General features: G+C 43.6%; 2 protein-coding genes and 1 long non-coding RNA gene across 6 annotated transcripts; all 3 read left to right on the forward strand.

Moving 5' to 3' along the window:
* Positions 1-11,791: 11,791 nt before the first annotated feature.
* LOC102102223 (very long chain fatty acid elongase 4-like) lies at positions 11,792-27,052 on the forward strand. Of its 3 annotated transcripts, none has more exons than XM_088055605.1 (9): positions 11,792-12,212; positions 12,701-12,773; positions 13,397-13,462; positions 14,923-15,110; positions 16,223-16,303; positions 17,052-17,111; positions 18,232-18,346; positions 19,245-19,372; positions 20,659-27,052. In XM_088055605.1, exons 3-9 carry the CDS (start codon positions 13,405-13,407, stop codon positions 20,827-20,829), a joined length of 801 nt encoding a protein of 266 aa, XP_087911731.1. In that variant the 5' UTR covers positions 11,792-12,212; positions 12,701-12,773; positions 13,397-13,404; the 3' UTR covers positions 20,830-27,052. The 3 variants fall into 3 exon arrangements, with proteins under 3 accessions (XP_087911731.1, XP_087911732.1, XP_005533359.2); XM_005533302.3 differs by having other exon boundaries at positions 11,796-12,212; positions 17,055-17,111; XM_088055606.1 differs by lacking the exon at positions 16,223-16,303 and having other exon boundaries at positions 11,793-12,212; positions 17,055-17,111.
* Positions 27,053-28,392: 1,340 nt separating this feature from the next.
* On the forward strand, positions 28,393-30,133 carry KCNA5 (potassium voltage-gated channel subfamily A member 5). The gene has a single exon (XM_005533301.3). The coding sequence runs from the start codon at positions 28,427-28,429 to the stop codon at positions 29,885-29,887; it is 1,461 nt and encodes a 486-aa protein (XP_005533358.2). The 5' UTR covers positions 28,393-28,426; the 3' UTR covers positions 29,888-30,133.
* Positions 30,134-30,316: 183 nt separating this feature from the next.
* LOC148184274 (uncharacterized) lies at positions 30,317-53,374 on the forward strand. Of its 2 annotated transcripts, XR_015772553.1 has the most exons (4): positions 30,317-31,416; positions 48,580-48,665; positions 50,468-50,595; positions 52,796-53,374. It is a non-coding gene; the product is annotated as an uncharacterized LOC148184274 (long non-coding RNA). The 2 variants fall into 2 exon arrangements; XR_015772552.1 differs by lacking the exon at positions 48,580-48,665.
* Positions 53,375-70,902: the final 17,528 nt, after the last annotated feature.

Raw genomic sequence — 70,902 nt, forward strand, 5'->3', positions numbered from 1 at the left:
AAACAGCACTATTGTTTTCGAAATATCCCTCTCTTATGACTACTTTAGAATAAAAAAGTATTTCTCTAATAGCATTAAGCCTTCATGTGCAGGTGAGGTACCTTTTCCAGACCACCACCACCAGTGAAGATGTCAGATGTGCTATAATATCAAAACAAATGCACAAACATGCTAGATGTGAATATTTATTCCTAAATTTCTATTTATTCCTAACTTGAAACCAGCTGGCTGAGTGTCATTAAATTCAGTAAATCTGAATCTAAGCAATGTTACAAAAGAGATCAGTTCACGAGTTTCAAAGAGAGCTGAGGAAAGTTGCTCATGTTCATAAATATGAAATTATTTGCTTATTAAGTGTTGTCTCTTATTCAAATGCTGAAAAGTTGCTTAATTTAACTTGTGCTGCCATTGGCAGAAAGTTGTCTTCAGAAGCTGAAATTAAATATGTAAAAACTTCTTTACAATTGTGGTGCAGATTTGTACTTGTGATACTCTCATGCCACTGACATAATGTGGATTTTTCCAAATGTGCAGCACATTACAGGCCTCTAGTGGTAGAAAGAAAAAAAAAAAAAAATCAGCTTAGGATCCATCCTAACTGTAACAGGTCCTGATGTTACTCAACTCCAGTCTTAATAAATTACATAATGCTTTCTATTTATAGATTTGGCCTTGTAGTTTGTTCACATGAGGGAAATGGATATTCAGCAGAGATCAAGGATGTCAGTGACAATTCTCTGTTTATCTTAAAAAAAAAAAAAAAAAAAAAGCACATGATGCATAGCCCTAGTCTTGCTCAATTAATTAATTAATTGCAGTAGCCAAAAGAGGTAGAATGCTGTGAGTCTACCAGGTTATGACCATGCCATACCACACCTGCTTAGGCTCCAGCCTTACCACCCCTTTTCCTGCCAGGGGTGTGTGGGCACAGGACTCTGCCAGTCCTTCTCAAAGCCAGGTTGCTGTCACCTCCCTGGGAGATTCCGCTGAGAGTTGTTCATGAGCATCCTTCTTTCAGCCCTTGCAAAAGGAGCATATCCTCCTGCCAGGGCTGATCTCGCAGCATTTAACATTTGATTTACTCAGCACAAATTTATTTATTTTGCACAAAGTACAAGGCAGTGACTAAGCAATTCCCACAGGGTTGTTTGGTGATTTGGTTTCAGTTTTCTGGTTTGTTTTGTTTTGTTTTTTTAATTAATTCAATTATGGTTTTTCATTAAGATTACTAATAATACTCTAAAACTCTTCATTTTTGAGATAAATAAGATGTCAACCTATACTTCTCAAAAATCTCAGCATTTTACTACATTTTTAAGGGAGTTAACACTGTGGAGAAGAGTACTGTATGAAAAAAAAAAAGGGAGAAGTGTCAGAAGTGACTGAAGGTTTTTTTCCCCCCTAAATGTTTTTTCTTGGAAAACAGTTTGGTCACTGCTTTTCGGTAGAGGAGCAGGCAAATTCGAAAGGCTTCAGAAGAGGTTAAATGAAATGCTGTATATATGAGGACTAAAGAGCTGTGGAGGAAAGCCTAAGGTCCTCAAAATCTCTGTGTGACCATGGAAGAAGTGATGGCAGAAGAGAGTAAAATTCCGTTGAGGGTGGCGTTCAAATCAGAACATCATATTTGGAAGTGAATGCATTCCTTTAAGATGCATCATCTTGGGCTTAAGCATAATTAAGCCTTCTCTTGGATTAATGGAAGGGACCTGGTCTAGTGGAAGGTGTCCCTGCCCATGGCAGAGGTGTTGGAACAGGGTGTTCTTTAAGGTCCCTTCCAACCCAAACCATTCTATGATTTACATTTGCCTGTCCTGGCAGGACAGGACAGGCAAATTATTTGGACCATTTTGGTACAAATAATGCCAACATTTCTTAAACATTCCCTCTCATGATCTGCAGTAAAAAAAAAATCTTTCAGCACAATAGTCTAGTTGCAGGGCATCCTGAGTGAGACTTCACAGCAGTTCTGCAGCTTTCTCAGGAGAGGAAGAGGAGGGACAGGCCCTGGTCTCTGCTCTGTGTGACCAGGGACATGACCTGAGGGAACACCAGGAGCTGAGTCAGGGGAGGGTTAGGGTGGATATCAGGAAAAGGTTCTTCCCCCAGAGGGTGCTGGGGCACTGAACAGGCTCCCCAGGGAATGGTCACAGCCCCAAGGCTGCCAGAGCTCCAGGAGTGTTTGAACAACACTCCCAGGCACAGGTGGGATTGTTGGGGTGTTTGTGCAGAGCCAGGAGCTGGACTCAATGATCCTAGAATCCAAGAGAGTCTATGATTCCATTGCTAAATCAACTTTTTAAACAGATTTCTTGCAGTTGTTAAATGTTCCGAAGTATAGAAGACACTGTGATGCCTGAGACATGGCTAAAGACTCATAGCTACATAGCAAAGAACCAAAATCAGGTAATAAAATAACTGGCATAAGTGCCTAGTCCACAGCTGAGCCCTGGCATCTATGGCTGATTTCCAGATAGCTCAGAGAGAATGAATATTTGCCTGGGATCTACGGGATTTCTCTGGTAATCTGTTTAACTAAGGTGTAAGGGCCCCAAGAGAAGTGATTTCCTGATAGTACTGAGGGGTGGGTTATTCTGTTAATTTAGGGCTAAAGCTGGTCTGTCCTCCTTATGAGAAATCGCTGCCATTCATGGGGTGGAAACCTTGCTGCACTGCTCCCACAGTGCTGAGGGAGAGTCATCAGCTCCCCAGGACAACACTGGGAGCTCTCAGATGGGACATGAGGCCCTTCTCTCATAACCTGTTACTGGTGGCAGCTGGTTTTTGGCTGACACATTGCTCCTGGGGAAGGGGCTGGGCAGGTGAGGCCATGAAATCCTGAAGTGAATACTTTTGTAAGCAGATGGTGACCTGTTGGTGAATTGTGTGGAGGAATTCTGGCATTGCACAAACCAGCCCAGTGACTGCCTGTGCTGGCACTCAGCAGCTGAGTCCTAAATGCATGCCTTTGGAGATGCTTTTGCAAGGGGCAGCAGGAAGCCTCTAAATCTCTTTTGTTAAATCTTCTTCCTTACCTACTTAGCACAGAGATGGAGCTATCAGCCTGGGGCTCAGTAAATTATCCTAATTTCAGTGTACAATCTCTGTAGTCTTAAGGAAGTCCATGAGCCATGTAGACATTTTTTTTTTGCAAAAGGAGGCCCCTTTTTCTTCTGCCTGCTTTCTTTATATCATTAGTTTGGGCCTTGCTACCTACAGAGTAATTATATCATATTTTAATTGTCTGAATCTCCTCCTGACAGAGTCATTAAAAGGTTTCCTTCATCCTCTATAAGACAGACAAACTGTATACCCTCCAATTTTTAACAAACAGATGAGACAGGGATGTGTGACCTGCATACTCAGAACCAGCCTTTCTTTCCAAGGTCAGTGCCTGCCCTGTACTCCATCGTGTCTCCTGCGGCAGAGATCAGTGTTTTCCTCTCAGAGGGGTGGTTTCTTGGCTTCCAGCTAGAATACTCTATCATTGTGTTTTTCCCACACTGGAGTGTAGAAGATTGTGCCTCAAAGAACTGCAGAGCAACAAAGACAAATCCACAAACCAAAGGAGAGTGTACAAACCCAAATGGATCAGTTCCAAACGTCTCACAGTGATCAAGATAAAAAGGAAGGATGAAGTCTATTGAAGTACAGTGAGCTAGCCCACATCATCCCTCAGGGTTTGGTTTGTAGAGTGGAATTATGACAAGACCTGTGCCTGTAGGCCAGGTTAATTTTCCCTAGTACCTAATACAGTTGTGGGGAAATAGAAAACAGGAGGAGAGGGAATTCCTACATGTTACTCTGGCTCATTTATTGCCACTTTTACCAGTACTGTACTTGCCAGTAGCAGCAAAGATATTAACAGTTCTTGCCATGAACAGAATGCCTTTCTGTAAGGATCCCTAAGAATAAAACAGTAGCTAAACCTTGTAATGCCTCAGGGAGTTGCAAAGGAGTCACATCACTTTTATGATGCAGCTCTGCAGCTGTTTGACTGTGTATGGCCCTTCTATTATTGACTGATTCATCACAGGCCCAAGGAATCTGAACTGGCGAGTCTCAGCCACATTGTTTTTCTGCAATAAGTGGAGGGGGAATGACAGTTTTTCTCCAGTGATTCACCCATGCTGTTTTCAGAGAATCCCAAAATTATTTGGATTGAAAGGGACCTTAAAGACCATCCAGTTCCAACCCCCTGCCTTGGGCAGGGACACCTTCCACTAGACCAGGTTGCTGCAAGGCCTGAGCAAAACCTGGCCTTGAGGACTTGAACAGTGTTCATCTCTTTGAGAGCAATACATAAAATCCAGCCAAAGTCCTGCCCAGCAGAGATGTTACCATCTCTGGATGAGGAGTTTGTTGCCTCAGTAAGGATTTCATGTCACTGTCTTTTGTCATGAGCTGCTTTAACTCAAGGCAAAATCTTCTATTTCACACATAGATAGAGATTCAGAATGGACCATGACAAAACAGAATCTTTTTTGCCATTGTAAATATAAGGCAATTTCAGGAAGATGTCTGCTGTTCTCCACACAGTAATTGCTTTAGAGGACAGAGATCAGAACACTCTGTGCTGCCTATTGGCTTCAGAATCCACCATTGGAAGCTGGAAAGTCGAACTGCTCATTTTCTGGCTCCTATAAATATCTGCTCTATTTGGCTTCCAGATCACTGGGAGCAGATGTACCAGATCATTAGAGGAGGAAAGAGGATTTTGTATCCTCAATTTTTATTGCTGCCATAAATACTTTGGTACTCACTGCACAGGGAATCAGACTCTGCAGAGCCTGCAGTCTGTATGTTAGACTTGATCCAGTGCTTTGCAGGCATGGCCAGGAGAACAGCAGGAACAAGCAAAATGGGAATAAAATGTGAAGTGGAAAAGTCAGGGATACATGACTTTCTGATTGACCACCACATGTCAGAAATTTGCAGGCATAATTAGGGTGAAAGGTTTGATGATGAAAAGGAGCAATACTAATTTCAGTGGGGAGGTTTCTCCAGGAGTAGGGTAGGAACAGGAGGGGATGAAAGCATGGTATCATCACAGAGGGATCCAGGTAAGTTTAATTTGGTGGACACATCTTTGCAGAGGGAGGATGATATGGGTATCTTCCAGGCAAACAAAAAAAAAACAAACAAAAAAACCCAACAACAATAACAAAAACAAAACAAAACAAAACAAAAAAGTTGTCTTAGACTTACAGAATCCCCATGAGGCTGACAGATATTGGTGTGGATATTCAAAGCATTTGATTTTAAAAACAGAATGCACATTATTTTATTTTAGCAGCAACATTTCAATTACAAGAGCACCCTCTTTCCTATAGTGTGAACTCCAGAGATTTGCAGGTGGCCTGCACAATGTTTGGGCACCATTTAATGTCTCTCTTCAGCTTCTGAAGTAGCATCTGGTATGATTGGCATGTTTGATCAACTGAGTGCACATATCAGGAGGAATATCAGAAACTAGAGAGAAAAGAAAAAAGAGGAAAAATAATCCCTTCTCTAATGGCAGTGGATGTTCAGTGGCAAGTTCTATTATGTGCTCTCCCTTCAATAGGAACGGCTTGTCAGAATTAATTTCTCAGCTCATTGCTGTTGGGGGGTTTGTGTGGGAGTGAAATGGAAGAGGAAAGTTCTCAGAAACACAGAAACATTCAAGTATTACCAAGAGACAGGTATATGGAGATTCTGTATTCCCTTGATTTCAGATGGGAAGAGACAGCAGTCATCAGCACCATACTCTCATTATGTGGGTACTGCACTAATTATAGCAGGAATTAAATCTGTGCTCTACCCATGACTCCAGCATATTGGAAATGCCATGAGGTCTGGGTTTGGAGACCCACAGGCTTCTATTGGAGCCCGTGGACAATCAGGTTTGTTCCATATTCTTTGTAGAGCTGTAGGATTAGAACAACATTCTTTGCATGTCTAAATGAAGGCTCATCACCTCTTTCTTTTGGCTTATCACTCCTTTTATGACAAGATCTTGGCATGAAAACCTTTTTGCTACCACACTAAGGTTAGGGTTTTGGTTTGTTTGTTGTTGGGTTTTGTTTTGTTGATTTTTTTTTTTTTTTTGTAAGAGGTTGTTATTACCCAATTGATCAATACATAATTTTAAGCTCATTTCTGGGAGGTTTTTGGATGATGCTTGGGATCAGCATTAATTTCCGTCTCCTGGCCAGTCACAGTGCTACTTTGAAATAACACTGATTCAACACAGGCTAAAAAGACAGCAGATTTTTGGATGAAAGTTGAAGGTTTCTGAGTTCTCTAGGCCTGGGAATTACTTGGGATTGCATTTTTGGGGATAGAGCTGTTTTGGGCTCCCACAACCAAGACTGATGCTTGATCACAAAAGCACATCACAAGACAAGGTTCTTATCTCAAAGAACCGGTCAAGTAAGTAAGCAAGGCTGACAAAAGGTGGGTCTAGAAGCAAAAAGGATTCAACTAAGATGCCTTTACATAGGTATATGTCCAGTGCCACTGGAGATGCCTTAAGACAGCTCTGATATCCACGTGGATGTCAGAGTCTCACAGATAGGGCACAGAACTTTGCAGGAATCCTTTGCCTACCAGAACAGTGGGAGCTCAGGTGAGGTATCTTGGGGCATCCTGAATGTCAGCATGTTCCTTCTGTGTGGATAGCTGGATCAGCCCTTACAATTCCCTTATGCCTCCCAAAAGTTCATTAGGGTAGACACCTAAATTTAGGGCTTTTGTTAGATGATTCACACTTGAAATTACTGGTCCATGGTCACAAAGACAGCAGCCCCGGAGCCAGAAGTACCCTCCTTTGCACCCAGATGGGTGGAACATGGCAGATTTGGCTCTCCACTCACTGCAGGTCACCATCACCACACTCCTGTAGGAGAGACAAGGTTAATTTCTCCTTTACAGCATTGGAAACTGAGGCACAGAGAGGCCGAATGGCTTTTCTGAGACCCCCTCGGATTAATTAAACTGAAAAATCTATGCTGGTAAAATCAAAATATTGGGGTTTAAGACTGCAATTTACATGAGAGCTGATACAATCTCCCAGTCCTATGCACAGAGACAGGCTGCTCAGTCCCTCTGCCAAAAATCTCTTCCTGTAATCTCTTCTAAACCTTTCAAGATCTGTGCAATTGGTTGCATGGTGCATAAGCGAGGCAATCAAGAAACAGAATCCCTGTGCCAGAAGCATCTTCAACTGCTTCACTGTGCCTCTTAAGGGCTTCTTTTTGCTCTAAATAGAAGTGAGTTTGGATTTTTTCATGCACAAGAGCTTTGTGGACTAGACCCAAATGTGCTGAAAAGTTTGGTGAGTGTTTTAGTGATGGCTGACTGTCACCTGAAACTACTGTATTTCCGCAAAAACATATATAAGCCAGTAACTGCATATTAGCAAAACTAACTCAGCCATTCAGTTATTATTCTGGAAATTCCATTGCTGTAAAAACATCTATTATTGTATTCCCCATTGTTGAGAGAGTACTCATAAAACCAGCTGTCATTTATTTCTGTTGCAAGAAATTGAGAGCTGAGGTGGTTGTTAAAAAGCGAATTAGGGGAGATGACATGAACTTCCCTTGGCAATATATTCACAAAGATACTATTTCAGGAGTTTTGAGCTTGCTCTGGAGCACACTCTTGCCACAGAGCAAGGTAGTGCTTCATTTGCTGGAAGTGTTGACAATACGCTCCTTGAACTTTTCCTGACTCATAAATATGTTATCCCATAAGCAGCTTGTCTAGCAAGAGTGCATCTATGAGATGAGCTGAGTAAGAGATTTGTGGGTTTGTCATCTTCCTTCCTGTTCTGTGGCATCCTCAGCTCTGATATTTACCTCTCATTGAAGCTAGTTCCATACATAAGCTACTAGCAATTTTTATTATCTGCATGTAAAACACTACTATCTGAATATTTGTATCCATCAAACACTTGAGCAGTTTGATCCACTTGAATTGCATAGGAAGTGGATTTGATGCTATTCAGGACTTCCAAGGGCCAGGTGTGTGTAAGTTTGAGAAGATATGTGGCCACATCAAATCATTAAGTGTATGCTGGTAGCTAAGGTTGTGATGGCTAGATATTTTTTGACACAGCTTGAAATTCCTGCTGCTATTATTTGGTGTTTTGTTGATTTGAGCAGGTTGGTCATATCAACTGAAGGTGTATTCTGCTGCAGAAGTGATCAGAGAATCACAGAATGGTTTGGGTTGGAAGGGACCTTAAAGATAATCTTGTTCTTCTCCCTGGCAAAGAGAAAGCTTTGGGGTGACCTCATTGTGGTCTTGCAGTGCCTGACGGGAGCCCACGGGAAAGATGGAGAGAGACTCTTGGCAAGGGCCTGGAGTGACAGGACAAGGAGCAATGGCTTCACACTGACAGTGAAGAAGTTTAGATTGAATATTAGGAAGAAATTCTTCCCTGTGAGGGTGCTGAGGCCCTGGCACAGGTTTCCCAGCTGTGGCTGTGGCATCCCTGTCAGTGTTCCAGGCCAGCCTGGATGGGGCTCTGAGCAATCTGGGCTAGTGGAAGGCGCCCCTGTCAATGGCAGGGGTTGGAACTGGCTAATCTTTAAGGTCCCTTCCAACCCAAACCATGCTGTGATTCTGTACTCTGCCAAGTCTCTGCAGAGGGGTTCAGAGCAGCACCATGACATAGCCTGTGTATCCAGATGAGAGTGGCCCCCTGCTCCTTGCCTATCTCAAGCATTAAAACAGGTCTACCTTGGTAATTTGTGCTTCTCATACAGCTCTGGCTGGAAGCAACAGAAATCGTAGGACCAAAGAGCAAAAGGTCTAGAAGCCCTCAGGATTATTTTACTGCTGGTATTTACTATTGATAATGATTTTGTGGCAACCACCTCTAAACTATGCTGGAGATAGCCAGATTTTTCATTAATTAAAATATTTTTTAATCTCTGATGAAGCTGTCTGAGCTCTCACACACTCTACATAACTGAGTTCCTTATTACTGTGCCTGTCATTCATGTCTCTGCAATGCCCTTTTTTCTTGCCAAGTCACTGAATGAAAGACCCAATTCACTTTGGCATTCAGAGCTCCCCTAATACTATTTCAGTGAAGGAGCAATATTGGGGGTTATTTTTCCACTGATTTCTTGCTGAAAGTTAAAGCCCTGAGGCTTTTATGTGTGGTCCCTGCAGAGCTGCCCTCACAGTTGTGCTGACATTCATCAAAGGACACCCATTCCTGGAGTGTAAAAGCACCATGCTACTGATGACATCTCTCCATCTGCCAGCCATGCTGGTGAGCATCTGCAACAGCACCACTGGGAATACTTCAGGAACAGGGAAGGTTTAAAAAAAATAAAATATGTTTCATGGTATTTAAAAAAAAAAAAAATCCAGTTTATGTGAACAATGAAATAGTTTGCCCCAAATAAAATTTGTGGAAATTCACTGAAGGTGAATTATTTTTCACCAGGGTAAAAAATACTAGATGGCAAAGTTTTGTGTCTGTAATTCTGAGTCTTATGCATCAATATAAATAGCTCAACAAACATTACTTAAACTACCAGATAGATATAATAAAATATAGTCCCATCTACATGTGACAGATAGAAAGGACTGGTCTGATTTATCACTTCCATTGATTCACACAAATAAATCACTGAACATTTTTAAGGACTGGGGCACCAAAAATATAGAAATTAAACCTGCTGGTTCATGAGCAATTAGAAAACTTCAAGAAAAGGTCTTAATCGGAAGCTCTGAAAAAAAATAATAAAAAATAAAAAAAACCACAACAAAAACAAAACCAAAAACAAACCCAAAAAGCCCACAAAAATGTGTATAAAGCTGACTATGACTGCCAAGTTCACTATCATTGTAAAGTTTACTACAGTTGTCTCCCTGACCCTGAGTCAGCAAAAAACCCCAATGTGAGACCAAAAGTCGGTTAAAGCCTCTTCTAAACTGGATTGCCCTTCTAATCCCCTGACCCCCAAAATTCAAAACCTTCATCCTAAATCACCTTACCCAAAAATATTTATTTAAATTCTTTCATGTTTTCCATAAATCATAGAAACGCAGTAGCTGTCCAGCAGCATCAGCACGTGATGTGTTTCAGTGAAAAGCTCCCAGCACATGATATGCCTAATTCCTAAAGCTGCTTTGAAAAGCTAATCTTTGGTGCTCTGCCCTTCAGAAAGGTTTGTCATGGATCTGGTGACAGACACAATGCAATGGTATGAGAAATGGTGCTACCCTCTATTTTATTTGGAGTCTGCTAATAATCTGTGCCCACTGCATCCACACCCCAGGTGACCCAGGGTGACCAAGCTGAACCCCATCACAAGGCTTTGGGCTGTTTCGTGGAGGGCCCTGGTCCTGGGGGTCCAGGGTCCTGGTTCTGCATTGGTACCCCCACATGGGACTGAATCACTGCAGCTCTCTGCAGTTTCCCTTGTTGCAGTTGCTGGGATCACTTGGTAACACTGTCACACCCTCCAAATATTTTCCTGTCTCATGGAAAAGGGTAGATGTGACTCCCCTGGGGACACAGGCTGGATATGAGGGGTTCACTCCAGCTGAGTTTTCCCTACCTTCTGTGGGTGAGTGAGTGAGTGAGTGAGTGAGGAGTGAATGAGTGAGTGAGTAGTGAGTGAGTGAGGAGTGAGTGAGTGAGTGAGTGAGGAGTGAATGAGGGAGTGAGTGAGGAGTGAGTGAGTGAGGAGTGAGTGAGTGAGTGAGGAGTGAGTGAGTGAGTGAGGAGTGAGTGAGTGAGTGAGGAGTGAGTGAGTGAGTGAGGAGTGAGTGAGTGAGTGAGGAGTGTGTGAGGAGTGAGTGAGTGAATGAGTGAGTGAGGAGTGAGTGAGTGAGGAGTGAGTGAGGAGTGAGTGAGTGAGGAGTGAGGAGTGAGTGAGGAGTGAGTGAGTGAGTGAGGAGTGAATGAGTGAGGAGTGAGTGAGGAGTGAGTGAGTGAGGAGTGAGTGAGGAGTGAGTGATTGAGTGAGGAGTGAGGAGTGAGTGAGTGAGGAGTGAGTGAGGAGTGAGTGAGGAGTGAATGAGTGAGGAGTGAGGAGTGAGTGAGGAGTGAGTGAGTGAGTGAGGAGTGAGTGAGTGAGGAGTGAGGAGTGAGTGAGTGAGGAGTGAGTGAGGAGTGAGTGAGTGAGTGAGTGAGTGAGTGAGTGAGTGAGGAGTGAGTGAGGAGTGAGTGAGTGAGTGAGTGAGTGAGTGAGTGAGTGAGTGAGTGAGTGAGTGAGGAGTGAGTGAGGAGTGAGTGAGTGAGTGAGTAGTGAGTGAGTGAGTGAGTGAGGAGTGAGTGAGGAGTGAGTGAGGAGTGAGTGAGGAGTGAGTGTGGAGTGAGTGAGGAGTGAGTGAGTGAGTGAGTGAGTGAGTGAGTGAGGAGTGAGTGAGGGAGTGAGGAGTGAGTGAGGAGTGAGTGAGTGAGTAGTGAGTGAGTGAGTGAGTGAGTGAGTGAGTGAGTGAGGAGTGAGTGAGTGAGTAGTGAGTGAGTGAGTGAGTGAGGAGTGAGTGAGTGAGGGAGTGAGGAGTGAGTGAGGAGTGAGTGAGTGAGTAGTGAGTGAGTGAGTGAGTGAGTGAGTGAGTGAGTGAGTGAGTGTTCCCACGGTTCTCTTCCCCCTCATTTGGTGGTCTGGACCTATTGTGAGCACACAAATGGCTTGCTGCGAGCCGCTTGTGCTGGTCTGAAGGAGTTCTCCACACAGACTGCTTTCCAGCCGTGATCCCTCGTCTTTTACTATCGGCAAAGCTGTCGTGGCGCGTCCTGAAGAAACCTGCAGAAGAAATGCTGGCCCGGTTCTCACTTAGCCGGGCTTCCAAGCGTGGCACTAAAGGTCAGTGCTTCACTCCTGTGGAACCCCAGCCCTCTTCTGCATTCGTTTCCCTCTTCTTTCCAGTCCTGTAATCTGATAGACCGTGTGGGGAGAGGCAAGAGAGGGCGGGGGAGGAGTGTGTGATGTAACCTCTGACTCCGGTGAAGTTCCGCGACGGCCCCGCGGTGCCTGCGGCTCACGGTGGGGTTTTGGTGCCGCCGCTGGGAGACTGAAGAGGAGGCACGAAGATCCACCAGGGCTGTGGGAGACCTAGCCTGTGACTCACCTCCCTTGTGGAGAGGAAAGCTGAGCCCAGGCTGCAGCTCCTTGTCTTGCCGGCTCTACCTGCGCCGCGACCGGCTGGGGACACCTCTGGAGAAAGGGATGCTCGGAGGCAGCTGCGCTGCTGCGGTGAGTCTGCTCCTCCTTCCTGGCTTTTCCCGACGGTTTGGGGGGACAAGGAAGGGAAGCGGAGTGAGCTGGAATGCGTGTGGATTTTTTGGGGGCATATAACCGTGTGGAATCCCTGCTGGATTGACTCTGAGCCAGTTGATAATCACCGACTAATCTGGGTGCTGGCAGAGTCCACCCAGATTACAAGGGCATGTGGCTGCGTGTCAGGATGGGTGTGACACTTCCCAGGGGTCTCGGGTTTTGTGTCAGAGGGTCATCCCAAAAAAGGGGTCGACTGCAAAGATCAACCGCAGGAGAGAAATTTGGTGGTGTCTGTCACGATGTGGGGCGTGGATGTCACAGTCTGTGAGGAGGAGTCAAAGGAGAAAACGTGCTTTTCTCAATGCCAGCAGGAGATGAAACTGGGAGGAAGCTGGTCCTGTATATCTGCTAATGGATCAGGTAGCACTAGCTGTTGAAACTAACTGCAGAAAAGTGTTTTCTAGGAGAACTTCCAAGAGCCATTGAAAACATCTCCTTGCTAAAGGAAAGAAGTGAAGAGGAAGATCATCATAATATGTACGAGTATTCTACTTTATCTACTATATTCTACTTTATCTACTATGTTCCAGAATCTATACAAGATAAAGTTAATGTATAAACTGGGGCCTCAGAAAGCCAAATAACACCTCTGGAGCTGTGCTGAATGAATCCCTAGCTGCCTTCCAGCACTGGGAATATCCAATAATACCTGCAGAAGGATGCAGTTATGAAACCTGGTGTGTGTCCTCACATGAATGTTGTGCACACACTGCTTTAGGAAAGAATGCCACATGACTGATTTCCCCATGGTACTGGCAGTTCCCTCCTGGCTCTGGCAGATCACATGCAGCTGCTCAGAGCATTTTTTTTATTTTTTTTCAGAAGTGAAACCACCATCAAATATCAAAATCTGGAAATTGAATAAGTTATTTAAATTTATAAATAAATAAAACCTGGAAGTTAAATAGCTAATCATTGCGGGGGGGGGGGGGGTGGGGGGTGGGATGTTCTCTTTCATCCTTTTTTAAAGGGAACTTTAATCCTGATCTAAAAGTTAAATTTTTAGAAAGCTAACTATTGCATTTTCATTAGCTGTAGTCCTGAGCCTTTGTGTAAGGAGCCTCCTTACTCTAGACTCAGTTGAGTTAATTTCTTTCCAGAACTTGGGATGGCTTCAACTTGGCAGAAAACTCAGGAATTCTACAACTGGATTCTTGAAAGTGGAGGTAGGTAGAGATGCTGTCTAAAATGGGAATTTCTGCATAAATAGAGGGATCATGAAAACCAAACCTAGGAGGAATGCAATCATTATACTTGCCCACATTTTCTTCAGTAGGTAGATTTCCACTTTTCCTTCTCCATGATTACAAGCTTCCTTTAAGTCTTGAAACATATCTCATTGACCCTCCAGTTGGATCACAGTAAGGAATGAAGGGATGGGGGATTTCCCAGTGGGTTCTGACAAGAGAAGCAATAGATGCTTGGGATTGCCTGTTAAGTCTGGAGTACTAATGGAAATTATTTTTTTAAATGCATATTGATGTGTCATGGGAAAGCTTAGTTGACCAAAGAATTAATACTTTGGGGTTTAAATTCTTTGTGATGCCAGTAAAACCTGTTATCAAATGAAATATTGACAATATCCACTCCTCAGTGCTTGAAATTTGATACCTTGCCATGAGGAGACATCAGATCTTCAGTAGTTAGAGGTTCAGTTTGGTCCCAAAGGGCTCTGTTTTATCTCTGGATGTAAAGAAAAGCTACAAAATGCCATGAAGGTAGACCAGCAGGCCTGCATGATGGATTTGGCAGGAGGAGGATGTGGGGTATAATGCTCAGATTGTAGATGTTTCAGGACTTGAATTTTACAAGAGTGTAAATTGAGATTCAGGACTTCTGACAAACTAAATTCAGAAATGGAATATCAAAGAGCTCCTGACACAGCCATCATAAAGAACTGTGAGGTTTAGAAGGGATGGGGATTAACAGAGTTGTCCAGACTGGTATGGTATTTATAAAAAAATGAGGGAGTTTGGCAGAGTAGTGATCACACTGGGAACAGGAAAGGAAAGCATGAATAGCACCTGGGGACATTTTTGCTGATATAACATATCCTGGGTGATAGCAGGATTAGGAGGAGGAGGTGGCATGACAGAAGATCTCTTGAGCTTCCCTTTGCTGTAGGACCAAAGAGCTGTTTCAGCAGGGGTAAGTGTTTTGGCATTTCCCAGTGAATTCATGATTCTGAAGAGAGTCCACTCTATGTGCGGGTATAAAAATGAAGAAGTGGAGAATTTCAGATGTCCTAAGGATTTTAAGGAAGTAACACCAGTGATTGAAACACTTCTATTATTTAGCTGTAAAGACTTACGCTCCTGAGGAGCCACTGTTGCTTTGGCTGCTCCTGTGCCACCCTGCTCAGTGTCTGGGATCACTCCTTTTGCCCAGAGAGGGCTCCAGTTCATTCCAGGAAAGATCTGCCTTCCACTACTGCAGTCCATCCCCAAAAATTGGGCTAAAACATTTGTGCTAAAGCCTTTTGGCAAAGTCACAGCAGAAGGACTGGGGCGCATCTCTGTAAAGACACAGAGACACCATTTTCTTTCTCCAGCAAGCACACTGAAGGGAGTAATTAAATACAATTAAATATATGGTGCCAGCTGTGGCTGTGTGTTTTGCTTCCCAGATGCAAGGACAGACCCGTGGCCACTGGTGTACTCCCCACTTCCTGTCACCCTGATCTTCACCTCCTACCTCTTCATGGTGGCACTGGGGCCATCCTATATGCGGCAGCGGCAGCGGCTGGAGCTGCGGGCTCTGCTGCTCACCTACAACCTGGCCATGGTGGCATTATCGAGCTACATGTTCTACGAGGTGAGGAGGCAGGATTGGCTCCTAGGTAAGCACATGAGAAGGGTTTGAATTCCAGAGCCTCCAGATTCCAGGGTTTGAACAGCTTTTGCTGAAGGGAGTGGGAGCTGGCTTGGACATGTCCATGTTTTACCACAAGAGGAGCAGTGTTGTCCTGCTGTACTTGATTTCCTCAATTTCTCAATCCTCCGGCCATTCATGAAAATAACACGGGACTCCCTTCATCCTGAATGAATGATTTGCAAGTTGAGATCTCCCCATTAGGCACAGAGTGTGTGGAGGATGTGGAATGGCCTCATTTCACCTTGAGTTTGGCTGGTGATGGATCCATCTCTGAGGATGAGAACCACTGGTCTAGTGGAAGGTGTTCCTACCCAAGGCAGGGGGCTGGGACTAGATGATCTTTAAGGTCTCTTCCAACCCCTTAACATTCTGTGATTTTCCAAAGTTGGCAGTTCTCTCCAGGAGTGCCAAGCACTCTATGTATTCCTGCTGCTGAGAGTGTAAAGAACATTTTTTTCTGCTTGTTCTTTCCACAAGCCTGTCCCACCTAGTTTATGTAGACCACTGAAAATATTCACGGGAACAAGGCCAAAATAGGTTTCAAAAACACTCTGATGCCAACAAATATGCTGTTTTACTTTGTATCACAAGCATTACATTAATACAAATTGCCTTTTTTTTTTTTAACAAATTCTGCTCCATCTGAGGACAGGTGTGAAAATTGCTTTTCTGTGCTTGGTTATTCAGTTATACTAATTACTTGGTCCAATTTTTGGCTTCCCAATGAACAGGCAAATTCAACCAAAACAGAACAGAACAGCCTGGGATCTTTGCGAAGGAGAATAGTGTCTTCTCAGAGAGCCTCAGAAGCCTAGAATTCACTATTACTGCTGAAATAATTGTGAGCCCTCCAGCCATTACACAAATCTTCCCAGGCCAAATTTACTTTTTAAGACTCCAAACAGAATGTGAAGTACTTTGTTTAAGGTTTTTACTATTTGTTCATGGATTTTCTGGCAGTAGCTATAAGACTAAAACCCTACTACCTTAGCATTAAATTGTCCTTCTTTTTTAGATCAGATGGATTTTTATTTGCTTTTGATTTGTTTCAGTTTCTGGTTACTTCAGTCTTGGCCAACTACAGCTACCTGTGCCAGCCAGTGGATTACAGCCGGAGTGAGCTGGGAATGAGGGTACAGTTCTGGAGAAAGCTTGCCTTAGGCCCTTTCCTCCCATAGCTATGCAGATTCTTTTGCTCATAAATAGCAATTTACATGGCTGAGAAGGCTTTGACCCCAGCTTGTTGTTGCCTGTAAATCTATTCCACTAAATTGTCTGCTTCAACAGTTCTTGCACTTTGCTTTAGCTCTCTAAAATTAATCATCTCAGTCAACCCAGCCATCTAAGTTTGCTCTTTGATCACTGCAAAGAGGGTGATCTTACCAGCTGAAGTATCAATATGGCAAATTACCTTTGAAATAGATGTGATTCTTCACATGGATTGTAAGGATTCTGGGCAATTGCTTCCAACAAGAAAACTGATTTTTATATCCTCTGCCTTGCATGAGAAAAATCTTACTCAACACTTCTTTTAGTAGAGGGGCTTAGCTAAAACTATTTTTTGGTCATCACAAGGGGTTATGTCCCACTAGCATCAGCTTTCCAAAAATGCTGCATGAGTTTTTTCTCTTTGAATTTGGAGTTACAGTACCTTGCTTTGAACAGATGTAAGCCTCATATTATCTTTTCAGTTTTTCAGAGTCTTGCCATCTAGACAAAACAAAACAAAACACAAAAAAGACAAAACAACAAAACAAAAAACCGAAAAGAACCTCTTAATTTTCCCCCTTGCTGCAGACCCCGGGCGGGCAGGGATACAGCATGGTTGAAAATGTGTAGATTTTGGGTAAAGCTCTCACCGCTGTGTCTTGTGCTGCCCAGCAGATGGCAAGAGTGTGTTGGTGGTTCTTCTTCTCCAAAATCATCGAGCTGCTGGATACGGTAAGGAGGGCTCGGCTCCTCAGCGGGACCGGGGCTGGAAACAGATACTTCCTTGTCAGAAAGGGGCAGCGTGCCAGAGCTGATGTCCTGGGCTGATCCTGTGTTGGTTCGCTGCCTGTCTCCATCACTTGGCTGCACACACTCCCTCCTCAGCATCCTAACTGAGGCTGGGCACAGTGCTACGGGAGGGGCTTTAACCCTGGCTGCTGCCAGGTGGGCCGCCAAAATTTTATCTGCTGGTGCCACACAGGTTCTGCTATTGCCTGGCTGGCTGATTAACAGTGGGGCAAAAAAGGAGCTGCAAGTGGACAAGTTCTGGCGTCTCTGCTGCCATGGATTATCCCAGAGCTGTGCGCTAAAGGTTTATGTCCTGGGGGAATTGAAAGTCCACCTCTTTATGGCTTGTCTTCAGGTCTCCTTCTGCAATGTAAATGAACTAAGTGGCCTCTGCTTGGCCAGCAGAAGAAAGCTGTGTCCTAGCCTGAAACTTCACAGCTCCTTGGGGTGTAAGTTTGCAACCCACTGAAATGTCAATAAACATGTGGATTCTTCCTAGGTCTATTGCCAGGGGTTTGGCCAATTCCCTCTCTGTTTGCATCAGCAACAAAACCAGCTTTTTGCCAGTCCTGAGTGCCTGAAAATTAGATTCACTTTTTGTTGTGTGTGTATGTATGTACATGGTGAAATGTAGTGACCTGACATGTATTCATCTGGCAAAACCATTCTCTTTACTAATGCAAATTCCAGGAAGGTTTGGCCATTCAACACAGTGTTTTTTTTTGTGGATTATTGTCTGGTAGCAGTAAATATAAAACCTGTGTCCTGAAAAGGAGCAAACACAAGCAGCTGTGAATTGTATGGAAGCTCAGTCAGAGTCTCAGATCCTCTTTGGACTTTGGGCCCTGAATCCAGACATAAAAATATTTGGGGCTTTGTGGAAGAAATTCTATCTTCCAGTTCCCCCTATAAGTTCTATTGCGTTTCACCAATTTTTTTCAACAGCAGAGGAAATGTGTGTGGGAGATTCAGACTCATCATTAGCTATTTGTATAACTTTTTACTGTGAAATTTTTGTCTAAACACATCAATTCAAAGTTTTCCTTTGCCTGGCTTCTTTCAGGTTTTCTTAATTCTGCGCAAGAAACAAGAGCAGGTGACTTTTCTGCACGTGTACCATCATGGCTCTATGCTCTTCAACTGGTGGTCAGGGGTCAAATACGTGCCTGGAGGACAAGGTATGCTTGTAAGAGACAACCTGGTGTTTCTCATGGTTTTTTTGGCTCTGGAGGTAGCATTAACAGTGCAGATGGGCTGAGTGGCAGGTAGGAAGTTCACCTGCTTCCAAAGGTGAGAAAAGCATGTGCATTTTAGATGATCCCATCTGCTCAGCTCTTGGGGCTATTTAGGCTGACATGTTCACTGCCTCACCCAGAATGAGAGTGTGCCATCAGAGTGGGTCCAAACAGACAAAAATAACATCATACAGGTCTGTGTATATCTCCTCCCAGAGCAGTGCTCCCTCACTCCCCTACCAGAGGCCCTGGGGCAGCAGCCCAGGTTTTGGCTCTGTTTCCTGTTCTGGCTGTGCCCATTTTTGGGCTGTATCCAGAATGCTGCCCCGTTTTACTCAACAGAAAAAGAAGCATCTGGGCACTACTCTCAGTAGGCCCTATACAAAATGCTAGGGAATTCTTTTTTGGGAAGTCATTTTGGCTACACAGCCTTGACACCAGAATGGCTTAGGTCAGATGATCATGTCCCTTCTCTGCCTTTGAAGCTCTTCTCTGTCTCTGAATACTTGGTATATGATGGGTATATTGTGGATGCCACAACCCTGGCAGTGTTCAGTGCCAGGTTAGATGGGGCTTTGGGCAATTCTAGTGCGAGATGTGCTCTGGGGGCTGGAGCAGTTTGGCCTCTAAGGTCCCTTCCAACCCAACCCATCCGATGATTCTGGATGCTGAAGGAAGGGAGAAGCTGGTGTGCTTCCACAGCAGAGCCCGGGTGGAATGTTCATGCACGGGGTGGATGTGATCTATTTTGGAAGCATCATCATAGCGGCTGTGAGCCCTTCATAGGGCTAGCCTAGAATGGGTCATGTGCCTCGTTCACCCTCACTTCTTCCCTCCTCAGCCTTCTTTATTGGGATGCTGAACTCCTTTGTCCACATCTTCATGTATAGCTACTACACCCTGGCCAGCCTGGGACCGCGGATGCACAGGCACCTGTGGTGGAAGCGTTACCTGACCATCCTGCAGCTGGTAATTAGCTCCAGGTGTTCTTCCCTGCCCTCCCATGGGTGTGATGGCCCCTGCTGTCTGTCACCTCACTGCCTCAGTCTCTGTTTGCTGCCCATGGAGAGCAGCATGTCCTCAGGTGCCCTCAGGTGCCACTCTGAGACCTGAAGCTGTGGGTGACCTGCTCCAAATGCTGCTTTCACAGGACTGTTGGAGGTCTTCAGTGACCATATCAAACTAATTATCCACAGCTTCACAATGGGAAGGGAAGAGAAAAATTAGCAATTGGATTCTTCCTTTTTATGTTGTATAAGGAGCACTGAAAACAGCGCTTGATATGAAGAGGTGGGGGCTGCGGTTCAGGGAAACTTTGCATTCTCAATAGGGCAGCAGATTGGGGAGCCTTGATTCAGTTCCTTCAGAAAGGAAGAGGGTCTCTAAGTGCATGCAAACAGGTGGGTTCAAAAGAAATATGTGAATTTTTCTCTAGAAAATCCCCTTGGATTTTCTTTCTCTCATCTCTGATGAAGTTACAAATCTGGAAAACCCTGTGTTTTTCAAAGATACAGCATAGATGCAATGGTCCAGACAAGGACAATAGTTGTAGGAGAGTTTTTTTCACTCAAAAAGAGGTTTTGCAAACCAAAAGTATGCAGTTAGAAGGGAAGAGAAAGAGAATATGTGTAAAATAGTGGTGTAGTGGAGGCTGATCCGGAATTCTGACTTAGCCTGCATGGCAAAGCAGAACAAGAAAGCATTGCATGAAATAAAAATGTATTTGTAATGCAAATTATAGCACAGGAAAAAAAAAATAAATTAATAGCTTTTAGGTAGGTAGAACTCATTGCTTCAGGCTGTTGAGACAGGTGACTTAGTAAAATACAAAAAAAAAAAAATTAATGTTTAAATGAATAAAGGTAGTATCTGGAGTTCCTCTCTGCAAGCTAAAATACAAATGAAAATAATTGTGGGTATACTAACCTGATTACCACTGGGGAAGAGGAATCTCCCACCTTCAGTTTCCATATTCCAACATCTCAGTTACTGCACTGTGGCAGAGAAATGGGCCAAGGGCAGGAGAGGCTGGATTGGTTAAACCTTCAGGTTTGATGGACATCTTTCCTGGTAAGAAAACATTGCTGGGCTTGAGAGGCAGGTTCCCAGGGTTGTCAGGAGGGGCAAGCAGGTGATCCTCTGGGTTGAGGACACTGCTAGGATGTTGTGATAGCTGTGATGGTCTCAATGTCCAGCTGAGGTGTATCTCATGTAGGTTCCTTAATCTGGCTGCTTCTTTTTTCCACCTCTTCCAGTGCCAGCTGGTAGCCATTGCTGCTCATTCTTCCTACAACCTCTTCACAGAGTGCCCATTCCCTGATGGCTTCAACACTGCAGTCTTCGTCTACATCCTCAGCCTCCTAGCTCTCTTCCTACACTTCTACTATTGGACCTACATTAGGAGAAAGCGGGAAAAGCTGACTTAAAGGAAATCAAAGAGGACAGACAGCACAGACTGATGAACGTGCATGTTCTCTGCTGCTTGTGATGTGGTCTTAGGAAGAAAATGTATCTTGTGAGTGTGTGTGAGGCTCATGTCTTGCCTTCAAATATCCCAGTTTAGGGAGAAGAAAGGAATGATGTAAACTCAGGGATTAAGGAGCTGAGGAGCACACTTAAGATGAGGCCAAGCTAAAACAAGTAGTCACCAGCATAGCAGGCTTTGGGACATTTGCCAGATAAGGTCTTTTTCCCTTTCATCTTTAGCTCAGTGTCCCAGGTCCAGCAGCCAGCTACAACTCCCTGCCTCATTTCCTAGGCTGTAGAGGGTTTCTTTGCATCCACAAAACTATCTCAGCTTGGTGTGTAGATCAGGCAGGGTCATGTGCCTCCAGCCTGGAAATCAATGTCCAGGTAGTAGCAACAGCCAGGAATCCACAGGGACTGCAGGATGCGCTCTGCTGTACACTGCATCCCACCCTGTCCTGCTAAGGAAGCTCCTGCTAGGCCTGAGGTGGTCCTGGTGGTTTAACTTCATATAATTATAAGCAGAAAGGAAACTGGACATTAGGTTGTCTGTCTGGACAGGTGTCTTCACTGTCCTGAAGCTAAAGAAGGCATTATTAGCACTTTAATCCTAATAAGAAACTGGTGTAGTAAGAGTCACCATGTCCCATTTTCTGGAATGCTTATTTCTCTTTGGTTGCTCTCATACCAATAGAGTATTTTAATGCCTGAAGATACTTGGTATTGGTCCTTATAGATACCATAATTGAACTAGAAAGAATAGATTGATGTTCCCTATTCATAACTTTTTTTCTCCAATTTGTTATTCTTTTTAATACTGTTATTTTTAAATTTTGCTTCTTGTCAAACACAAGGAGTTGAACAACACCATAAGCAACCACCTCCACTACCTAATTGTATAAGAATTAATACAAAATGTATAAAATAAATTCACTGAGTAGTGCAAAGCTGCATAGCTCCATTGATTTTAAGATATCACTAATTGGCTTCTATTTTTTTTCTCCTAAATCAATTACAGCTAGAATCTGGCACTTATATTCATCTGCAGACTGTTAAATACTGTTAGAATTTTGATGTGGTAGTGCTTTGAAAGTCCTAATTAAACTACAAAGTGGTGATTATTGATTGAATCCTGCTCAGTTGATTAAAACAGGTATTACAGAGTAGTGGTATTTTGTGAAATACAGAGGTGTTGGAGGAGAGGGTTGGAATTAGTGAAATGGTGCATTGCTGTTGCCAAGGCAAATCCAGCTGAAATATAAAGAAGTCCAACTCCACTGGGAATGTCCAGAGGACTAGAGCTAGCCTGAACCTAGCAAATGGATGTACCCCAAAAGACCTGTGTGCCCTACACCAATCTGGCGCCAAGTGGCTACAAAAAATAAATTCAACTTGCTCCTCACTGCTCTGTGTTCATACCCCAAAAGTTTCCTTCAGCCCCTCCACACACATGGAAGATAAAACAGCATTCTGCCATTCCTCACCCTCCTCCCCTTCACACACAGCCAGCCACAAGGGACTTGTTCACACTGTCACAAGGACCTATCACAAATATCCTTCCTTTGATTTGAGCAGTCTCTCTTCTGATTGTCATTGGTGAGTATGAAAATCACTGCATCTGTGCTAGTTGGTTTTCTTCCTGCCAAATATTTTTCCATGCTAATTAATAAGTAAATAGTGACACTTCTGCATACTGGAGTTTAATGGAATTCTACTTTTGTCAGAATTTTAAGTAGCAAATCCCTGGGTGGATCCTTCATCCCTCCCTTTGTTTGGAAAGACAGGAAAATGGGATCTGCTGTGTATCTAACATATTCATGTGGAGGGTTTCCTCTGGGGGCTCTCCAGAGCTGAAGACTCCATGCAAGTAAGCTGTTTCATTATTCCTGTCCACTTAATGATTCATTTATGGCCCTCTCCTGCTTAAACCCATCAGTACATTTGGCCCTCTAGTTTCATGGTAGAACATTTCCTGCAGTTGGCTAAATTATCTGCGCTCACAAAGCAAACTAATGCTCTTTTTCCTATACATGAGTAAGTTTCAGCCTCAGTTTCCCCTGACTTTAATGTTTTCAGAATGTAGTAACTAAGTTCAGTCATAATTTTATACCAGAATAAGCATCATGTATTTTGATTTTCCTTGATTCATGACTGCTTAAAAATTAGAAATCAGCACAAAATCTGAATGAGACTACTCAATGCTTTTCTACTCTTAAAATATATGAATTTGTAAACATGCCATTTAGCTATAAAAGGCATATAAAAGGAATTTCCTATAAAAAGGCAGTCTATGGAGTTTGTGTCTGTGTGTGACAGAGCAATGGATTCTGGAGTGACACTGGCCACTTTGTTACATAGGTGGTAACAAAACATGAAAGTACAAATCTGACGCCTGACACCTTAATCAGACACCACTGTCACCATTTATTCTAGACATGAAACCTTTGATTTATTCCTGTTCCTCTTCCTCACAGCCTGAGGGAGTGGCCTGATCTTGAATGAGTAAGAGTTTTTTGTTGGTATGACTTTGATGGCATAGGATGAAAATTAAGTATTTTCAGTTGACTGACAGGAGGGCTTGAGTTTGCCCAGAAATACCACGCCTTCCATATAGGGACAGACACTGGCATGGAGCACAGCTGTTACAGAAGCACTGATGCAAGCAAAATTCACTTGTGAGGGCATTTGCACTGGCAGTGAAGAAAAAACTGCAGCGGTATAGCTCAGTGGCTCTGCAGGTTGCTGCTTCAGATTGCACTTGTTTGTGAGAGAAAACATCCTCCTGTATTAAAATTATATCTCTGTATTACAATATATATAATATATAAAAATGTATATCATATTATATATATTTAATATAATATAATATTTATTTATTTATATTTATATATATAAAAATATACCAGTAGGAAAACCCACCTGGGCCATCCTGTTGTGACAAAAAAGCTGAGAGCACAGCTATGTGCTTGTGGAATTTAACAGAAAATGAAGGCACCAAATGGGCTTTTCCCTCTAAGATCAAGTCCCTGGAATTAAAGGTTACACCACAGCAAAGCACTGGAAGTCAAAAGGGGCAGGAAATTATAAATTGCAAGCTTGGATGGCTCATGCTGTCTGGTGGAGTCCCAAGCTATGAGGATGAACTGAAAATATCCTGTTGCAGCTGGATTTGTGAAAACCCTCTGGGCCAAATGCTGGTTCTACCAATATCAGTGACAAAGGCTGCAAATTCCTCTGGAAGGAGACTGGCACAGCTGTGTGGAAAACAACACGCTCAGCTCCAAAGCTATGTTTCCTGGGAGCAGGCTGGAGTGTTATTCAATCTTAAGAGATGACTTTTGAGGGCATGGTGGTGTGTAAGTCCCCCCCTTATAAAATGTGGGTTGTGAGACGTTCGTAGAGCAGTTTACATGAACAAGATGTAAAGCATAGTGTAAGTAGGCTGCTGAAATGAATAAGCTTGATATCTGGTAGTGCTCAGCATCTTTCCTGCTGTTCCAGTCAATGTAAATTATGGATGTTCTGATCAAATTGCTTTTGAATTAACCAGACCATTTACTCAATGCTTACTTTCTCTCTGAAGATAAATGAGAGGGATTCTCATTTTAATCAAAACAAAATACAGAAAAGAAAATCAATTACTATTTAATGTTTTTTCCATCCCTGTGTGATGGAAAGTTTCCAGAGGAACTTGGGCTTAAAACTGCAAAGCAATATAAAATACAGGGACGTGGTTTTAGCTATTGAGTTTTTTATACACTATCAGAAAATAAGGCTGTTTGTTGTTTTTTTTAAAAAGGTGAAAGATTTACTCTAAACAATTAAGCTAAAGCATAATATTGTAGATTGCTTCACCCCCCCAAAAAAAATCTCTTGATGCAGATGTAAACCACCTAGAAGCCAAACATTTAAAAAGATCAGCCAGCCCTATACATAGAACAGTGTGAATGTGCTGAATTCATTAATGAATGGCTTTGTGGATTAGGGCTTGATAGATGGAGTGCTCCATCCAGATGTTTACTGTGATTTGTCAATGGCCTTGTACTTAATCCTCCTGGACAGGAAATACGAATCTTTTCTCCAGGGTCTCCCCCGGGGACTGTGGCAGTGCCTCTCTCTGGCCTGAATCATCTCAACACGGGATCAGGCTGCTGAGGAATTAACCAACTGGGGGAGGCACGGATTTCCCTTTAACCCTTTTGGTTTCCTCTCAGCTTCAGATGATATCCTCACCATCTGCCACAATCTCGCTATTATTTAGTCAACACATGGAGAAGAGAAAAAGGAGTCACCTGTGTCACCCTGGCACACAAAATGTGCCAAGAGAAACAGTGAATAAGTGTGTTTGGGTTCGGGTAGGCTAATGCAGCCCCTGCAGACTGTCCCCACGGCTCATTTCTCAGCATGGGGAACCTCCCCATGGAATGGGTCCTTCATCTCACTGTGGGACACTGAAGGACAGCTCACAGCAGCCACACCTGCTATGGAATGCCACAGTGGGAACTGGAGGAGCAGAGGGAGCTGCAATGAATGCTAGGTTTTGTTGTGGATGTGCTGGAGTGTAAAAGACTGACTTCTGGCTAAATCACAAGTATGTGGACAAACAAATTCTTTTCAGGGAGTGCCTGGTTAAAACATTAGTAGCACATCTCTGCACTGTTCTTCCCTAGTCTGCATGTCATCCTTACTCTCCAGTACCTTGGCTTTCTGCTGCTTTACAAGAGAGTGTTCAGGGTCTTTACACTAAGCTGAAAAAATGAAGGCTATTAAATAAAAATTATCCATTAAAATTCCCTGCTTGGAGTAGATCTTCCTTCCCCTTTAACATCATCCTCCCACTTTCTCTTGTCCCTTTTCTCTGCTCTTCTTTTGCGTCCACACGTATAGACACTGTGATAGATTCTCAGACCTTTTAAAGGTGTAAAGAAAGTAGCTACAAGTTATTCAAATGCTATACAAGCAGCTGCATTTTTCTGATCTATCAATTACTAATGTACATTTTCTCCATAGGGGTTTCTGCAAGGCTTTCATCAAGGTAAATTTGGGCAAGTCTTTCTTTGCACTAGCATTATCCCATCTGGCTTCAAATTCAGGATGTGAACACTGCAACTTGAAACTTAGGCTAGATACCTGAACTGGAACTTAAATTCTGCATGGTCCCTCCCAGGCATTCCCTGCTATTGATGAAGGAATGGCAGAATGGATACAACCATATGAGAGGCAGCAAGTTACTCCTCCTCTGAACACTTAATTTTGCTCTGTGTTGTGCCCGCTATCACAGATGTCTAGAATGTTTTCTCCTGAAATACATAGTTCCTGAGGCAATATTTGGAGGGAGAATGCCTTGCAATAACAGGAGCTGAGAGAATTGGAAAACCAAAATAGTTCTTGAGTGTGCAAGCCCTGCTCTGGTTGTAATCCCCGATGTGCATTGGTAGCAGATCAGCCGCTCCTTGCTGGGGTGCACAGGTCTATCTGTGGTGTGTCTGTATTTATTATGGGTTTTGCTAGTCCCAAAGGATGTTATCCTATGTTTTGCCAGTTTGATATCTCACGAAATAACTGTAAATCAAAGGACCCTTATTTTCAAAGAAGAACTTATCTTCGATGTTATTTTGCTTCTAGAAATTACCTGTGTGAGTATAGCTGCCCTTTACTTGACTGGCATGGTGGCAAAACAGGTTGGCATTTCTCAGTTCTCAGTGCTCAGTTCTTGGAGATAAAATGCAAGCCACCAGTTACCAAAACCGTTTAATACAATTATGGTTTTCTATTTTGGCACTGCTTTTAATATCATTGGGCATATTTCATACACAGAGGTAATGTTTTAAATTAAGGGAAAGCCACTAGTCACAATGAATCTAAATGGACTGTTTGATGGAGCTATGTGCAGTACTATAAGGATTTAGGAAAAAATGTCACTGATGCCAACTGGAAGGCAAAATGGTCACACTCAATTTTGTTAGAAAACCAGAAACTCCACAAGACTGGAGTGGTGCATATATACCTACACGTTCTGTACATATATAGTGTATTTCCCTGCACACCATGAATAGAATGGATGAGTTTGTGGCTTGAATATAGAAAGTAAGATCTTGGCATCAAATGTATTACTGGACTGTAATTGAAGTCATTGTGTAAAGCTGCTCGCTTCTCTCTAAATAAAAGGTACATCTACTGAAATATTTTAGCCTTGGATGTGGGTTTAAGAATGCATCAATGGAAAGTGTTTGAAAATGTTAACACGAAAGCCGCATGGCAGAAATGTTATTTGCTGGCTTGGGAAGCACCTTTTGGAGCAGCACTAATTCAGCGAGAAACTCGAGGGAGCAGGAGCCGGGAGAGCAAACGCAAAGCGGAAAAAAATAGTACCCAATCCCTTCCTTTGTTCTTATTCCACTGGGGAATGGGGAGGGGGGAACACACGCCAAGAGGCGCCAGGAGTCCCCGGGGATTTCAGTTCTGATTTTCATTAGAGGTGACTGGGGGTTTGCAGCCAGAAGCGCTCGCTGCGAGCAAACCCACGCGCGGGGGCCGCTCCGTAATCCCCCGGTTTGGCGGGGGCGAGGGCTGCGGAGCGGAGAGCGCCGTGCCCCGGTCCCCCGGTCCGGAGGGCATCCCCAGCCCCCTGCCCGGGCGCAGGTGCTCCCGCACCTCCGGAGCGGTGCCCCCGCCGCGCATCCCTCGCCAGGGCACCTGTGGGCATCTCCATGGCCGGGCCCCCCTCCCCGAGCGCGTCCGCCTCTCGGCGCGGAGCCCCTCGGCGGGGCGGGGCGGGGCGGGGCGCGGGGGGATGTGGCATCCCCGCTCCCCGGGGGATGCTACCGCTGCCTGCGCGGGGGCGCAGAGCAGGAGGAATCCTCTTTGACGTCAAGCGACCATAATATAATGATCGCTCGTTCATATCCGGGTCCCCGGGCGGCTCCCCCGGGCCGCGCTCGGCCGCGCTCGGCGGCTCAGTGAGGGGAGGCGGGTTGGGCAGGGCAGGGGAGGGCAGGGCAGGGGAGGGTAGGGCAGGGCAGCGCGGCCGCCCGGAGGTGGCCGGCGGCGGCAGCGGCTCGGCGAGCGCAGCATGCCCGCCGCCACAGACGCGCTTGCCTCCCGCCGCCGCCGCCGCCGCCGCCGCCGCTCCTGCCCTTGGGGATCGGGCTGGTGACCCGGGAGAACGGCGGACCCACGGCCATCGCGGGCGGCGACGATGCCGCGCCCGCCGGCGACCGGGCGCGCTGGCGGGGCAACTTGCTGCACCTCGCCGGCTCTCCCCAGCTGAGCGACGGCAAGGAGAGCGCCCCGCCGGGCCTGCCGCCCGCGGGGGACGAGGAGCGGGAGCGGCCCCCGCCGGGTCCCCGCGCAGGAGGCGGCGGCGCGGGCGGCCCCGACGAGCGGCCGGCGGGGCCCCGCGCAGCCCCCGCGCCCCCGCCGCGGCCGCCGCCCCGCGCCCCGCGCCCCGCCGCGGACATGGGGCCGCCCGAGGAGGGGGGACACCGCCGGGGCATGGCCATGGCGGCGGCGGGCGACGAGGAGGAGGAGGCGGCGGCGGCGGCCAACTCGGGCCCCATGCACCACCAGCGGGTGCTGATCAACATCTCGGGGCTGCGCTTCGAGACGCAGCTGGGCACCCTCAACCAGTTCCCCGACACGCTGCTGGGCGACCCCGACAAGCGCATTCGCTACTTCGACCCGCTCCGCAACGAGTACTTCTTCGACCGCAACCGGCCGAGCTTCGACGGCATCCTCTACTTCTACCAGTCCGGGGGCAAGCTCCGCCGGCCCGTCAACGTCTCCATCGACGTCTTCGCCGACGAGATCCGCTTCTACCAGCTGGGCGAGGAGGCCATGGAGCGCTTCCGAGAGGACGAGGGCTTCATCAAAGAGGAGGAGAAGCCCCTGCCTCGCAATGAGTTCCAGCGCCAGGTCTGGCTCATCTTTGAGTACCCCGAGAGCTCCAGCTCAGCCCGGGCCATCGCCATCGTCTCAGTGCTGGTCATCCTCATCTCCATCATCACCTTCTGCCTGGAGACCCTGCCCGAGTTCAGGGACGAGAGGGAGATGCCCGTACCCCTGCCCCCCCAAGGAGGAGGTTTGAATGGCACGCCCGGGGACTCCCCACCCATGCAGCCACCGAGTAGCCTGGCTGATCCCTTCTTCATCATCGAGACCACCTGTGTGATCTGGTTCACCTTCGAGCTCCTTGTGCGCTTCTTCGCCTGCCCCAGCAAGCCCGAGTTCTCTCGCAACATCATGAACATCATCGACATCGTGGCCATCATCCCCTACTTCATCACCCTGGGCACCGAGCTGGCCCATGAGCAGCAGCAGCCCGGGGCTGGCAGCAGCAATGGGGGTGGGGGCCAGCAGCAAGCCATGTCCCTGGCCATCCTCAGAGTCATCCGCCTGGTCAGAGTCTTCAGGATTTTCAAGCTCTCCAGGCACTCCAAGGGGCTGCAGATCTTGGGACAGACTTTGAAAGCCAGCATGAGGGAACTGGGTCTCCTCATCTTCTTCCTCTTCATTGGGGTGATCCTCTTCTCCAGCGCTGTCTACTTTGCTGAGGCTGATGACCCTGAGTCTCATTTCTCCAGCATCCCTGATGCGTTCTGGTGGGCAGTAGTAACCATGACTACCGTGGGCTATGGGGACATGAGACCTGTCACTGTGGGGGGCAAGATTGTGGGCTCCTTGTGTGCCATTGCAGGTGTGCTGACAATTGCCCTGCCTGTACCTGTCATCGTGTCCAACTTCAACTACTTCTACCACCGAGAGACTGACCACGAAGAGCAGGCTATCCTCAAAGATGAACACAGTAGTGCTCAGGGCAGCACTGGCGGGGGGGAAGTGAAGAGAAGACCCAGTAAAAACTCTCTAAACAAATCTGTTGTGCACTTGGAAAACAGTGAGGAGTTCAACAGTGGCACCAGCTCCTTAGAGAAAGCCAATATCAAAGCGAAAAGTAACGTAGATCTCAGAAAATCCCTCTATGCTCTCTGTCTGGACACCAATAGGGAAACAGACCTGTGAGGAAAGGAGACAATTAGAGTTCAGAGGGGCAGAAGGATTTTCTGGTGTCAAAAACTTGCTACTATAATTATTATTTTAGTACCAATTAGTTTTTTAAGTCAGGCTGTATTTTATAAATTGATCACTATCCTGAGCAGTCCTCCAGGAATACATGTTTTTATGTTCTTTTTCCATGACACAAAGGGTCACCTATTTTTAAAATAGACTAAGAATAAGCTACGCTCCATGATGCAGGAGCTGGTAAATTATGACAGTGAAAAATCTAATTTGTAGAAACCTATTTTAGCAAATGGTCATTGGTTTTAAATGGATAATTTGTAACCAATTCAGTTGCCCTGAGTTTAGTATAAAGAACTGGGGGATGTGTGTGTGGAGAATGACTGGATTGGGGATGGGAGGGGGGAGGTTGAGGGGTTTTGTACTGTAGTTTCAAACTGAAATTATTCAGATATATTTTGTATCTGTATGACTGTATTTATGGTTGAAAGATTTCCTATTCCTGTGAAATATGATATCATTAAAGCACTAGGAACATTAGCAGATCAGCACTGAGTTTTCCACTAGTGATCAGTACAGATCTGGTTATCTTGTATGTGAAGTGAATTTGGTGCTTTGAGCCCTAGAGCAGAAAACTTCTGTTGTCATTGATATGTTAGTTTCTTGTGAGCCTTAAATTATTAAATATTGTAGATATTCTTCTTTATAAATAATTTTACTAGTTACCTTCCTCTTTCAGAATTTCTAAGTAATTCAGTCATGTGCTTACCGGCCCCACTCAAAAAAAGTATGTGCAGCTTTTTTTTTTTTTTTTTTTTTTTTTGTGGTTTTACAGTTTTATACCTTTGTTATATTTTTGAGACTGAAAGGAAAAAAACATACTGTTACTGGTTTCAATCCAGTGCACAACAGATCAAAAGTGATCTGAACAGATTTTCAAGTGCACAACAGATCAAAAACATGAGGGAGTGGATAGGCACAATGAGAAAGTAGAATATTGAGTGCAATATCTGCAAAACTCCTTTCATTGTACGCTCCAGGTTTCTTGAGCGTGTGTATCAATCACCTTTATGTTGCACACACCATTTGTGTACACAGTTCTCTGGATTTGGTTATCTTAGACCGGGAGTTGATGGCACTTCAGGAGTTGAACACAGCGTGCCGTGCTGCTAAATAACCATCGTGTGGCTTTTCTCTTGGACATGGGTGGAAAGCACTATCTTTTCATCAAAACACACCCCTGGTTTCTTTTATTTCCAAACAAAACCTTCTCAGTGCTGTGGATTTTACAGTTGAGGTGTTGTTGAAAGACGAGTGACACATTCATCAAGATCACAGCTTATTCTGAAGACTGACACAAAGTTGCACCTTTAGCTCAAAGAGCTTTCTTACCATTTCTCTTGGAAAGGACATCTCTGTTTCCCCCTTCAACTTCTGTTTTATTGCTGAAGGATGTTCCATGCCTTTCCCACATCCTGTGACACAGCAAGAGTAGCAGGGAAGAGAAGGCTTGATTGTCAACATTGCTCAAGGTTTGTTTCTAACAAATTTTCTAATATAAATAAGTGCTCAGTTGGGATTATAATTTATTCAAGTACCTCATCTATGTCCAGAGATAAATTGAGATCAGCTTTCCAGAGCAGCGCTCTGACACTCTCTCCCCCAGACACAAATGCTGCTTTCCTGTGCCTGACTGTGCTCTTTTATGATAATGCCCATGATTAATTTAATTTAACTTAAATTTAATTTAATGGTAATGCATGATGATTTTTTCCTTCCTAGTCAGTAAAATAAGTGCTAAGCAGTCATGCTTTTCATGAACAGTGTGCTCAGCCCAAAACCCAAAGCTGAGGGGAAGGACTTTGAATCTCATAATAGAGAACAGCATCTTTCACATTAATTTTAGAATTATAGATGTTGGTTTCTTGGTTGGTTTGCTTGTTTATTTGGATGGGGAATGAGACTGTAATGTGGTGAGGAGCTGTCTGAAACAAGACTGACAGGAAAAGTGCCCAGTGCAGCTGCACTCCAGACTCAGGGAGATCTCCACTTTGCTTTGGTGGCAGTTTTTGTACCAGGGGGAAGGGCAGAATCAGCTCTTTGGTGAGGCTGAATCTCAGATGAAACAAAGAAGTGGTGTAACACCACTGCACGTGCTGAGATCTGCATCAATGATGGACTTAGAGTAAGGCTTTTGCTCAGACAAGTGCTTTGATTTGCCCTCAATGATCACATCCATCTGACTTGCCTGAGTAAGTACCAAACAATTGCAGTGAATCTTTCAGGGTGAGGTTTTGGGGTGTTTTTTTGTGAACTACTACCCCCACTTTCCTGACCACCAGAGTCTGGTCTTCCAGCTGTACGTTGTGTTGGATTGGGCTGTTGGCTCCTCAGAGGAGAGGCAGTGTGTCCATGCAGCCATTTTTTTGGAATCCTGTGTAAGGATTTTAGGAATTGGGATTACATCTCTGTAGTATTTGCTGCAAGCTGATGTCAGTGAAAGCAGATCAGGGTTATGGGGCGTGGGTCAAGCTGATCTTGGTGATACAAAGGGAAGGCCTGGACTTCCTCCTTTTTTACTTTTCTTCTTCTACACCAATGTATCCACTTGTTGCTTTTGCTGAACTGGTTCTCTCCTCATGGAAGCACAATTTAAAGTGCTGCCTTCTCATCCTGGAGCTGCCTGAGCTCACTCATCTGACAGGAAATTAAATTCAACCTTCTGTTTGAATATGCTGTGTTTTTCCATAACAAAAACCCAGATCTTTTCATTAGAAAGAAAACAAATAATTATTTTAGTATTGTTAAAAATATTTGCTTGGTTTGTGTTTCTAAACAGTTGTTAAGCACAGTTCAGGCAAATTCGGTTTTGACACCTTTACAAAATATTTTATATTTTATATTGCATTATTTCTATTGGCTTATAGAACACTAAAGAAATTGTTTTCTAATGAGAGGTACTGCTGGCAAATACTGAGTAATGTGACCAGGAACGTGGTCAGAGCCCAGTTCAACAGAGCATTTAGCATGGACACATTCTTAAACCAACACAATTTTCAGCAGGTGTTTTAGATGCACCGATCTTTATGATTTTGAGGTTTGAGATCCTGAGTTGGACTGGGATGTTCCTTGTGGGTCTCTTCCAGCTCAGGGTATTCTTTGATTCTCTGATGGTTATTTAAAGATGAGTTATAAACTAAGCTGAAAGCTTGGAGCCATTGTTTCTTCTTGGATTTTGGGGCAAATATGTGCATTTGTGATACAGTCACGTAATGTGCCGATGCAAATTTGTGCTGCAAAAGAGTGTGAAAGTAAGAGAGAACTGAATCCCTCCAAGAAGGCTCCTGGAAATGTGAGACAGGAGGAGAGTTTTCTCTTCCAAGCCCATCACAAGAAGGAAATACATCCTAACCACTATTGATTTTATGCTAGCTGACCTGGAATGAACTGCAGGCTGAATCAGACCTCTTTCCTATATCAAAAGCATCAAGATACCAGAGCTTAATGAATAGCAATCATTGCAGACATAAAAAACTCCAAACAAACCCAGCCAAACAACCAACCAATACTTTTTTGTAAACTCTTTTGGCTAGGAGCTGCAACAGGGAAGCTCCCTCACCCCACACTTGCTGTAGTTATTAATGGCTTGTCCTCTCACATGGGACACTGTGCACTAAAATGCATTCTTGGAGATGCTGAAGTGAATGTTCATTTGGCTCACTGGTAATGTAAGTTCAGTTTGCTTAGCCTGGCCCCAAGGGTAGTCCACATTTCCCTTTTACTTTTCCATCATCCTAAAAAATGATAAAACAGTAACAAGCAGTTATATAACACCATTCATCTCCCAGAGCTTTATGAACAATTGCACCATGCTCTATGTACAGGCAGGGTAAAGAAAAGGCTGTGGAAGGGAAAACCAAGCCTTTCAAAAGATGAGAGGGCTCAGAGAGGGTACAAATAAGAGTGGGCTTGGCTGGACTGGGGGGTCTGAAATTTGGATCTCAGGGAAGAGAGAGATTCTATGGTCTCTTGGGTGGCTCTGCAGGCAAGGACTGGGTGCCAGCAGCTGTGCGCTGTGACCCATCTGGTGTGGGGTCACTGGACACAGAGGGGACTTAATGCTGCTCTGAACAGCATGAACGTATTCCTCTTTGTGTGCTCTTTTAATTTGGTCTCTGTAAGGAGAACGTGGCACTCCTGCTGGCTGCTCCCTGGCCTCTCCAGCTGCAGACACTGCTGGTCTGGTGGAGGTGGTGCTGGCTGCAGTGCACTGAGCCATTCTCCAAGCACTGCCCTTCACCTCCCATTAGGGAACAAAACACATGTCAGAGCACTCTCCTGAGAGATACATGTGTGCACAAAAAAAGTCTGTCTCTTCTGAAACCTGTCACAGAATCACTGAGGTTGGAAAAGACCTCAAAGGTCAGTAAGTCCAACCTGTGACGGATCACCACTTTGTCAACCGAACCAGAGCCCTGAGTGCCACATCCAGGTGCTTCTTGAACACCTTTGAGGATGGTGACTCCACCACCACCCTGGGCAGCTCATTCCAATACCTGACAACCTTTCCTGTAATGAAATAATTCTTCCTGATCAGTGTCAGTGAAGCTGGTGCTAAGGTCAGATGAGGAGAGCATTTAGTGGCATGTGATAGTGCCACTGAGCCATGGTGAGGGATGAGCTTCCTCACTGACATCTGATCCAGACATTTAGCAAGATGCCATGAACAGGAGTGGAATTTGGTAGGGGCCTCAGGGTGGTTGTTGCCATATTTAGGGAATAACTGAAGGAGGGCTTTAAGCACCTCATCAAGACTTTGGCCTTGCCACTTGGCCAGCAGTGCGATCGGAATGTTGTGTGGCAGGCAGGGTGTGGAGGAAGCTTCAGGAATAATGAGGCTGATCCAGTGCAGGACAGAGGAGCAGCAAGGAAACTGGGAGATAAAGCTCTAACAGCATCTGCCTGCCTTTGGTTCATGGTGCCTGCCTTTAGACATGTCACTGTGTGACCACCAGCCTCACTCCACAGCTACAAATGTCCAAACAATGAAATAGAAAAGGTCTTTATAATAATATAGCGTATGTCCAATTAAAATCATTGTTCCAAAATCATTCTGCCATGACTTTTGCTATAGACAGCACCATTAATTAGTTTTTTTAGATTGTGCCATTTAGTCTTTTTGTAGGTTTACTAATGTATGGTTTTCAGTTGGTTTGTTTGTTGGGGTTTTGTGTTTTTTTAAATTTTCTTTTCTTTTCTGTGTGCACTAACTGGTCCCCAGTTCTCCTGGTCAGCTTGTTTAAGTTCTGTTTCTCTGGCCTAAATTTGGGACCTCAGGGTGCTGATACTCTTCAGTGGAGCTGGGTCATGCCACCTGACATCAGTGTGTCAGCTCACAAGAGGGGTAAACACAGAAATTCTCCAGAAACTCTGTGGGCCCATTGACCAGAACATACACAACATTTGTATGATGAAATATTGTGAAAAATATGGTTATAGTAACCATTGAAATAATATGAAATAAAATCTTTTATGGTAATTGGAATAGGAAAAAAATAAAGCTGATAATGATATGACTAACAAATTCATTGGAATTAGAAATTTTGAAGAGAAATACCAACTTGTTTAAAGAAAAGGAAGGCTTCAAACTGACAGAAAATAAGTTTAGATTGGATATTAGGCAGAATTTTTTCCCTTTGAGGGTGGTAAGGGCCTAGCGAAAGTGTCCCAGAGAATCTGTGGATGCCCCAGAAATGACCTGATAGTAAAATGTATATCCTTCCTAGATGGCAACAAAGTGTTTTCATTAGAGCTTGGGCTTCCTAGCACACAGTCCTTATGCTTATTGCAGAATTAATAATTTTCCAGATAGAATTTAGAATTTACCAAAAGTCATCTTCAAGTTGTCTTCTGTATAAATAATTCACAGTCATCAGGGGATGTTTCCAAATAAATCGGTGTAGGTTTTAACATCTGATTGACAGGAAGAGGAGAAAATAGAAAGATAGATCTTATTTCTGTGCTTCAACTGTGGTGTGCCATGGAGGTTGTAATTTGCAATTTTGTGGAAAACAGCTGTGGTTATGTTAAAATTGACATTGGAAAGAATGTTGCTGGAGAAGCCACACAGGATGGAAACAGATAATAATTTCCCTCTCAAGACACTGGTTACTCTGACCTCCCCTAGTTTTCTGACAAAGCCAGTTTGGGCATAAATGCTGAAGTATAAGGTCTCTTCTCTTAAATCCCATGCCCAGCCCTGGCCAGGAACGGTGGTTTCCTCACTCCTGTGGGCGAGCAGTGCAATGAAACCTTGCAGCTTTTCTCATGACAATACAGCTGCATAATAAATACTCATGTCAGGGTTGATTGATTGATTTCCATGAAGATGCTGTAGGAAAAGATGTGATTTAAATAGACTACATTGGTCTAATGGTCTGGTGTGTACAAGGAGTAGGCAGAATTTCTTCCTTTGTATGATTTCACTCCAGTAGTGGTGTCTTAGCACGTAGTAATTCCCCCAGAAAATATCACAAAATACATACCAGGGCTTGCTTTGCTCTCTTCAGTTAGTAGAGATTAGTTACACTGTACCATACTTAATTCTCTCAAGCAAGTTCAACACATTTAAAACCTCTCCCTTTCCCTCCTCCCTGCTTAATTATAGATAGAAATGCCTGTGGTTTGAAAGGTGAAAAATTATTTGAATTATTTAAGCAGCATAACCTTATAATTTTTTTTCTGTCTTGCTTAAAATGATTTGAAAATCTAATGGGGTGTGATTGAATGTGATCATTTAACATGAATTTGCAGAGCAAATTGTATGAGTTTCTCAGTTCAGCAAACAGTAATTTTCAAGGTAGTGCTGCACAAGGGGGCTGTTTAAAGAAAGGTTATTGTGAAAATACATGGTGTTTTATTATGCAAGAGAATAGTGCAAAGAAGCAGGGGGTCTGGAGGGTGACAAGGCTTGTTCTGGGAAGGAATGCCCTCTAGCTTAAGCTTAGCCTCTGTGCTAGAAGATGGTGTTCCTTGAGCCAAAGAGGAAGCAAAGGGAAGAGGAGGAATCCACAGCTGAGATATCAGAACATTTGGCTGAGAAAGGGATGGTGGCTTCCACAGTTGTCTCTGGATTTCAGCCACTGGGCAAAATACCTGCACAGTATGTCTCAGGATCATGTTTTAACAGTCTGCTCAGTGCCTTGAAAGGATACAGGTACCTGCCTTTAGGAGAATGCGTGGATCTAAGGCAGCCACTGGCAACTCCTGCAGGCCTGGCGGAGTAAGTTCCAGTAACCAACATAATTTTGATTTTATCAGATTTCCCTTTCACACTTGTTTCCCAGAGTATCTCCATCTTAGTGATACATATTTACAATGGAGCGGAGGCTGAGAAACACAGAATTCTGGAGCAGGAAAGAGAAATCTCTCTGGAAGGCTTGGAAACACTGGGCATTTCAAAATAGCATTTGAACTTCTTCTTGCTAGTGGAAAATGGGGTAGCTCTGTTCTTAAAAAGGAAGCTGGATATTCACTGAGAGGGAGATACACATTCTCATAGACATCCTGACTGCATCTATATTAGAAAACAAAATGTGCCCAGGACCATTCCCTGGCACTGAGGCCAGCTGGCAGGAGACAGGCTGTGCTCCTGCTGCCAGAGGCTCGCTCCGAAACAAGGTGTTCGGCACTCAGCCTACTGGGCTCCCTTCCTGGCCTCTGCTCATTCCCACATCGTGCCTAGGAAGTATTCTGGGTGACAGTACTTGGGTACAGACTTACCAGCATGACGAGGAACCTTTAAGTGTAGTTGATTGTGATTAATTGCTTGGGAACATTCCCTCAAACTCTTGAGGTGGCAAGTGTAGATCCAGCCCTGCTTTGATGCCTCTTGCACTCAGGCAATTTTTGGGGGTATCTTAAAAGCATTTCCCCCTTTTGGCACATTCTTAAACAATAATCAGTCTCTATTCACTGAGAACAGTTATTCCTGCCAAAATCTTTTCTCATCTAATTCTGCTTCCACCTGCACTCATCTATATGCAACTCTAACTAAAAATCATTACACTCTTCCAGCTGCACGAAGAGGAGCATAAGTGGATCTGACAGTGGGAGGGGGATACTGTTGCTTTGGTTTTGGGCTGATTTTCCTGTTTGCCTGGCCCTAGTGTACCTTGTACCTGTACCTTGTGTTTCAGTTGCTGCATCTTCTAACTCTGCTTAGAATTCCAGTTCAGGCCCTGGTGGCTGAGCATATCCCCTGGTCTTCCTATCCAGCAGGATGCACCAGGAAGTACTATTAAAAAAAATAATTAAAAATTAAAGAAAAGAATAAAGGGGTGGGGACACACTGAATTCTAGTGCTGAGGAAACCACAGGCCACCCAGCATAGGCAAAAAGTGGACCAGCACTAGAATTCTTCTGTGGTTTCAAGATAAGCCTACATGCCATTGGTCCCCAGGTAATGGAACATGAGTTAAATTCAGTCAGAAGGAGAAGAAAGGGTGCATGTCTAGAACCAAACTTCCACTTAAAATCTTTTCTATAATCTATGGGTCTTGTCAGCTCTAACTACAATAGTTTAAGGTGTTAATGCTGTCAACCATCTCAAGAAGGGGGTGAGAAGTCCCTCTGAAGGGACAACTAAGGACAAGTTGATAGGATTTTTCCTTCGGCAGATGAGAGGGCACATGGTTTAGTGTGGGTGTCAGAAAAGACCACCAGAATGTGGAGGTTGGAATGCTGAGGTGCATCGCCTGGGAAAAAATGATGGAACTTTTTGTGTCATGGTATCACTCCTTGAGGTCTGTTTCAACAATGAGTAAGGCTGAAAAGTCTGTTTGTTGTACGTTAATATTTAGAGACAGGACACATAGTGCAAATGCACATGTAGAAAACATGAAGATTTGCAAGAAAGCAAAATTCAGATGCCAAACACATCCTGGAGGTGAGCAGATGCAATCATAGTCAGAGCCAGTAGAGGGGAGGAGGGCTTTCTAATTATTTCTCAGAGGGAGAGCAGTTGTAAAGTCATTTTTGCAGCCCTCATGGAAATATATATTTAAAATGTCTCAGAAGCACACCCTGCACTCTGTTCACTCTGTAGCTGCAGCTTAGTCCTACTGAAGTCAACAGGATTCCGTTCCAGGAATTGTGCTCAGATAGACTGGAGCTCTGCAGTCACATCCCTTGTTTTCCTTGAGTCCTGACAGCCCAAATTAAACTGAGATCTCTCTTAAGAGTGAAGGAATGCTGACGGCATGTGCTATGGGCACAGTGTAGAAACAATAATTTTCTTGCCTGGTCTCAGCATGACCAAATGGCAGCGTGGCATGTCCTGGCTGCATTCATGTCTCAGGCAAGGCAGGTGATGCTGGGGAGGGGTGTGAAGGGTCTGAATTTGGAAGAGAAGATAATCAGAGACAGAAGACTGGAACAAAATGCTCAAGCCAAAATGCTTTCTCCCCAGGGAAGCTCTCCCACAGCCAGATGCAGTGTTGTTTAGCTGTCTGAATTTCATTCCAGGTCTGCACATGGCTCTTAAGGTCCTGCCTGGGACTTTTTTTGTCTGGTGTTGGGTAGCAAACCCAAAGAAACAGGAAATCAGGCCTGAACAGTAATATCACATATTCACTTCTTATCACTGGAAAACCCATCCCCATTCCCTTGTCTGATTTTCTAATTGAATCATCACGGGTGTAAAATCACACTGTAACAATTCCTCCTCTCATTTGCAGAGCCCAGAGACAGGAGCCAGTCTAACATACTTGGAATTTGTTTTCCTTTTTGGAAAGGGCTTGCATTTTGGGTGGTTTTTTTCCCCAGGCTAATGTACATCTGAGGGCAGACTCCCCAGATGAGAATGGTTAGATTGGTGTTGACATTTTTAGAAATATGTGTGAATGGAAAAATATTCTAGGAGTGTTTTTATGAGTGTTTAACTCATAAAGTGTTTTTTTCAGGTGTGTGCCAGACATGCCTTCTCAATTTAAAGAGAGGGCAGGAGTGAATTTCAGCAGGTTGTGACTCAGCCAGGCAATATCCAATTCCCCTTTCTGAACAGATGACAAACAGCCAATTAGCATCTTTCCCAAAGGGAGGTACAGCAGCAAGAGAAGTTCCTGGCAATAAATGGATTTTCCAAGGTTGAAGTGTGAAGTGGTGCAGACAAATCTGCCTGATCTGTGGCTGTTCCTTCCAGTTTGGTGCTGACATGACGGGGACAAGACAGAGCTGAGCTGGTTTGTAGCAAACCAAACCTGCAGTTTTCTAATTCCCGGCGAGCCGGTGGAATATGGAGGATGAGCGCAGCTGACTCACGGCGCTGCGAATGTCAGCGATTCTTATAGGCTTTGTGGGGGGCTCGCTTTTGCTGCATCGTCAGAGCAAATGCCTTTGTTAGCAGCTCGTAGGCTCGCACGGAGCGAGCAGGGGCTGGCACAGGGGTGAAGGCAGCGCAGGTCGGGCTCTGAGGGTGCAGCATCAGCTCTCTGGGAACAGCCCGGCTCTGTCTCCAGCCAGGGCTCCAGCAGCCCCCTCTGAGTGCTGGCTCCGGGTCGCGGCAGAAGCCTGGAGCTCTCCACTGAGGCCAAGCGGTGCCCAGGGAGTGGCGGGGTCCTGCAGCAGGGCAGAGCTCCGTGCTGAGCCTGCCCTGCTGCCCGGGGGGATCAGGACGTGCTGAGCTGCCCCTGGCACGGCGCTCCAGAGAGCCAGCGCGGCTCTCCTCCAGCTTTGGTGGGCACATCAGCCATCCCAGGACAGTGGCAGGGTGCTTATGTGCGTACCAGCACCATCCTTCTCCCAGCCCTCTCTCTTCTGCAGGCTCAACAGGCTCTGCCTCATCATCATCTCCCTCCCTATTCCCATACTCCAGGATGAGGGGATGGGGCTGTGCCTGGTGCTCCTTATTGAACAGTTGTCTACAATTATTATCAATAACAATTCCAATATTAGTTGTCTCCAGCATAACCACCTGGATGCAGGAGTGGAATGCCCATTCAGCGGGGTTGCTGGTGATGCCAGTGTGTGCCATGGAGTACACGTTCTGGCCCCGGCAGGGCTCCTAGGGTTGGCTCCTGTTGAGGATGATTCCCCATACAGGGACACTGTGGCTTAGTGGTGGCCTTAGCAGGAAGCTTAGGTACATCTGTTTTCACGCATGTTCGGATTTGTGGAGCACTGGTTCATATCAGCTCTGCAGACAGTAGTGGACTGAGCTGGGTTCAGTCTGGAGAATGGTTTGGTGTTTTTTTTAGTCCCTCTTTTGTTCAACAGTAGCTTTTGAACTTATTTCCAACCAACTTTGGCAAAAGGACACTGGCCTTGAAGAAGACAACTTCTTTTTACAGCTTTTGGAAACATAGCTGGCTGCCTAGGGGAAACAAAGACCAAAATTAAAACTGCTTCTCATAGGCAAAAGCTGTGGCATGACCTGTCCTAAACTGTAGCTCTATCCACACAGGAGAGACCATGGTACATTCACAGACTTCTCTGAAGTGCTTCAAATGCTAATTAGATGGGATTTACAGGGTAACAGCAAGCAGCAGAGTTGTGCTTAGAAATAAGGCAAACAGCGCCTTGTATCTTGAGTCCCTCCATCCTTCCCTCCCTCCATCCTTCCCTCCCTCCATCCTTCCCTCCCTCCCTCCCTTCCTTCTCGAAGTAAGAACAGCTTAAAGCTCATATCCTTTTCTGCTGCACTGCAGTAGTCAGCATGGAGGTGCAGGAGGAAGAGAGGGAAGGCTTGGCCAGGGACTAATTTACAAGTAGAATGGATCTCTGTGTACATTCTTAGGCTGTGTTCATCATGGATTCTCTGGATGAGACCCTTCCAGTGATTCCATGTTTAGGGTGGCTTGTAGTCCTCATGTATTGGCTCTCAGTGAGCAGTTAAGCAGCTGGGTGTTTTAAAAAGAAAATTTAGGTACATATATATTAGCAATGTGTGATTTCTGAAAGGAAAGTGCATCTCAGAGCTGTCCTTTGTCCTCAAAACTTTGACCCCTGAAGGAAGTGTCATTTCCTGGTCCTTTATGGTGGGAGGGTTTACTGTGCTGAAGGGAAGAATACCAAGTGCTCTAACTATCAGCTTAGGGCTCTGAGCTGATGGGTTTTTATACCTTGGGCCTTGTTTCTTCAGGATTCAAGTCTAGAGCCAGTCCTGTTCAACTATTTATCAATGACCTGGATGCAGGAGTCAAACACAGCATGAGACATTTTCTGGTGACACCAAACTCAACTCTCTTCAGGGCCGAGAGGCCTTGAGAGGTCGGAGATTTGAATCTGTGAGCCACTGAGTGAAGTTTAACAACCACAAATGTTGGATTCTGCACCTGGAACAGAGGAATGCTGGGCACAGTATACACTGGGAGAGGAGTGCTCAGACAGTTGGGCCTTTCCAACTGAAGATATTATATTTTTTCTTCTATTTTCCAAAGTTATGAGTCACCCTGGAGAGAGGGCAGTCATGCTTGATTGGTTCACACACAGGCAAACCTGGCTGAGGACCAGAAGGCATTTGATGTGCTGCCATTGTTAAGAAAGGCTGAAGAATTTTGTCAGTGACGGATTTCTAGTGAAATCTGTTCAAAACCAGTGATGAAATGCTCACCACACGGGACACTTGCAACACTTGACTTTATACCATGCAAAGCACATGGTATCTCTACCAAACCAGCGGTGAACAGGAAGAACCTCCTGTTTGAAATCTGATTTTTACATTAATCTTATGATGCTGATTGTTGAACACTCAGCCTGTGTTGAACACTCAGCCTCACTCAAAAAGCAACCTGATTTTGAAAGGTAAGAACTGCTGCAGAAGAGAGGCAGAGGCCCAAGCATCCTCACCTTGAAGCCTGTCATGGCTTCCAGGTCTAGAAAAATCTTCAGTGAAAGCTGTGTAGGTGCTTTATTTTCCCATTATGTTCTTTTACCATGGTAAAATAAGTGTAGTAGCCTGCTGCAAAACAAATGGAATACAATCTGCCATTTTTCATCTTGACCATTTTGAAGTAGTCTGTTAAAATAGCCAAAAAATGGCATGCAGGCAGTTTGTGAAATCATTTTGCATGAAGGGATTTCAAAAAGCTTCTCAAAAGCTACCTACAAGTTATTAACTCACACTCAGGGGACCATCTGCCCAGTGGCTATTTAAAATAATGTATAAGCACACAGGTTAAAAGCAAGAGATATCTTACAAAAGCATATTTTCCAGAAAAAAAAAAAAATAGAAAAAAGAAAAGACAAAATCTGCAATTACTGAGCCTTACCTTTTGTTATACCCTGGGTGGTAAATCAAAAGGTATTTGGGAACAGAAATATATCTGGGGCTTTGAGACAACACATGTATGTTCTGAGAATCATCTTGTAGTTCCTGTTGCAGAATTTGGACCTATTTTGCTCTTGGTACATTTGTTTGAGGAAAATGCAGTGCATGTAAAAGGGACATTACTGTGGCTCTTCAGATTTTATAGGCAAGAATTTACAGCAATTTTTCTTCTCTAGGAACTGACCAGATATTGGAGAGGTTTTTTTCTAAATCTGCAAGGCTTCACCTACACGGGAATACTTGGGAAGCATAATCTGAATGAGAATTAGAAAAAAATAGTTCTTAATTACCATGATTCAAAGTGTTGCACACTCCTTTGTGGATAATCATATCTGGAATAAAGGTAGGCCTGGCTTATGTGTAACTGCGTCCACTTTGGAATACTAAAATAAATTTAATCTTTATTATTTTAAAGGAGAATGGCTGTGCAGGGACTAACCAGGACAAACATGGCTCTTTCCTAGACAGACAGTCCCCATTTTTAAATGTCATCTCAGAATTCAGGGAAGACACTGAAGTCATTGCAAACAGAGATGCCATCGCCATAATTTGCTGTCCACAAAGGGAACATTTCAACAAGGTGCTAAGCAATATTTTTTTTTTTAATGTGTTACATTCTTTTTATCACCTGTGTGTGTTGAGGGCCATTGGTATCACCCATGATGAAGTACAGGTGGCATTGAGGGTGACCTGTGCTGCTCAATACCAGTTATGTCATAGCTGTTACCAAATTTCATAGGCATCAAATGAAGAGCAACTTAATCCTGTAAGGGATGAAAAATCCTTTACCATTCTTAGCTTCAGACACTAACTCCTGGGATCAGTCCAAGAAGGGGATGGTAAGTATCCATACAAAAAGGCTGAGAGAATTAGGGTTGTTCAGTCTGGAGAGAAGAAGGATTGGGGTGACCTCATTGTGGCCTTGCAGTGCCTGAAGGGAACCCACAGGAAAGATGGAGAGAGACTCTTGACAGGCGCCTGGAGTGACAGGAGAAGGGGCAATGGCTTCACACTGACACAGAACAGGGTTAGACTGGATATTGGGAAGAAATTCTTCCATGTGAAGGTGGTGAGGGGCTGGCACAGGCTGCCCAGAGAAGCTGTGGCTGCCCCATCCCTGGCAGTGTCCAAGGCCGGGTTGGATGGGACTCTGAGCAACCTGGGCCAGTGGAAGGTGTCCCTGCCTGTGGCAGGGGGTGGGAATGAGATGAGTTTTAAGGTCCCTTCCAACCCAAGCCATTCTGTGATTCTATGACTAGAATTTGGACCAGAAAGATGCCCACTCCACCCTTACCTGATTCAGATTGTGTTTGGACTTTGGAGGCCTGTTCTGTTGTAGAATTGAACTGATGTTTTGCAACTGGCTTCAGTAGACAGAGAGAGGATGAAATAGCACTGGTGCTGGTTTTGGTAAACCTTCCCAGTGCTGGTTGGATGGAACAGCGGTTAGTCTGAGCCCTATTTTGAGCTGGTGGCAAAAATCACTTTGGAAAAGGATCAGGATGAGGCAATTATTCCTCACTGTCAGCTTCTGACTAAACTATGAATCCGTCTGTTTCTGTGGTCTCTTATATGAGGCTGGATATCACTGTCAGTCCATAATGCTTAAACTGGGAAAGCATTATGGGAAAAATAGAGCTGGAGAAGGTGGGAACAATTCTAGGCAAATGGGACTTTTGGACTTTCCTTAAGAAAACTTATCTAGGGGGTTGCAAGTGCTGAGCTGATGTGTAAAGACCCTGTGTAGCATCATGGGATGCCAGATTAGCGCTTACTATTTGAAAAGATAGTGGAAATAACAATCTATTCCATGTTTTTATTTTCTGTAGTTAATAATCTGGATATTCCCTTTAGTGTCCTAGCCCTTTGGCTTCTCTGATTACCCATGTTGCTGAGTTCCATAGCCACATCTTCTGTTAAAAAGTAATTCCTTTTCCTGCTTTTATATTTTCTGCTGTGGATCATTCACATATCTCCTGTAAGGCTTTTTAGTCAGTTTTAAGCTCCAACACCTAAAGCTGGATCCTAAAATGGGCTGATCCACGGATTACAATAAAGGTGATATTTTCACTTTCACTCTCTTTTTCTCATGCACCCTGTCACCTTTACTGCTTTGACCACACCCTGTGTCGTGAATTCAAGCCCTCACTTAACAGGTAGTGAAACTTTTCACGGGTGGTCTCTCACAGGTAGAATTTAGAGCACTGACTCTAAATTCTAAGTGGTGGCAGCCAGGTCTCTTGAATATTCACTGTTGGTTAAGTTTTAGCCTGATTCAGATTTAAATTTGGGCTGGCTTCTTTTTACCCAGCATCACTATAAATACCCAGAACATGTTTTTTCAGAACACAGACAGAAGTTTAGATCTCTGTGATACGTGTGAGGATTTTTTTCTTACATATTATGCAGCAATTTTTTCTGGCATTTTGCTGTCTGCTGACCCACCTTTTTCCTCTTTCTCTGAAGAATCTCAACATTCCTTTTGTCCCAGCTCCTGTAAATTAATTGAGCATTTGCAGGCTACTCTGTCTCGTTTCTATCTTTCCAAAGAAAATTTAAATATTCAGTGGAACACAAGCACCAGGGAGCCTTGTCTGGTCTTCTCCCATGATTACAGCAGGTGTATCACTCATTGGGAGGGGACATTCCGCCTTTCTTTAAGCAGGTATAACCTTCACAGGAACAAATCCATTCCAGTACCTGAAGAGACAAAGATGGAGAGGAATTTTTTATAAATGTGGTGACAGGACAAGAGGCAAGAGCTTCACACTGACACAGAGTAGGTTTAGATTGGATATCAGGAAGAAATTCTTCCCTGTCAGGGTGGTGAGGCCCTGGCACAGTAGACCAGAGGAGCTGTGGCTGCTCCCATGCCCACTTCTGAAACACCTTGTGCTCCTTTTCAGTTTGTCAATGGCCTGTTCTCGGTACAACCACGAGAGTCATTAACAGGACTGTCTCACCAAGCTGCCCTGTTAGCTCTGCCAGCCTCCATGAGTCACAGCAATACCTCCCACAAGCTCTAGCAACACCTGTGGAAGTCACACTGTCAGACTCAATACTGCCTTGTGCCAGCCTGCATTTGCCTTTGTCACAAGCAAACCTGACCTGATACTGCATTTTATGAGGGGAGCTGCTATTGTTTCAGTAAAGCCTGTGTTTTTCTGATGGGAAGCTGCTCCTGGTCTACATTCCCAATTCAGGGAGAAAAAATCTGTGCTCACAGAGCCTGTGTAGGAGCAGGAACACAGGCAAGGCAATGCCACAGACAGATTGCTCTAATACTGCTGAACATACCAAGGCTGGTCTGCTGGTCTAATTAAACTGGAGGTGAAAGAGTTAATCTAGGCTTTGCCATGGCAGCCAAAGGGTGCACTTCAGGTAATTGCCAGTGTCTGACTTAGAAACAGTAAGTCACAGTCCTGATGCAGTGGAAGACGCTTGGTGTGGTGCCACTGACTTCACAGGGGTCAGAACTGGGCTCAGGGTTCACTTTAGACATTTTGCACAACATGGTTCAAGAAATGATACTGATCTCTGCCATGATTTTAAAACTGAATCCAGCCACCACAGAACCAGTCAGTTTCTTAGGAAAGTTTGTTAGGCTTCTCAGTATTGACACTGGATTTCAGATGTATATTCGCTTAATTACTCTTTTGATAAAACCCCTTATTAAGCAAGTCTCCTCTCCATCTGGTGCTGATCTGACTTAAAATACAGCAAGATTGGCAACTCATTAATTCATGGACAGGATAAGTGTAAAATTTGCATAAATCAGTTAATACTAGAAAGTACAAAACTTGTAGTTTCTTGAAAAAGCAAACTATGAACCTTTCCTCTTAGGACAGAAACTCTTTGTGAGATGGATAAATATCTCACACATTTCTTGTGATGAAATATTGAGTAGTGATGTTTGGGTTTTTCAGATTCCTTTCCCATTAATTCTTGTTCCAAATATAGAACTAGTCTTGAAAATGGTGACACTTCATGTTCAAGACAAAATTCCTGCTCTTTAATTATGTGGTTTTATTTTTAAAGCTTTAATCTTACATCAGTAATTTTAAGTGCTTCTCAGTGATGCTCTGAGCAAGGAACTACCATCCTTCTTGGTTGTTTTCAGTGCCAGATGACATTTTTATCCAACAGTAGGCATCCATTTGCTATGAAGATTGAGTTCCAGGAATGCAATGTACAGTTGTGAGGCAATTTTGATCACTGCTCTCTGGAAATTATAGTGATTATATACATTTTAATGTTTAGTTTACCCTCTGGATTACAATTCCTTTTTCTGAATCGCTAGAAGGAAATCACACTAGTTTGCTGGGTTTTTTTTCTGGAATATTAAAAATCTTGTTTAAAATAACCACCCTGCTCCAGCTTGTGGGAGCTGCCAGTCACTGTCTGTGAGAGGTGGCAAAGTGCTCATCTCCCATATGATTGAGAAAACCTTTGCAAGAGAACCCTGGATTGAATCAGGAATGTTTCCACAAAAAATGTATCTTGCAATAACATCCTCCAGAAAAGGAGAAAGAAAAGGACTTTCGTGGAGAAAGTCTCCTGCTTTGCTCTACCCCATGTCCAAGCTGACAAAAGTGTCCCTGCATCTTTTCCTCGTGTTTGGAGAAGAGTGGGAGGAAGTGCAGAGACCAGCTCCGTGTGAATGGAAAGCTGCTCTTTGCAAGTCATTTCTTGACTGTTCTAAGTGATTGCTTTCACAGAATCCTTAGGGCTGGAAAGGACCTCTGGAGCTCATCCAGACCAACCCCCTGCCCAGGCAGGGTCACCCAGAGCAGGTGACACAGGAGCACATCCAGGTAGGTTTGGAATGTCTACAGAGGGGGAACTCCAGGCTCTCCCTGGGCAGCTGTTCCAGTGCTCTGCCACCCTCAGTGGAAAGAAATTCTTCCTCATGCTGAGGTGGAACTTCTTGTGTTTAGTTTATGGCCATTGATCCTCGTCCTGTCACTGAGCACCACTGAAGAGAGCCTGGCACCAATCCTCTTGATACCCTCTTTGAGATATTCATATGTTCTTTCTTGACCTTTTGTGCACCTCAGGTGATAAGACAGAGCTAAGAAGCAAGATATAGAAAGGGTTCCTCTGGATTCATAGAGTCTGCTTAGAACAGCAGCAGACAAAAACAGGTCCAGGAGATTGCACCTCAGGACAAAGCTCACTCTAAAGGACTGCTGACAGGTGTCTGACAGCAAAAACTTGTTTAATTCGGTAGTACCAAGGAGCCTCTCTGTTAAACAGAAAGCTCATAGCAGGACACTGCTGCATTAACAAGATTTTCTCTGGCTGCTCCAATTCCCTTTAGCTTTTTTAATTTTTTTTTTTTTTTTTGTAATCCTCTTTCAAACTGCAGCAGCATTTGTTGTCCTGAGGTGCTGACTCCAGTGGAAGAGATTTTAGTGGAAGCTTCTCCTGCAGTGTGCACAAGCTTCATTTCAGGTCAGTAATCACATCTTCCTCAGCCTCTCCTGGGGCTCTCACATTGATCATCCTCCAGCTGGAGGAATTGTCTGAGAGGAAGGGTACGACTGTTGTGTTAAGGTCACATTTCTAGACTGAGGGTGGAGTGAGGGAAGCTTCTGCCCTTTGGATTCGGGGGAGACCTGACATTTGGATGTGGTGTGAATGCCATCAGCCATCAGATGGCAGGAGGCCATCAGCCTTCCTGCTCCATCATGCACATTGCCCCTCTCCAGGCAGCCAGTTATGTCAAGAAGGAACAAGAGGAGAGGGCAGAGCATGTGACGGGTGACTTGAGCTGGTGTTTGGGTTCTGAGCAACAAAGCCTCTGCTGGATGAGGCTGTTTCACCAACAAAAGGCTTATTGACTGTTCTGAGTCATCATCAGCAGTCCCTGTGAAGGACTTGAGTTGATGTGACAGAGTAGGAAGTTTGCCCTAGGACAAATCTGGAGAACAAAACATCCACAGAAATGAAACATGCTTTATGTTTCCAGTGTTACCTGAAGAACCAGATGGGAGCAAAAAGAAAAAGCAGGAGGTCAGGGGATCTAAAAGCTTGTGAGAAGGAGCTATTTGATGTCTTTTGCTAAATTCTCCTGTGAAAGCTGGAATAACGCAATGGATTGCAAAGTGATCCTTCTGCTAAACTGACTCTAGAACCAAGCTGACTCCTATCTACCTTCTCAGAAAAAAGGGCATTACTTTGGCTATATACACTCTGAGGTCCCGGAGAGCCCATTGCTTCATTACCTGCATGGAGGGGAATTTTGCTACTGAGTGGAATTCTCATACCCAAGTTAGGATTTTATTCCCCTTTCCCCAGATAAATGTTCAGATTTTTTGGCATCATATAAATATTCTTTGACACCTTTCAATGAAGTTCATTTTTGAAAGTGGCAGGGCAAAAGAGGAGGAAACATCTAGAGTGAGATTTATATGCTATTTTCTGGTATGAATTTTTTTCTTTTTGAAGGGTGATATGGTGTCCAGTTGCTGCTTGAAGTACTCCCTCTAGTCTAGAGAATATTTGCTTGCTCATATAGAGTGAACCTTCTGTGCTCTTGGCTTCTGACTGGTTAGGAAATGCCCTCAGGAAGATGGAGATGAAAGTTCAGATACAGAGTAAGGAGGGAATTGTGATTCTTGAGCAGGGGTTGTTACCACTCAGAGAGGTGGTAAGAGAAAATGCTTCCTCTGATCAGCCTCATTTCTGGGAGGAGGTAGAATTTAGGTTCCTAACTAGAAAACTCCATGTTACTTCTGATTTTAAGAAAAGCCAGAGTCCAGGCACTTGGGGAACTGAATCCTCTGGGAAGTGTGAGTGCAGGATTCTACAGCAGCAGACTGCACTGGGGTTTAGATGTTCTGCATTTTGGATCACGGTAGCTATATGTACAATTAGTAAGGATTTCAACATCTAATTCCTCCTGTGACCTGGCCATCCTTTCCCACATCAGGGAACTGTGGTTTGGCCTTAGGAAGCACCCACCCTGGATGGTCAGCCTAGTGTGGCATAGAGGACCATATCCCTGAGGTGATAACCAGGAAATGTGTAAGAAGCAGATCTTTTCTCACAAAAGCCCTTTCTCACCTCACAGGTTGAGCCCTGTACTTTTACTAAAGGCTGGGACTTGCATCCAGACGTGTCACTAAAGCTGTAAAAACAAGGAAGAACTGTAACCCTGACAAGTGCTGAATACAGTTTGCTAAGGAGGCTGCAACAGCCAGAGCAGGTATGTGATAAACCTGTAAATTCTGTTGCCTCTCTGTGTTTTCCAGAGCAACCTGGAGCTCAAGCAGGAGAGGTGCTCTTCAGATGGCTCTCCACATTGTCTTCCCTAACACACCAGTGAGGCACGAGACCAGGGCAGAAATTCCAGTGTGGGGAGGATGTGAGTCATGAGATGGTGAGTGAAGGAAACAGCAGGATAAAAATAACAGAGCCCAGTGTGATGCAGAATATTAATCTCTTGCCCTGTGTTATCCTCGCTTGTATTACAGGCACCACTCTGCTGTAGTGTAGATGCTCTGCTGCTCAAAACAGATCCCTCCCTGCTGCTCGCAAAGATTATAGCTCAGGATGCCAGATTGCAGGGACTCCTAATACTCATGCCTTTAAGTTGGCTGAAAATTCTTAATCAAGAAATTCCTGCCGTAGAAAATATGTAATCAAAGAGAGTCAAAATGCTACATTTGTATTTTTCAGGTTTACATGAAAATGTCAATTTAAGTTAAATTGACTTTAGCTGAAAAAATTTATTTCTTCAAACTCTAAATTAGTAAAGTCCCTTTCATTTTCCAACCTTCTTTTTTTTTCCTCTCACTCTTTCTTCCTTCAAAAGGAGAAAATATAGGAGAAGAGTGTGAAAATACCATGAAAAACCCACACAAAATTCAAGTTTGATTCTAGCTGACATAAATTACTAGGAAAAAAAAATAGGAAAAGTGGAATTGGTAAAATAAAATTTAAAAAAGAAGTGCCAAATATTTTCTTTTGAGATGTGAATCTCTCTACTGAAATCTGCCATCAGATTTGCTGAGCTTCATTCTGAGATCACTCACAACAAAATCAAATTCTAAGGAGCAAAAAACAAAAATCAAAAAACAAAATCTAAGGAGCACTTTCATGTCAGCCAGTGTGAGGTTTCTAAACCAGTCCCCTTAACATCTCCTCTAACCACTGGGCAGTGATCTTCAGAGAGCTCTTGGGAACTTAGGAAGCCTCTTACTTTGGTATCTTTCAATCCAGTCAGGAATTTGAGCACAATAAAGACAGCAGGAGCTTTTCCTTTAACTTGAAAAGGTGCCAGCTCTGGCACTGAGGCTTCACTGCAGATTAACACATGGGAAGCTCTTCTGACAGAAATTCCCTTTGGTATTTCGGAGTGGGGAGAACTGTTTATTTAATTTCACACAGGTTCAGTTCAAAACCTTGCCAAAGGATTTCACTTGGCTGTTTGGTTTTTTTGTGTTTTTTTTTTTTTGGTGGTGTTTTTGTTTTTTAGTTTTTTTCATGTAAGTCACCTTGGGCTTAAGTTCCCCTTCAAGACTTTTGGTAAAACTTTACCAAAACCAACTTCTTTCATCCCACTAAGCTGAAAAATCCCTTTTTTTTTGCTTCTTTCTTTTCTATTTTGTCTTACAGAAGCTGTCTGGGAAGCTACTTTTCTAGGAATAACTTTTCTAGTTTTAAATACTCTTCTTAAGCAATCTCCTGTTATTTTTTACTTTTATATTTCCATCTATTTAACTTATTCCTGTATACCAAGTCTTTTTTATTTTCCAATGCGTAAAGAAAGAAAGACTTATTTTGGAAGTTCTACAAAAATGGAAGTCATTGTAATCATGATTTGATGTCCTTGGAACACACTTTATTTACTATTTGTTTTTACTAGGACATTGTTTGAACATAACTTTAAGCCCAATAAGGTTCCATGACAAATCTCCTGGGAGAAGATATTTATGGTCCATATTTTCAGAGAGGGAGATTGGAAGTAGAAAAAGGCTTAAGTATTTAGGCCTCGCTTCAGCTCTGAAGGCAGGGGAAATCTGCAAATAATCACTTGACCAGTTGAAGTAGAGGGTGGCATGTGCAGATGCCCAGTTCCAAGGGGCACTTGCATTCTATGTGTGCTCATTCCAAGCAGAAACATGGGCCTCAGATTGTGTGCATTACTGCAGGGGAACTGACCTATTTTTCTAGAGAGGAAAAATCTACCATAAAAATCCAATTTGCAAGGATTGTGGGAGTGGAAACAGGGCTGGCTTTTTTTGTCTAGGATATTTGGTTATGCAAACAAATTGATGAGGGAGAAACTTTCAGCAGGAAAACTGCTGATGGTGCTCAGTGCCAATCAATTAATTGTAACATGCTTGAAAGGAAAGTGAAATAATGGTGCACCTTTCAGAAAATCAGAGAATCATACAATGGCCTGGGTTGGAAGGGACCTTAAAGATCCTCTGGTTCCAACCCCCTGTCATGGGAAAGGGCACCTTCCACTTTGTTCCAAGCCATAATTTTGTGTCCACTGTGGAGCCTAATGGTTTTTCCTCCTTAATTACTGCAGCTTTTTGCATGACACTCTCCTGATTGCCTTCCTCCTGCAGACACTGACCATTAGGAAGACACTGCTGCAGAGTCTGAAACCAAACCATCCTATTCCTTGTTCTCAAGTCATCTTGGGTTGGAAGCTGCTGAAAACTTCCTTCTGGATAAATAACTGTGACGTCCCCATCATCCCCAGAATTGGATTTCTTCACTGGGATTACTGAAACACTGGTCTGCTCCGAGGCTTCTCTCATAGAGGAATTGTTCAGCTCCACAATAGGAGTGAGAAAAGTTTAAATGCTTTGGGGCTCACTCCCAGGCACAAGACTTTATTATTTGAGCTTTTGTTTGGAAATAAATTGAGTTCTTGTCATAGATTGGGCATCTTCTCCCGTGGTTCTTACATATCAAACTTTCTCATCATTCTGGAAGAAGATTCAAGTGTTTGTTCTCTTTCTTTTATTGGCACTCATCTTTATTTATTTTGTATTCTTGAGATGTGCTGCATCTCTGGAGTTTGTATTTCTACTTTTAGTGAAAAATGCTGTACAAGTCTAGAATGCATCTGAAGTTTAGTCTAATTTTTCATGTGACTTTGACTTGAACATTTTTCTGTTTATGTTTATATTTCTATTTCAAATATGTGCATTACCTGTATTCTTTAAGCCTTTTCCCCATCTATAACTCAATAAAATAATGTCCACGTTCTTCAGAATCATATTGTGTGTTCCTGCCAGTGATAACAGTTTCTGAATAATAATGATTGATAATTTTAAATGTGTTCATCTATATTTATATCTATTTCTATAACTATATCTGTATCTGTATCTGTCTGTCACAACCTGAAGTTCTTCTGATGTGGGATTTGAGGTGGTGGAAAAATTACCAGTGAGTGGGAGTTCAGCTCAGAAACAATTCTTCATAAGTCTGTTTGGACTTGAAAGGTAGATTTTCCTGCTCCATAAAGGTTTATGTTCTTTATTTCAGTTCTCATCCATGGCTTAATTTACAACTGCTATTGCATGAATCAGTGGAGTGTCACCCATTTCACTAGAAGTTTGTGTGAGACCAGTACTTCCCTGTGCAGCTCTTGGAACTGGATACTGTAGGATCTGGCCCTGCCTTGTGAGAGTCCTTTAGGCAGATTCTCAGCTGGCATGGACCAGCCTCGTTTCCTTGACATTAGTGGAGCTCTTCTGGTTTGTGCTTACTGAACACCTCAGAGTTTACCTGCATTTAAATGAAACTTGTTTCTGTGAATCACAAGCTTTTTAAGGAATTTGGTTGGTATTTTTTTAACTCCCTCTACTAAGGAAATGAGTACCATGACCTAGGAGATCTGAGGGCTGATGCAAGCCTTAGGCCTTTAACTGGAGGACTTAATCCTTGTCATGTGGATCTTCCCATTCCTTCTAACTCCCTTGATTTTCTTTTGCTGGATAGATCCAGTGAGGTGCTCAGTTCTGTGCTGAGGCATAGTCCTGACTGACATGAATGGATGCACAAATGGATGCAGGACTGAGGCTTTAATGAGGATATTTCTGAGTCTTTGGGAACAGGCTTTGATCTTAGAGTGAACTTATCAAAATTCTGAGCACTCTGAGCATGCATGGACATTGAAGTCCCTCAGAGCAAGGGCATGAAACCATTCAATGTCTCTCTTGCTTTGGGGAGATTCAGCTTTTTTTGGCTTTTTCTTTGGAAAAGATATTCACTGCCAGGAGAAACTCGAGGCCATTGTACAATGCTGGCTTTTTACTGCTGTAAAATTCCTTTGGGTCTCAAAGGTTTAGTGAAGTCAGTGGGAAATTTTCTATCACATGCAGTGTGTTGGGAACATGTCCTTGCTGCAAGTAAGACTCCATCAAATATAGCTGTTTACAAAGCAAAGAGAGAAGGGCATTTCTCATCCTTTTCTGTTTAATGCTGTATGCCAAGCCTCTGTTTAGGATTTTAAATCATACAAATTGCAAAATGTCCCATTTAAATATAATGAATGCTGAACCAAGTCAAGCTGTGGGCTATTTACCACAGGGAATGGGCAATAGGATCTCCAGGGAATAGAAGCCTGAGGGTTGTGAGTGGTGACAGGTGACTTGTCTGACTTACCTACACCTCCATCACTGAACTGAGTGGAGCTCTATTTTGTTATGTACCCCAAAATGAGAGCTCCTGATTCCTCTTACATCTTGGAGGCATAGTGTACACATCTAGACATCTCCAATTAGAAACAAGGTATGTTCTTGCAAACAGCTGGGGCTGGTTTATAACTAGGGTTTCTATAAATAGGACACCTTCTTTCATTTAGGTGAGCTACTGCTGCTGTTTTGCCAAAAGCATGTTCATTAATTTCTTTCCAGCTTCTCCTTGTCATTGTTAGAGCATAGGAAGCAAGTTCATGGTTTAACAGGCTTGAGTTTCAGACTAGGATAATCAAATAATTTTGATTCTATTTATCAGCTTTTAATTTGCAATTAAAGGTTAAATTCAGATGAAAATATCTTCAAACTGAAAAGGGAATTTTGCTTAGAAGTTGACTACCCTTAACCAGCACCTAGCTCTGTGCTTGAACTTTGTGCCTGTAGTTACAGGAAGAAACATCCAAGATAGTCAGGAAACACAACAGAAGCCTCCTATGGTAAGAAGAGTGATGAACTGAAATCCACTGAAGTGAAGGTGTTGCAAAGACCTGTCTAGGACAGGATTCTTATTCCCTGGATCCAGTCCCATACCCTTGTAAGCGTGTTTGCAGCAAGGGAAACTTGCAGAGCATGTGCCTGCCATCAGCCTGATTCGGCTGCCAACACTGCCAAACGCCGAGTTCATTCATTATTATTGCTGGGTTTTCAGGAGGCAAGATGAGCAAAATCAACATCAATCTCCAACAGATGGGACTAGAGGAGGGCAGCTGCAGGCATACGCTGCACTACATACAGCAGGCGAGCGCACGTGGAATCCTCTGCCCCCAGAGCTCCGGCGTTTCCATTACACGGGCAGCAGGAAAATACAATTATCCGAATTAACTGCCTGCAAAGCCCTGCGCTTTCTGCTGCCCACTCGGGAATTCAGGCAGGACCCAAGGAACACTGAGCACAGAGGTGCCATTACTCACGTGGCAGCGGTGGAAAAGCACATTCCTGTCTACGTGAGATGAGCAGGGGCATTCCTGCGAGCCTCCTGCCGTTTCTTTTATGTTCTTGGTAGCTCGTTCTATTTTGTTTTTACCTTTCAGGCTGCAAATGAGATTACATCACAGGCATGCAGAAAAGAAAATGCAGTGGAAATATGTGTAAACAAGATTACTAGGGCAAAACAGTGCACATTAACTGCCCTGGGGGATGTGAAGCTGGGGCAGGGCTGGGAGCAGTTTTTGCCTGGGTACAGCAGATGCAGGCAGGAAATATTAATGATATGCTCTGAAAGAGCTGCTCAGCCTGCTCAGAGTGCAGAAAAACAGAAGGTGTGAAAGAGTTCAATTTTTTTTAGGTATTCATATTCTTTCCCCCCAAAACACTGTCTTGAAATCCTGTTGGATTTTGACAACTTTCAAAGGGCCTCAGCTGTCATTTTGCTGTCGGTCATGCATAGACCCATATACACTTGGCTCTGTGGGACATAAAGGTAGGACGTGAGAGCTGTCTTAAAATGAGAAATCTGATAATGACCAAAAATGTTTTATTTGTGATAGAGAGGGGGTACTTTTGGTTGGATTCTTTGCTGTTGGTTTAAAATGCTTGAGGTTGTTGATACAATCCCTGTCTGCCCAGTCTGTGTCAAGAGCTGTGAACTCTTACCTTAGAGCTGAGAGCTCTACATGAGGAAGGGACCACAGGAGAAATAAAATCAGTTCATGTTTTGAAAAAAAAAAACCCAATATAACCACGTTACAACAAATCCTCCACCTTTCTGCTTGCTGGCAGAATCTCTGCTCCCTCCCACGCAGCCCCAGCTGGAGAGCCTTTACTTGCAGCAAAGCCACTCTGGTTGTGACAGTCCCTTTACAGTCACTGCTCCCTTTTCATTCCCTCCCAGGGAGCAGCAGCTGCCACCACAGCCCCTCTTTTCTGCCTCCAAGGGCTCCCCACTTATGTAATTTGCAGAAGGCAAAGGAAGAAAATATTGAATTGATGCTAGACAGGGTCAGAGTGATCATCCTAGCGGCAGAGATTAGCAGGTCCAGTGCTGCAGTGAGCATCCTACTCCAATTTCAGGTGGAGTAAGTCTTTCACCCAGGCCCTGAACCTACCACACCCACAAAGCCAGAGAAGCTCTGTGCTTGTGTGCTTCTGAGTTTAAAAGTGCCTTTCAGGCCCAAGTTGAACCTGGTGTTTGGGGCCAAGCTTTGTTAATGTGTTGGGGGGAATGTGGCTGCATGGGAGCTTTTTTGCATGTGTCTGGCCAAAATCTGGTCTCTTTGGCAGCTCCAGGATCAGTGCTGCTGCTGAGGGGCCATCTAGGGAGACTGTCCCCTTACTCCCCTCTCTGTCAACCAGGAGAATGATGGAATAAATACCTTGAGCAACCCGGTCTGGTGGAAGGTGTCCCTGCTCAGGCCAGGGGGTTGGAATGAGGTGGTCTTTAAGGTCCCTTCCAACCCAAACTGGTCTGTGATTCTGTGACCTTATTGAACCATGCTGAGTGCTGGCTGAGTCAAGGGCCCTTAGTTTCTGTCCTTAAAGAGCAAAGCTCAAAACAGCTTTTGGAACCGATGGGGTAGAAGGCACTAATTAATTTTCCTCTGCTCACTCTGGGGTCTGCCCCATTCCTGCCCATCGGTGAGGTGGATGCCAGTGTGGAAGCTGGGAACAGATGTGTGGTCCAGTTGCTAATGAGATGTGGGTGATTGCTTCTCTTCTTGCTTGGGGAACACCTTCTCACACCTTCTCCTTTCTCTGCCACAGGCCATCCTCCAGGACATCTGAACAGGGGTTCTAAGGATCCAGTAAGGGGAAGTGTCAGAGAGTGAAGAATGAGAGGAGCAGCCTTTGGGGACTGAAGGGGTGGCAGCAGCCTCAGTGCAGTTTGTGTGTTGGCTAAGGACTATTTTATAAATGGAGCACAGCTATCATCCCTCAGCTGCAAGGAGGTTACAAACCTCTGTGGAGGATAACCAATCATTTGGATTGGCTTAAACAGGACAACTCACTGCAACAGTGTGGAGCCAAGATATCCATGTAAGCACCTCAGCAGAGAGTCACAAACAAGACTGAGGGGAAAAGAAAATCCCATCTGTCAGTGCAGAGTTTGCACAAAACCACCTGATTGCCAGAATTCCATATCCTGGTATTCCATGAGGTATTTTCTGTGAGGAATATGAGCAAGAGCTGATGAGAAAAAGAAAGGGACAGGCAACAGTTAATGATACATTTTAAAACTGGCCATCCAGACTAGTGCAGCTGAGAAAATGTGACAGATAAAACCCTGACTTCCCTGGTTCTGTCCATATGAATTGCTAGTAAAACTTCCCTTCCCCTAAGATGAACACTTAACAACTCCATGGTGAGCTTTGCTATTCTCTGTGTTTGCATTGCTATGAATCAGGATAAAAATTTCTCCTCACTACTTATTTTATTCACAATATAAGAAGGTTCTAAGAATAAAATCTAGCCACGTATCTCCTGACCCGCTCTCCAAAAAAATGAAACTCAGGTCTAGACGGATCTTTACATGCGGTTGTGTGGTGAAAAAATGTTCTTTATTTTTTTTTTTTTTTCCACGATACCCATAATTAGAGAATAGGCATGAGAGAAAGTCATCCTCTGGAGAGATATAGTCCAAATAAAAGCAGAAACACCTTTAAGAGAAACAATGGGACATGGACTGATAATAAATTCTTTCACCATGGCTCAAGGCCAAGAAGATGGGATTGCTAATAAGCAGGTGAATCATGTGAAAATGAGGTAAGAATATTCTCTTTTTCTCCCCTTGGACACACGGAGTCCATTCTGAGGAAGGTGCTTTGATTAAATGGAAGTTGTTTCCAGGCTACGCAACCCCCCTTTCTCTGTATAGGAGTGAGCCCCAAAGATCCATCTTGGCAGATGAATGTACCAAATTCCTAAAGGAATAGGCTGCTAACAGCCTTATAAGGAAGGTATGAAAGGCTTGGGGAAAGAAGGCTGTACAGAGGGGAAGAAAGTAATAGGGAAAGACTTTGGAAAAATAACAAACCTTGAAGGTCCAAAAATTCAGTGTAATGAACCTCCCAAAGAGAGTACTCACAAGTCCAGCCAGTGAAAACACCCCTTGGTGACCAGCTTGAACCTCTCAAGATATGAGAATGGGGTGAAGTGAAAATCACCCCCCATTTCTGCTTCTTCACTGTTACCCTGTCTGCTTTGTGCTGGAAATGTGTCTCTGTTAGTCACAGAACAGCATGCAAGAGAAGAGGAAAGAAGGAAAATCACTGATTAGGGTTCCATTGCCACTGATCCCAGTGAATTTTAACAGGCTGATGCCAGCACAATGTCATCTTTCTTTCACAGGGTGAATTGATTTCATCAGCCTTTTCCTTCCAGTAAAAGGCCTGACTAAAATGATGGCAATATCTCTAAATGGGATTCTGATGGTAATATCCCAAGTGAAAAAGCTGCAGGATGTACAGGAAATTTCCATCCATCTTTTGTCTCAGGTAGCCATGGCATTGAGAGCAGTTTTTGTGACATTTCTGAAAAAAATGCCAATAAATCAGCTTCACTCAAGGGCCACTTTAGCAGTGAAACCACTTTTAAAAGAGTCTAGAAATAGTGTAAAGAACTCACCTCTGTTCCAACATAAATTTATAATTGTGAGGTACACAACAGTGTGTGGGACTTAAACTGTTTTCAGAAAGACTTCTGGCTTTCTCCTGATATAGTTCGATGCATAAGATTACTTTATAGATGGTCACTTGTTCCAACACTTAAAAAAAATTGAAAAGGAATAATTTCTATTTTTTCTATTTCTCTATTCACCCCCCTTATATTTTGTCCAAAACTTAGAAGTGAAAGTACTTAATGAAAATATTTAAAAATTTCTAAAGCTCAGACTGAAATGTTTTATAAACCAGAAATTTTTCTCCTAGCTGAAATGACACAGAGTGCCATGAATAGAATATATAGGAAATTATGGTTACTCTTGAATAATATTATTTGTAGTGTCATAGAAAGCAGATAAGAAGGTGAAACAAAGCTTTATTGCTCTGGATGAGATGTTTCCAGTCACCAAAACCATGTAATCCAGCAGAACATTGTTCTATTTTTTTTCCACTAGCTCCATTTTTACTCAAAATCCATTAGACACTTCCCATTTTCCAGGGAGTTAAAGGCTGAGAAATCCACATCGGTGATCAAGACAGAAACTGAGAGTAAATAACATATGGATTTATTCTAGTCTGGGGGATGATCTGGTATGATGTGTGTGGTCAGCTTTCTGTGGCTCCTATCCAGGATCCTCATCAGCCTGTTTGCGAGCTTTTCTCTGTGCTTGTACTCTCAAAAAACCTCCAGAAATCCTTTGGAAGCTGTGGAAAAACAGGTCCTGAACTAAACACAACCCTGTGCTGGAAGAGTGATGTGGAAATGTGAAGAAAATCTGTGTGGAGAGCAGTTTTATATTTCTGACTCCCATTCTGGGAATGACATAATTCCTCTGCAGATATACCCAAAATTAGAGCCCATATCTCAAAGTCAATTTGTCAACTCAGTCATACAAGGAAGAAAAGTATGGAGCAGCTGATACTTGTGAGAGAGTTAAGAATAATGCATGGGATTAAAAAAATACCAGCCCTACTGAGGTAACAGCTCTATTGTACTCCAGCCTGGTGCTACAGGCCTTGTGTTTCTCTGTTGCCAGAAAAGCTTAGTGGAGGTTCATGTTTCTCTCAGTACTTGAAATTTTATTTTGATATCTCAGATACCGCAGAACATAACTCAGGGAAATAATACAATTTTCTTTCAGTAGCATTGATTCAGTTCGGACCTCATGTTATTTGGAGCTATAGCAAGTCAGAGAAGTTATCTTGGTCAAAAAATGAGGCGCAGAAATGCCTTTGCTATCCATAAATTAAGATAAAATGGTATGATTGCATCTCATTCCCTTAGTTAGTTTAAGGTTAAAATAGACTGGCACCAGGGCAGAGCTCTGACAGTGAACATTTTTTATGCAGGCTGTCCCATCTTCCAAAGCTCCAGTTTTCCCAAAAGCCTAGTCTTGAAGCTTTGGTAAATTTGGTAAGATGTTCTGCCCTCACCCTTCTTAATGTCTGTCAAAATATGTTGGTTTTTTTACCCTCGATTGTAACTACTTGTCCTTTCTTCTTAAAATATAAGAAAAAGTTGTGGGTTTTTTTTATTCTGATTGGGTACTTTGCCAGATTATTTTGTCCCATGAAGTTTCTCTGTTGCAGTGGATTGTTCTTTATTTTCTAAGAAGTTTAGGAAATTAATCTTTCCATCTCTGACTGTGAAACTTAGATTGAATGATTGTGGTTCCCTACTAATGTCTGATACTTAAGGCAGCCCAACAATTCTTTTTTTTTTTTTTTTTTTCCACACAGGATTCAAATTTAGACTGTTCTCCACCCTAACACTTATATGATGATATGCAAATTGAAGATGAGTATGAAAGACTGCAAACTTGCATTTAATCAAAGTGCAAAAGTAAGGACATTTTTCCTCATTTGCCACACTTAGAGAAGTTTAAGTGCTGGTCTTCAGGTAAGTCCATTCAGTTCACGTCAGGTGAGCGGGAGAAGATTCCAGGTCAAAGAGACTGAACTGCTTGCCACATGAAGAAAACTTGACCTGACAACCCCAAAATCTGCCCTCACTTCAGCTGCGGGATCAGTGACCTCGGTGCTCTTTCCCCTTTCTCTCCAGTGATTCTTTTCATGCTCCACGAAATGTGCATTGCTTTGACAGCCAGCAGAGCACTGAAAGATGGAAAACAAATATTGCAAATGTAAAGTTCTTGGCTCACTGAGAAGAATTTGTGACCAAAAAAAAAAGGTATTATTAGATGTCTAATTATCCCTCTAATTTCTGATTTCTTTCTGTCTTGTCTGCTGTCCTCTGTTCCCACAACACTCTTTAGCAGAAATTAGGTGTTTGAAACAGCTCAAAGCAGACAGTGTTTGCAGTAGAAATTTTGCTTCTATTCACATGCAGCCCGTACTGTTTGCTCCTTGTCTTGCTTGAAGATAAAAGATTTTCCTAAAAGCAACTGCCTGGCTAAGAACAGAACAGGGAAAGCTGAAATTCCTGGGATTGAACTGTATTTTCCCATGCAAGAGCATGTATGCTGTGAGATTTGCCAGCCTGTTTACCCCTCTGTAGAGTCCAGTGAAGACAGCTTCAGAAGCTCACAGATAGCTCACATACCAGGAGAAGTTACTTCCCAGTGATGAATCCATGCTAAATTTATCCCAATCCCAGAGCAGAAGTTTATAGTGCTATAGTTTATAGCAGTTTATGTTTTAAAAAAGAACCTCCTTTCCTTGCCTTCTGAGACTTGAGTTTCACTTGGGAAACTTCTCTTAACAGCTCTGGTTGGTTTTGGTTTTTTCTTCTCTTTCAAGTAAAATCACAAGCTGCTGAAAGGTCCCAATTTAAGTTCTGTGGGACAGCAGGGCCCTCCAAATGGTCTCTGCAGAAGTGATTCAGCAAAGGCAACACACCTGCTTTTTAATTTGGTTTCCTGTGTGAGGGTGAAATTCCCACTATGAGGGCTGCAGAAGGAAGGTAATGTATGTCCTGGGAGATAAATAATCAAAATATTACTAATCTGAAAGTGAAAAGAGGGAATACAGACCCTAATGGGTATGGGAGATAAATAGGCAAGGGTGCAAACTGTAGGGATACAATGAGAAAGGCAGACCAAGAAGACAATGAGGGACACTGTCCTCTGCTCTGTGAGAGTCCAGGGATGCAACTGAAAGGAAGTGCTGCATAGGTACAGGATATAAAAAAATTATTAGGAAGATACATACATGATAGTCAGCTTACATCATGATAGAAAATCTAGAATGACTGACCTGTAGCATTTTTATTCATGGTGAACTAGGTGTAAAACAAATGGGAGAGTCATAATCATAGGGCTTCTCATCATTCTCAGAGTGTCTGGCTGAGTGTAGAGAAAGGAACCTGTAATCAGGCTAAGCCTACAGCTGGGCTGATATCTCTCTGATATTCTAGTTTTTGGGGTAATTTTGAGGGTATTTTAATTATAAGTAGTTGCCAGATTCACTTTGTAAAATGGGTACCAAGTACCAATAGCTGGAATGTAAGACGGTTCTGCTTATTTTCCTGTGAGACTTTATTCTGGAATCAGATCACTCTAAGTGGACCTTTTTGGCCCATGTGGACACATATTGTTCCCTCCTCCTCCAAGTCCCCTGATTTAGATGGCTTTTGAAGACAAAAAATATATCACATGTAGGCCTCAGGTGTAGCTTTTCTAATTTGCAAGGTTTCAACATGTAGAGTAGTTTTGGTTGTTCTAGGATAGCTGTGAGTAAGAAGGGAAACATTATTTTCTGGGCTGAAGCAGTGAATTCCAGATAGTGACATCATAAATTTCAACAGACCTTGGATACATGGGTTCAGTCATAAACTTTAGGCATTGAGCACCTTCAAATCCTCAGTTGCAGAAATCAATCTATGGGAGGGACAGCTCCAGCTTCTGCTTGCCGATGTTTAAAAGCATTTCCTGTCTCTACATGTTGGCCATAAAAATGGAATAATCCAAGGAGGTAAAACCCCATTATTTCCTCTAGATGGACTTAAGTAGTGTGAGAGTTGGGAACATAAAGTCTCAAGGAGCAGAGTTGGTCCAGCATTTGTGTTAATTATCTATTCTAAAAGTGCCAATCCCTTGAAAAGGAAAGAGATCATCTACAACCATATTAAATAGTGTTAGTAATATGTACCAGACACACACTTGCTTCAAACAGGATTTTTTCCAGTCGCTCCTGTGTGTGTCTGTTAAAAATGTCTCAATACCTGGAGTCACCCAGGTATTCCAGGAGGAAAACAAAACAAAATCATGTTTGAAACTGAACACTGCTGGCCATGTGCCTGAGATTGCCTGTTAAAGCCAGATAAGATTGAAATGATGTGAGATAATAATTGATGATGCAATTTCCCTCCCTCATTTTAAAAGGAAATAATGATCTGTTTGAGCAAGGTTCCTGCCTTACTTGCATTTAAATAACAAATGCTTACAGTCTCAAGATCTTAGGGGCTGCAATCTTCTGCACAGAGGAAACCATCTTTAGTTTAGTGATGAAAGGAAACAGATGGTCTTTCCTTTATGCATTAATCTTCCTGTATGTTTCAGAAAATTAAGGTTTGGGGAGTGGAGTTGAGGCAGGGTGAATTCTTCTCCTGAGAGAGGATATTCAACAAAAATCACTTCAAGCAGATCCACTGAAAATCCTATCTCTTTTTATGGATAAGTAGTTTGCAGGAAGATTGCCTATTGGTTTTCTAGAATATTAACAGCTTGTTTTAACAGCTCTCTATTCTAAAACCTCTTTGTAGCCATCTCCTCTCTTCTCAATTTCATCTGGGCTGCACTGTGACAAAGCAATGTTGTCTCTGCTGCAAGTTCTGCTGTGGTTCACTACCAAAGAGTTCTTCACTTTAGGGTGAGGAAGGCAGATTTTCATCTGGGATTTAGTCTCATTCTGCTTCTTTTGTGCACTTGAGAGGAAAGGCTTTTGGAATAAAATGTGTATCTGAAGAAATTTTGGAGAAAATTTCAGAGAAAATGTGTATCAGAAAAAATCAATCAGTTATGGATTACCTTGCGTCTAATATATTTACTATCACGTAAGGTTTGATCTAATCATAGACAAGTATAGCATCAGACTTCCAGTGACCCTGCAGGCAGACTTTCCTGAGTGAGACTTTCCTCTGTTTCATGAGTTTTGGGTTAGTGGTGGGGTTTTTGGTTAGTAATTTGGTTGTTGTTTCTTTGGTTCATCATTTTGATACACAACTTCTTTAAAGAATGGTCCTTAATGTCCCCTCCAGAGACTCATTAAGGTTGGAAAAGCACTCCAAAATAACAAGGCCAACCTCTGACCTTGTCAACTATACTAGGGCCACATCCAGTTATTTCTTGAACACCTTCAGGGATGGACACTCCACCACTCCTCTGGGCAGCCCATTCCAGGCTTAGCAAACCTTTAAAACTGAAGAGTAAAGTTAACTTTGCATCAAGAAACAGAAAACTGGCCAAAAATTAGGGAACCTCAGGGTTCTATTTGCTTTGTGAACAACAAGCAGTCTGTACTTGCTAAGGAAGCACCAAAGGAGGAATTATACCTCCCAAATTTTTTCTATTCTCTGTTCAGAATTAATGAGCAGTGTAGGTAGGAGACACTGAGCCTGTGGCAGTGGATCTGAGAGGACACATGAGCCTTTCTTAGTCATGTATTTGTCCTCAGAATTCTTTAGGATGAAGCAGCACAAAGTACCACAGGTCATTTCATGTTATTGTGACATGGGAGATCGAGTGACAGTTTGGAGGCCAAAAGGTGACTCAGAGATATTTCAAATAAGGGACAGGTTAGTAGTGACCTTTCTGCTTCTGCAAGGCTCAGCATGTTGGGCTTTTGGTCACAAACAGCAATGTCATCATCAGGTGTAAATTTATTTTGAGATTTACAGGCTGGATCATGGGCCCAGGCCAGTGGTCTGAGGGTCAACAAAGCCAGGTCCTGGGTGCTGCCCTTGGCTCACACCAACCCCTGCAGCTCCAGGCTGGGGCAGAGGGGCTGGAAAGCTGGGAAAGGTTCCAGCCCTGGGGGTGCTGGGGACAGCGGCTGGACAGGAGCCCAGCAGGGCAAGAGGCCAAAGGCACCTGGGCTGTGCCAGCCGTGGTGTGGCAGCAGGGCCAGGGCAGTGACTGTCCCTGTGCTGGGCACTGCTGGGGCCACACCTCAGATCCTGGGACAGCTTGGGAACCTCAGGACAAGATGGACATTGAGGGGCTGGAGTGTTTCCAGAGAAGGGAATGGAGCTGGGGAAGGATTTGGAGCACCAGGAGGGGCTGAGGGAGCTGGGAAAGGGGCTCAGCCTGGAGAAAAGGAGGCTCAGGGGGAACCTTCTGGCTCTGCACAACTCCCTGACAGGAGGGGACAGCTGGGGGAGGGGGGGGTCGGGCTCTGCTCCCAGGGAACAAGGGACAGGACATGAGGAAACAGCCTCAAGCTGTGCCAGGGGAGGTTCAGGTTGGACATCAGGAAGAAAAGGAGTTTGCAGGTAACTTTGCTGATAAATATGCCATATTCAATACCATAGAAATGATCCCAACCTCTTTCATAAGTAGTAACTGCCCTCCACCCTTGGAGAAGCATGAAAGCCCATATATACCTGGAACTCCCTTGAATGAAGGGAAAAAAATTCCTATTTCTATACTTGAAGCTTGCCAAAGCTGGAGGTAAAGATCTTAAAAGAAGGAAAATTACCCTCAGCAAATTTGGAAACAGAAGGGGAAGTTACAAATACTTGCAAACTGTCAGTACTTTCTTGTCTACCCATTTAATGGAAATATGAAAGCTATGCTGAGGAAAACCAGAGCAAATTTTCTCCTTTATTTTGACAGCCTTTTTTTCTGAAGACATTTCTGACCTTTCACTATGTGTGCAGGAATAATGAGAGTATGCAGGTCTCTATGGTCACAGGAGCCTGCTTATGTTTCCTTACACATTGACTGAACATGATCATGTGAACTTCAGGAAAGTTGTGGTTATTATTTTAAAGAAATACTTCCCACATTTCCAGCCTCCTTATTTTAATCTGAACAGGTAACAGGAGGAATTGGTTAGTTCAATGGTAGTGCCATGCTGCAGCACAGGCTGATCATATTTCTTCAATATTTGATATGATGAGGCATTGCAATGCCTTCAAAGCAGGGTTGTAACATGCAGATGCACACACCATGACTCAGGAATTAGTTTGGGATGATAAAGCCCAGTTTCAAGGGCCTTTGCAATTAAGTTGACCAAGACTTGCTTAAGTCCAGCTGTTGTATTTCACTTTGGTCACCTTTGTGGCTGACTCTAATGAAAAACAGTTGCAATGATACATGATACAGCCTGCTAATGTTCTGCAGAAGGGAAAGGTAAAGGCAGGTGTACGGTTTCACTGAAGTGATTTCATAAATTAACTTTAACGTGACCTGTAGCTCCTTTGCCAAATAATAGGTTAGCAAATTAATTTGAATATGTATTATTTGAAAGATGAAAGCTAATGTTAGCATCTGAAAGGGACCTGAAAACCTGTCTGGTTTTTATTTAGCCTTCTTATTATTTCTAGTGAATATTTCATGTCCTGAAGGTGGCTGTAGCAGAAAGCCTGCATCACCAAACATGAGACAAAACCAGACATTTATCCCATCCCATTCACACTTTAAGCACTCAGTAAAGAACACTTTGTGCATTCAGGTAAGAACAAGACCAAAATCCTAATTCTCCTCAGGGTTCAGTAATTCACAGCATCTGGAAGCTGCCTGGTGTGGAGCAGGCCCCAGGGAAGACAGCAGGGCTATGAGGCCAGAATGGCATTGTTTGAAGGTCAAGAGGGTTCAGTTTCCTACATGGACAGCACTCCACTGCACAGGAGCTTCTCATGAGCCCAGGGTGTGCCAGGAAATTTTCTTCATGCACTTGACATGGCCTTTCAGTATGATGTGGTCTATTGCAAATAACCTCTTGCCTCCTGGATATCATTTAGTGGAGAGTTATTAAATGATTTCCTGATATCCTAAATTATACCAGGGAAATAAAATGCTGTTAAAATACAGAAATTATGGATTCTCTTGCTTGAAAGCACCCACTGAAACTGATGCCATGACTAAGACCAATTTTTTATTCAGCAAGTAAAATGTCAAATTAAACACAGCTCTATTGATACACCAAGAAAAGGGTTCTTGGTATAATGCCAACATCAATAATTATGAAGGGGAGACAGCAGGCTAAAAGGCATGGCTGGCAGCACTTTTAAAATATTTGTCCTTGGTGGGACCAGAGACTGATTTAGTTTAAATTTAGATTCCAAAGAAAAATAACATCTCAAAGGGCATATCATAAAACTTAACTGGTTTATTTGTTGCAAACCAGATCAAACAAAATACAGTAGAATAAACATTTATTGGTTTTAAAATAGTTGAACAGCACTGCAGTCAGAGGAGTGAGTAGGTTCAGTACACAGTAGGTGAGGATTCAGTAGATCGAGGGAGGGGATTTTGCCCGGCTCTGCTGAGCCCCCCCTGCAGGGCTGCATCCAGCCCTGGGCCCAGCACAGGAAGGACAGGGAGCTGCTGCAGCCAGGCCAGAGCAGGGACACCAAGGGCATCAGAGGGATGGAGCAGCTCTGCTGGGAGGAAAGGCTGAGGGAACAATTGGGATTGTTCAGCCTGGGGAAGAGAAGGCTTTGGGGTGACCTCACTGTGGCCTTGCAGTGCCTGAAGGGAACCCACAGGAAAGATGGAGAGAGACTCTTGGCAAGGGCCTGGAGTGACAGGACAAGGGGCAATGGCTTCACACTGACAGAGAGCAGGGTTAGACTGGATACTGGGAAGAAATTGTTCCCTGTGAGGGTGGTGAGGCCCTGGCACAGGTTGCCCAGAGCAGCTGTGGCTGCCCCATCCCTGAAAGCATTCCCAGGCCAGGTTGTGAAAGATGTCCCTGCCTATGGCAGGAGGTTGGGATAAGATGATATTTAAGGTCCTTCCAAGCCAGGCCTGTAGTCTCTCTTCATCGTTCTGTGTTTCAAATCTATGTCTGTTATTGTCTATGAGTATATGGTGTGTTCTAGACAGTTCCACATGATGGAGAGAAGAAATTTAAATGGACAGATTCTGTCTCAGTTATGGCTCATCCATTTATGATTTATCTCCAAAAGGAAGCAGGTCCTGCATGTGGAGGGCAGACAAAAGGTCTCCAAGCAAATATTGGCTATTAAAGTCTATTGAGTGGAAATCTGCCTTTAGTTTATGGAGTTGTCATGTGCTTAGACAGTTACAGCAGAGCCTATTGCCAGTGGGTGATCTAAACATTTTCTGGCAGATCCTGAGAGAAATCACTGACTGAGGTTTGTGGAAGAAAAGGCTTGTTATTTCATTCACCATTCTCCAACCAGTTGTGCATGAGCCTGTGGTTGTTGGCAGAGCACAAACAGGGGCTGAGCTACATTGAACGTTCACAAGTGACAGTGGTGACAAGTACCTGGGACAAGGCAGCTTGCCCAGATAAGAGAAATAAAGTTTATTGTGACTTCCTGCTGCTCTGGCTCTGCAGCCTGTTGTTTGCAATGAAGAGAATACATTGCACAGGCAGGGAGCTCAGCTCTGAGGCAGAGAAAATGATGTCTCTGGACATGATGGAGATAACTCAGGCTTTTGGGACCAAGTTCAACGGGCCTGCAGTGTATGATCTTTCCTAACCATTATTTGATAGATCCACAGTCTCAAACTCATATCCCTCCAAGGAAGAAATCATCATTATCCTTTCAGAGCCAGCGCAAGACTCTTCCATTCAGAACACTTTTCTACATGTATTTTGTCCAACTTTTGCTAGGAAGGAAATTTCTACAACTCCCCTAAGAAAGACAGTTTTCAAGGGGGATTTCTTGGAGGCCCCTTATAAAACAGTCCTCTTACAATTGATGTACCCCTATTTGGGGGGAGAAAGCTGTTTCTGAGAGTGCTGCAGCAATGTTTTTAGTTTTCACTACTATTTCATTAATATGTACACTGCCTTCAAATGATCTCATATTCCTTGACACTTCTTGGGCAATTTACAAAATACTAAGTTAAGACAAAATGTTCTGCACCAAGCCAATGCCTGCTCTGATGTGGTGACAAATGCTATTTTGGGAATAGTACCTCTCTGTGTATGGGAGATGTCTCATTGCAATGCATGGGTGTAATAACACACAGAATCCTCTCCCTCTTCTACTGGAGTCAGATCAGTCCTGAATTTTATCCACTTTTTCAACTGGCAATCACCTGATCTCACATATTGTGCCTGGTTTGAAAGTTAAAAGAAGAGTCTGATCCACTGTCTGAAGTTCTAATGATGGCAGAAAGGATATTTTTTTCAAGATCACATCCTCAAAAAATTATTTTCAAATCTTAATTTTCATTCAAAATAGGAAAAAAAGATATGTCAAAGCACAAAGATTTTATTCTCTCATTTTAAATGTGTGCTCTAAAGTTCCAAATGTGACTGTCTAAATAGTAAAAAAAAAAAAAAAAATCCAAAGTATAATCTCTTTCCAGTAGTTAGATTTTAATTTGTAATATATTTTTATAGAAATGGTGTCTTTATATTTATTTTATAATAAGACACTGCCTACTTGCTCCAGGAGCTGTGTAGTCCCAGTGGAGATGCCACATGCTGGATAAGAACTTTTTCTTGTGCAGCCACAATGTTATCTTTCACCTTCCATGTTGTGAAATTACTCTGCAAGTGCACAAATGTCAAGGAATTGTTTAGAACTGTCATTTATTTCTGTCTTTTCCAACCCTGTATGAAAATTTGTTTCCTTCTACCTACCACTAGAGTTGGAATTTCCCTTGAACAATTTTTAATATCCATAGCATCATGCCAGGTCGCATCAAGTCATTCAGGCTTTCAAGACATAACATCAGCCTACACAATGTGACATGGTTGCTGCATCGTGTCACAAATCTTCAGGGATATTATAGTTTTTTAATAAATGATTGTGGAAGTTACCATGGCTACAAACCCTCTTTCTTCTGTTCAGATTTGAAACATTTCTTTAAATATTGGCTAAATCACTCTTTCCTTCCCAGCAACAACACGAGTGTTTCAAATGTGCTTATTGTCAAGTTTCAAGGATGAGGAAACTCTTAGCATATTTCCATGTGGTTTTGGGGTTCTTTTTGTTGTTGTTTTTTTTTTTAGTCAACTGTGATTTCTTTCCTTGGGATAAATGTAAAATGTGAAGAAAGGGATTTTGTTGCTATTTAAATAGCTCCTAAGAGGACTTAGCTACAGTAGACCAGGACAGCTCCAGTAGACTTGTGAAGGTCAAGTTTGTGGGTTAGAAATGGGCAGTGTCTGGAGTTGGAGGCAGTGCCCTGTGAAGGCCACTTGTCATTCCTGCTCAGTAATCCTCATATTTCCTTGGAGTTAACTGAGGCATTAAGCTGG

The sequence above is a fragment of the Pseudopodoces humilis genome, chromosome 5, assembly GCF_049639895.1.
Source record: "Pseudopodoces humilis isolate 2021_Gansu_Grassland_sample_001 chromosome 5, ASM4963989v1, whole genome shotgun sequence".
NCBI classification, from domain to species: Eukaryota; Metazoa; Chordata; class Aves; order Passeriformes; family Paridae; genus Pseudopodoces; species Pseudopodoces humilis.

Excerpts from the sequence above, each read along its gene's own strand:
- KCNA5 (XM_005533301.3), top strand. The coding sequence starts at position 28,427 with ATGCACCACCAGCGGGTGCTGATCAACATCTCGGGGCTGCGCTTCGAG.
- LOC102102223 (XM_088055605.1), top strand. The coding sequence starts at position 13,405 with ATGGCTTCAACTTGGCAGAAAACTCAGGAATTCTACAACTGGATTCTT. Across the intron at positions 16,304-17,051 it reads GGAGTGAGCTGGGAATGAGG|CAGATGGCAAGAGTGTGTTG; the intron begins GTACAGTTCTGG and ends TGTGCTGCCCAG. Across the intron at positions 18,347-19,244 it reads ATACGTGCCTGGAGGACAAG|CCTTCTTTATTGGGATGCTG; the intron begins GTATGCTTGTAA and ends TTCCCTCCTCAG.